Raw genomic sequence first — 72,089 nt, 5'->3', positions numbered from 1 at the left:
GCTCCTTAGGGAATCACCTCAGGCCTCTGTTGCTGCCTGCCAACTTTTCCCCTTCTAATACTGCTTCCCTCACTCCCTCACAGGTATTGTTCCCATAGCATTCCCTGATAAACGTCTTGCACAGAAATATCTAATCCATGTGAAAGCAGCTTGTGCCAGGAGTGGTCCTAGGAACCATAGAGTAAATGGGATTTTGGAACTGGATCACTCTCTATTGATATGGCAATGAATCCTATGTCATTAATATAGTGAACCAATGTTATCCTCTTCAAATGTCCTGACAGTCTAAATATCCATGGACCATGTATGGCTCAGGATGTAATACTTCTCCTTCAATGCTTTCATAGAGGTACTCTGCCTTTATATTTTGCCCTAAATTGGAAATCAATCAACTTTAGTCTTTCACGGAGCACAAATAAGAAGCATCTCCCCAGGACTTAGAAATACACAGGGCAGATCCACCAGAGATCCTCCTTCCCATCTGGGGAGGAATCCTCATGCCCTGATCAACCTGATGCTGTCCCAGGTTTCAGAATCCTTCTCAAAGTCTCCTTGGGGTAGGCAGGATGAAGGAGCACTCTCTAGTGAGTTTTTCTCTCGGGATAAAATAGATAAGTTCTAGAACATCTTATTTTGCAATGGAGGAGTGAAGTTCATTTGTACTGGAGGTAGTTTCTTTTTCTTTTTGTGGGAATGCAAAAAGAGGAATTAGAAAACAAAGAGAGAAGCTTGAAGAAAATAGTGTCATTTGCTCATAGTTAAGATTAGGTTAATGACAGTCTCCTTCAAATGAGTGAAGAGGGAGATAACAAACATAGTTCCTGGCACAGACTTCTTGGTGGTATGAGGATCCCATGTCTCTCTGTTCCCTTCTCTCTTTTATATCTCAAAAGAGTTTGGCTTAAGGCACTAACTAATCTTGAGGACCTCATCGATATAACCGCTGCTAATCCATCTTATTACTTCACAGAGATAGGAGTTACAACGTATAGGGAAATCACATCAGAAGATAAAATGGTAGACAATCATACAATCATACCAGGGAATCATAACCTAGCTAAGTTGGCAGATATTTTGGAGGCATACAATTCAATCCATGACAGATTTAAAAAAAAAACAAAACTTTGCTGCACTCACTTCACACCCAGATGCACTTTGAAAATACATACTCTGATATAAAATCTAGATCAAATGTCAGCTTTATGTCTTTAATCCTCGGTAGTGACACCTACCCAATTACTCCCCCTCAAAAGTGAGTGTGGTGAAGAGAAGAAACAGTTTTTGGAACAAGTGACATAACAGCTTAAGGTAGAAATTTTAGTTATAAAAGGAGGTTAGTAGTGGGGATGTCATTGGAGATGGGATGGGTGTATGCTCATTCTACTCGTCCTTTCTTCAGGGTCCAAAGTACTGTGTTCCCAGGTCACTGTCAAGTATTTTCTCTACCTGACTGTCTCCTCATCCTTTGGAAGGCCTTTTCCTACCGCTGAAATAGGTACTTCTAGTTTTATAATAATCCCAGTGAAACACAATGCATATTTTCCTTCTTTCTTTCTTTTAAGCTATCATTTGGCTTCCAATATAATCTCTGTCCACGAAGACAGATTTTCTTTTTTCCTTTTCTGGATCTGCAGAACCTAGAACAATGCCAAAGTCAGAGTGAATGTGTGAAACTTCTTAATTTTCTCCTGACTTTCTTTTTTATCGTGCCACTCCCACGATCGTTCAAAAACGCCATTTGTCTCTTATCTTAAAAATGCTTCTCTTGACCCAACATTTCCCTCTAGGTAGTGCCCTATTTCTCGGAGAACTTTATAAAACAAGCTCCTCTAAAGAGTTGTCCAGATTTGCTATCTCCAGATTCCTGTCTGCTGTTTTGAAATCCACTACATTCTGGCTTTTCGACACCCCCAGTTCATGGAACCTTCCTGTCAAGATTACCAATGACTCTTCTCACTTTTTCAAGACCTTCTCTTCCTTGACCTCTCTTATGGATTCAGTTGTGTCCCCTCAATACATGTTGGAATGAAAACCCCTGTAATGGGGATTTAACCTCATTTGGGAATTGGGAATTGGGTTTTCTTTGTTTTGTTAATGAGGCCATATCAGTGTAGAGTATGTCTTAGATGTAACCACTTATGAGATACATAATGTACAGATTAGGCACTGAGACAAGGGAGGACTAAGTGGGGAAGACAGAAGCACATGTGAGGATCATCCAGACCCAGGAACTCTGGGCTTATAGAAACTGAGACAAGGATTTTCCCCAGGGCTGACAGAGAAAGAGCACCTTCCTTTGAGCTATGCCCTGAAATTGGACTTCCAACCTTCATACTTGTGAGAAAATAGATTTCTGCTCTGTAAAGAAAACCACTTGTGCGATTTCTGTTACAAGAGCACTAAGAAACTAGGAAAACTTCTCAGTGTCAATAAACACACTTACTGTCTTAAAACTTTGTTTTTTCTTTCCAGGACACTGCTGTCCTGACAGCCTTTCGACCTACCTCTCTGGTGAACCCTATTCAATATTCTTTCAGTCTTTTGCCTCTCTTCTCCTGTTCTGTAGTAGAGTGTCTCACAGATTGGTCCTTGAACTTATTTTCTATATACACGCACTCCCTGGTAATTTCACCCATTCTCATGGTTTAACTCCTTTATATGCCTAAATCATCTCATAGTGACCCTATAGGACGGAGTAGAACTACCCCATTAGGTTTCCAAGGCTGTAAACTTTATGGAGCTTGGTTGCCCACCAGAAAGTCAGGGTTCGGAATCCACTAGCCTTGGCAACATGATGGGGCAGTTCTACCCTGTCCTATAGCTTAGTTTGAGTTAGGATTTACTCAACGGCAATGGGTTGGGTACAGTTTGAATCTTTATGGAAACCAAATGTCACATCTTTCTCCCATGGGATGGCCAGAGATTTCAAACTGGTGACTGTTTTATTAGCAGTTGAGCACTGAGCCACTTGACAGTAAAGGGTTTGATTTTTTTGGTTTATATGCCTACAAATCAGAAAGTTGTATCTATAATCTATACAGCTACATTAAACTCCATTCTTGTATATACAACTGATTCCTTTGCATTACCATTTGGATGTTTTCTAGTAGGCATATAAAAGTTAATATGTCTAAAACTGAACTCCCAATATTTCTTTAATAATCCTGCTATATCCATCTCCATCCGTGGCAACTCAGTTCTTTGATTTTTTCAGGCAAAAAACCTTCAAGCCATCATTGATTCCACACTTTCTCTCACATCTCACATTTATTTTGTCAGAAATTACTCTTGTCTCTATCTTTAAGATATATGCAGACTCTGACTACTTCTCACTACCTTGACTGTCACCATCTTCTACATGGTAGGAGAAGACTCCGGAAACAAATTTAATCAAAAGAGATTTTTATTAAGCAAAAACAAAGACAGTCGTTGCAATGAAGTATCTTCCAGTGTGCACTGGGCACAAGAGACTAGCAGAGTCCACAGAATAATAAACAGGGCATCTGAAATATACTCTACAGAAAATAGTAAATTAAGGAAAATTTCATCATTGTCAAAGGTGGGAAACAGAATATATGGGAAGACATGCTTGGTTTAAGGAATCTTTGTTGGCTAGGTTCCATTTAGTTACTCTCGGAAGGTTCCCTTGGGAACAACCTAGCAATACCTGCTCTTGGCTTAGCGACTTGCAATTGCTTCTCAGGTCAGTCAGGAGGAAATAGCAATACATTGCTTTGTGAGAGCTTAACTTCCCTGTATCATTGCAAAGAGTTAGGCATGTGTGAGGCAGAATATAAGGATGTTGGATGTCCCAGGGTTGGACTGTATAGAGTCCAGTCTTGCAAACCACTGCTACGCCATGTATCTGGCACGGAGGTAGGCATCAGGAGTCACCATCATTTTTTTTCTTCTTTCCAAATGCTTTGTCCATTTGGTCTAATTAACATGAGGTATTAATCCTCTACAGATGTCCTGACAGTCCAAATATCCGTGGACAATATGAGGCTCAGGAGATAAAAGTCTCTTTAGATGCTTTCACAGAGGTACTCTGTCTATTACATTTTGCTCTAAATTAGAAATTAATCAACTTTAGCTTTTCTTTTTTTTTTTTCTTAGTGGCTCAATGACATTCGAGGAGAGCCATCAATCCTACTTCCCCAGAACTCTTAAATGTCTACATTATTGTATGTACTGGATGCATTGACATCCTATCCCAGTTGGACACGGATAGATGTCTTAACAATTGCACTACTACAACATGCTGAGGACATCCATATTCCACCCAGTGCTAGGATTGGGGTCTTCATTGTCATATGAATGGAGAGTAAGCCAGCTACAAAATCCCACTTAGTGTGTGGCTCCTTGGACCACTCTTGGCACAATCTGTATTCACATGGATTAGATATTTGTGTGCAGGAAGTTTATTAGGGAATACTATGGGAATAGCACCTGTGAGGGTGTGAGGAAAGCAGGATTAGGAGGGGAAAAGTTGACAGGAAATGACAAGGCCTGAGCTGATCCCATGAGGAGCTCTGGAAATGGGATGGCCCATCAGAGTTGAGGCAAGAGACTTAGACCTTTATAGGCATGTCTAAAGCAGAATCTGTTTCCCGAGACTGTAGAACTCCTTTGTTCTTAGTGAGATATGTTACAAACATTATAAAGAATAAAACAAAGAGAAAAATATTAACAAAATCAACTGAATAGTATTTTTTACAACCAAAAATATTTATTTTAGAAAATTAAATTAATTTTTGTAAATGAAAAATACAAGTTGTTTTTTTTTTTCTGTAAGATTTTTAGGCAGTCAGAGTGAAACACAGAATCTTCTGATCAGAGGCAATTGAGTTTTTTTTTAAAAAACGATCCTCAGGCAATTCAACACAGAAAGGACTGTCTTTTCAACAAACAGTGCTGGGGTGATGGGATAACCACACCCAAAAAGCTGAATTTAGAGCCTCATCTCAAAGAATTCAAAACATTAACTCAATGGATCATAGACCTTATTGTAAGATGTTAAATTATAAAATGATAGAAAGTGCTTATAGAAATTGAGTAGTCCTAATACTGCCAAGAATTAATGAAGTGAATTTGTTCTGACAAAATGTTTCACATAATATGTAACATTTTCTTAATGTGTCAAATTCAAAGCAGTCTCCAACATGTCTTTAAGTAATTCAGACTAGATTAAACATATGGAATGTGTTTTCTTAAAGGAATTTGGATGGATATAGGTAGTTGTAGAAGATTTGAGGAAACTTGTAGAAAAATGAAAGGAGGTTAAACACCTGACAGTTTTGAAATCTCATAGAAACCACAAAAGATTTGTTTCTATTACATAAAGAGAAAAATACTACAAAAGGTTCTTTAGTATGTTATGAATTACATGAAACACATTGTCAAGTTGAGATTACCAACTTTTCTTTGAGTTAAAATTTGTATGTCAGGATTTTATTATTTCAGTTGCTAACTTAGATAGGTACTGCTTCCTTTCAATCTAGTATCATCAACATTGATAGTTTTGCCTTTCAAGACATGATTATTTTCTCCTTTGAAAAAAATTTTGATGCTATGTGTTTTCAGTCATGTTGAATCAAGGTCTTTCTGAATTTAAGTTTTGAGTCATGAATTTTGATACATACTTTGTGGGCAACACATGTTCCAGCACAAGCTGCAAAATCCATTTAGTTGCATTGATTTTTCAAATATCTCACACACACACAGAGGCACACACACCCACAACCCAAAGACACCAGGGCTCCCTGTCACACACAGGAATCCATAAATATGCTTATAAGACTTACCTTGCTGTACACAAGCCAAAAGAGACAAAGGTTTGACCCAACCAGACTTGCTGGATGCACTGCCTCATACCTAAACCTCCTACCTTAGTGAATATTCTCAAGAACTTTTCTACCATTTTTCAACCTCCACTGGAGGGCAGCCAATGCTTTCAGTGGGAAAGTCCCCTTCCAAGAATCCTAAAATCCCCATGTGTGAACTCTTTTATTCCAACGTGCCATGAAAGTGTTTTAACTGGGAAATCCTCATTGTTTACCCATGAAATTTTTTACTACTATTCAGAAGTTAAAAAACTTAATAATCTTGATATAATCTTGGTATTTGCTAACTATTTAATATTATGTTCCAAGAGTATTATCTGTTATATCTGAAGGTCTCTGAAATTAATGATAAGCATTCTGCTTTAAAAATATTTTTACCTAAAATTTTTAAAATTTACTTTATTTAACCTTAAAACAAAAAACCTAGCCTTACATTAATTGTATAAATAATTCCTCTAAAGTCTTTCACTTTTAAGAATTAACATATTAACGACATCATGTTAATTAAACCAGATGAACAAGACCTTTGGAAAGATGAAAATATTGACGGAGATTTCTGATGACACTTGACAACCGAGGCCCTAGCGCTCGATTTCAAAGAGGAGCCCTTTCCTTCTAGGCATTTGGAACCCTCCCTTGACAGAAAACCTGGACATCCCAGGCTCTGAATCTGAAGGGAGCCAGGTCCAGGGGCTTCACGCAGACTGGGAACTGTGGGGCGGGCACCTTCTTCTCCTGAGACCCGCCTCCACCCACTTGGAAACCAGGGAAACAGAGAGGAACCAGGCAGGGGAGGCGCTTGCAATCTCTGGGAGCTGGTGGAAGACCAGAGTTTCAGCCAGTCTACTGACTTGCAGTGGGTTTTTTTGAGGGACAAGATGTACTGCTTTCCAGTTCAGGACCACGCAGAGGGCAGGAGAGTTGGTGCGTTGGTCACAGTACATGGGATCTTATATGTTGGGTTAACAGGGAGACTCTCCCGTATAAACTTACTTTCTTTCCAAGCTCAAAACAGATGTTTTCCCACCCTGTTTCATAGCAAGGCCTTTCCTATATTCGGCACCCCGGTAACCGCAATTACGATGAAACTGGCCTTCCCTTTACAGAATAGAGTTTTTCTCGATGTCCCAGGCTGGATAATCTCAAAGCCCTCTTTTCCTCTAGGAAATTCTCACAGTGATGGTACACTTCTTTCACTCATACTTTTTTCGTATTAAAATAAACAACCAAACTGTACTATTCATAACAAAGTTTTCCCTCATAGACCCAATTCCTTTAAAAACACAGGCAGGCTGGCGAGAGGGAAGGGATCATTTGATTTCAAGAAACTCTTCAATATTGTCCCATGTGTATACCTCTCTAAAAAAATAAGAACCAGGGCCCCAGACCCTAAGGACTGAACTCTGGAAGTCCGTGGGTCCTCACTAGGGGCCGGGCACCTGCAGGGATGTGACCCTGTAATGTCAAGCTGCAGGCCAGATACATGAGGTGGGGGTGAATTTCAAGACTGGACTCTCCATTGTCCAGCCCTGGGACATCACACACCTTTATGTTCGGCTTCACAAGTGCCTAATGCTATGAAATGTGTGTGTAGTTTCTTCTTCCATTTATTTGATTTACTGGAGGAGAAGGAAAACTATGATATATTTTCCTTTTCTTTCGTCTTCCCGCAGTTTTCGCTATCTTCCCCTAACATTCCTTTTTTTTGCTTAGCTAGAAGGGAGCTTCCTTTTTCCAAGTTCTGCCTTAAGCATCGCTTAGTATAGCCTACCCACACACTCTGTACTTAGGTTAGAGATGGCACTTGTCCCCAGATCAGTAGGGAGAAGATGGTGGCGTCTGCGCTTCACAACTCCACAGTCCTTTTTTTCTGGGGGTGGCTGAGGCAGAGAGAGCAGCTTGAAACCTCCGAAAGAATCCGAACGTCGTGACCTCCACTGTTTGAATCCTGCAGGTAATGATTAAAAGAATATATTGGCCAGTTAGCAAAAGCTAGAGCCTTTGTTTATTTTTCCAAAACCTGATCCCCAACAAAGATGATATTCTTTAGGCTTTTTCCCATTCGTGAACTGAAATTATTGAGCAACCCACCTTGCTGTGTGGGCACCAGGGATGCCAGAGGAGTGCAGAACGAGACAACACAGTCGTCGGCCTCAGGGAAAGGAAACAGGGCCATGAACTGTTAATAACAATAAAATCCTAAAATGGACCAACAGAGATCCACGCGGCAGGGCGTTTTCACCGAACACAGAGAAGGGGCATCTGGCCAGGATTTAGGAACAGGCAGGGAAGATTCACCCAGGACTTCCTTTCCTTTCTGGAGGGAAATTCTCACAACTTGAGCGCGGACCAAATCGACCAGATCCTTCCCGGGGGCAGTCTGAATAGTTCTAAAAGGCTTCCTGGAGTAGGATGAAGGGGCGCTCTGTAGTGAATGTTTCTCTTGGGACGAAATCGAAGAGCTCTAGTAAGAGTTATTTTCCATGGGAGAAGCGATTTCATCTTTGCTGCAGGTAGAGATTTTGTTTCTTTTCCTTTTTCCGGGAGTGGGGAAAGGGGAAATAGAAAAAATAAAGAGAAGCTTCAAGAAATAGTGTCATTTAATCATAGCTAAGATTATTTTTTTATACTTAAGATTATTTATAAGCGAGTATATCCAGGGCACTGGCTGTGTTTGGTTATGTTTTGGACAAGTGAAGAGTGAACAATCTTGTACTTTTGAAAAATGAAGAGAGCTATCTCAGTAGTGGCCGATTAGCTCGGTTGGTTAGAGCGAGATGCTAATAACGCTAAGGTCGTGGGTTCGGGCCACTGAAGGGACGTGCTTTTTCATTAAAAAAAAAAACTTGGTGTCCTCGTTTTACACCCCTGATTCCACTTTGAAAATAGCCTCTGTGACATCAAATCTCTCTCAAACGTCGTCTTTATCTTCTTAATCCTCAGTAGTGACATTTAAACCTCTTTGTTCTCCTTCTTTAGGAGGCGGAAGGGAGGGCAGAAGAAGAAAAAAACGATTTTTTGGAACAACTGACTTAAAGCCTTAAGACAGAAATTTTAGTGACGAAAACTAGCCAGGAGTCTGGATGGTCTTGGAGATGGGGTGTGTTTCTGACGGCCACTGTCCATTTGAGCATCTCATTCTCTTTATCCCTTCCTCAGGGTCAGCTCACTGTGTCTCCGTGTGGTCACACAGCGCTTTCTCTACCTGATTATCTCCTCTACCTGAGTGTCTATTCATCCCTTACACTTCGCTTTCCTACTCTTGAACATGGTGCTGCTAGTTATTAAAATAAGGACAGTCAAATATAACGCATATTTTCATTTTTTTTTTAAACTACTGGCTGGCTTCCAGTATAATTTCTGTCTGTAAAGACAGATTTTTTTTTTTTTTTTTTCTGGCTCTCCAGGACCTAGAAAGGTACCAAAGTCAGAGTGAATGTGTGAAACCTCTGGATTTTCTCTTAACTATCCTGTTATTCCCATGAACATTCACACGTGTTCTTTGTCTCCTATCTTAAAAAGGTTTCACTTGACTCAACATATCCCTATAGCTTTATAACAAAATCTCCTCTAAAGGGTTATCCAGATTTCCTATCTCCAGTTTCTTTCCTGTTCTTTTGAAATCCAGTATATTCTGTTTTTTTGACACTACGTTTTCATGGAAACTTCTGGTCAAGGTCACCAATGACTTCTCACTTTTTCAAGACCTTCTCTTCTTTGACTTTTGTTATGGGTTCAATTGTGTCCCCCCCAAATTTGTGTTGATATCCAAACCCCTATACCTGGGATTTGATCCCCTTTGGAAATCAGTTTTCTTAGTTAAGTTACTGAAGCCATTATCAGTGTAGGGTATGTGTTAAATGTAATCACTTCTGAGATACAAAAAGAACAGAATAGACACTGAGACAAGGAAGTACAAATGGAGGAAGACAGAAGCACATTAAGGATCAACAAGGACCCCAGGAACTCAGAGACTATGGAAACTAAGGCAAGGATCTTGCCCCAGGGCCAACAGAGAGAGAGAGAATTCCCCTAGAGCTGTGGCCTGAATTTGGACTTCCACACTCCTTAACTGTGAGAATATCAACTTCTGTTCCTTAAAGAAAACAACTGTGGTATTTCTGTTACAGTATCATTAAGGAAGTAAGACAAGTTCTCAGTGTCAATGAACACACTTACTGTCTTAAAACTTCTTTTTTTTTAATTTCACTTCCAAGACACTGATGTCCTGACTCTCTTTCTACCTCACTGGCTCATCCTTCTCAATAGTTTTTGTTTGTTTCCCTTCTCCTCACCTATTCTATAGTAGATTATCTCACAGATTGGTCCTTGAACCTTTTCTCTATATGCACTCACTCCCTGGTAATCTCACCCATTCTCATGGTTTACATCATCTGTATGCCTACATCATCTCATAGAGATCCTATTGCACACAGTACAACTACCCCATAGGGTTTCCAAAGTTATAATCTTTATGGAAGCAGACTGCCACAAATTTCTCCCATGGAGTGGCTGGTGGCTTTGAACTGGTAACCCTGTGCCTAACAGACAAGCTCTTAACCACTTGACTAAAACTGGTTTTTGGTCTATGCCTACAACTCACAAATGTGTATCTGCAGACTAGACCACTCCATTAACCTCAGGTCTTGTATAAACAAATGATTCCTTGGCATTACCACTTGGACGTTTTATACTAGGCATCTAAAAGTTAGCATGTCTAAAACTGAACCCACATTTTTCTATAATAATCTTACTCTATCCAATCTTCCCCATTTCAGTTAATGGCAACTCAATTCTTTCTCTCTTTCAGGCAAACAACCCTGGAAATCATCATTTATTTCACTCTTTCTCTCATATCTCACATCCACTTTGTCAGGAATTTCTCTTCTTTCTGTCTTCAAAACATATCCAGTCTCTGACTACTTCCCATTAACTTGACAGCCACCATCTTGTCTGGCATAGGGATAAAAGACCCCAGAATCAAATTTATTCAAAAGAGATTTTTGTTGAGCAAAGACAAAGATGATCATTCCCACGAGAGATTTGCCTGTGTGCACAAGACACAAGAGACTAGCAGAATCCCTGGAATCACAATCAGAGACTCTCTAATATACTATTACAGAAGGAAGTAAATTAAGAAAAATTACACTATTTTCAAAGACAGGAGACATAACATATGGGGATACACGATTGGTTTAAGGATTCTATGTTGGTTATGTACCATTTAGTTACTATGGGGATGTTTCCTTCGGAACAACCCAACAACATCCACTCTTGGCTTAGTGACTTGGAACAGGTTGTCAGAAATTGCAATATGCTCCTTTGTGAGACCACAGTTTCCCTATAGCATGGCCTCTTTGTTGGCTAAGATAAAGTACCCTTCATGGACCATTCCTCCCCTAGGTATAAGAAACAATAAACCATAAGTTTCAGTGTGTAGTCTCATTTCTTTCTGGAACTTTTCATAATGATTTTAACAAATGTCCACGCCAAATGGATTCCCTCTTTAACTATTACCCCTTAACAAACTTTTGTATAAAACTGGATTCTAGCCCCTGGACCTTACTTCAGTCTCACTACTTCTGGTCAGGCACCTATAGAAATTTAAGGTCCTCTACATTTTTACATCACGTCAAGAACCCTGGTGGAGCTGTGGTTAATTGCTATGGCTGCTAAACAAAAGCTCAGCAGTTTGAACCCACCAGCACTCCTTGGAAACCTTATTGGGACAGTTAAACTCAATAACAAAAATAGCAAAAAGTTTGACTTTTGGGGGGGGTGTTATACTCAAGCCATTGGCATTTCTTACATGTAGCATGAGGAAAGGGACTTAACAGATCTTCTTGAATCTATTCTTTTCTCTGTAGAAAATATTCTCCACAGAACAGGCAAAGGGCTTTTCAAAAATATGTCACAAGGAGTTACTTCAGCTCTTAAATCCCATCATCTTATTTTATTAGAGTAAAGGTGGCCTTCAAAAATGGCCTGTGACAAGGTCATGGAAGCTCCACACACAACCAGACTCTATAAGGGACCAAATTTCTGGGCTGAAGGCTGTGGGAACCATGGTCTCGGGGAACATCTAGCTCAATTGCCATAACATAGTTTAGAAAGAAAATGTTCTACATTCTACTTTGGGGAGTAGTGGCTGGGGTCTTAAAAGCCTCTGAGCAGCCATCTAAGATACTCCACTGGTCACACCCCTTCAGGAGCAAGGAAGAATGAAGAATGAAGAAAACTAAGCGTACAAGGGACAGATTAGTCCAAAGGACCAATGGACCACATCTACCACCAGAATAAGTCCAGTACACCTAGATGATGCCCAGCTAGCACCACTGACTGCTCTGACAGGGATCACAATAGAGGGTCTGGGACAGAGATGGAGAAAAATGTAGAATAAAATTGAAACTCACAAAAAAGACCAGACTTACTGATCTGACAGAGCCAGAAGAAACCCTGAGAGTATGACGCCCAGGAACTCTTTCAGCTCAGTAATACAGTCACTCCTGAGGTTCATCCTTCAGCCAAAGATCAGACAGGCCCAGAAAAGAAAACAAGACTAAAGGGGCACAACAGCATAGGGGCAAGGACTAGAAGGCAGGATGGGACAGGAAAGCTAGCAATAGGGAACCCAAGGTGGAGAAGGCAGAGTGTTGACATGCCGTGCATTGTTAACCAATGTCATAGAACAATATGTGTATTAAGTGTTTAAAGAGAAACTAGTTTGTTCTGTAAACTTTCATCTCAAGTTCAATAAAAAAAAGAACATGCATGTTCCCAATTCACTGCATAAAAGAGAAGCCAAAACAGACTTTTCTCATTTCAATAAACGAATGAATGAATGAATAAAGGCCTGTGAAAGAACACATTAAAACTGAGATGCTTGACATGACTGACTGACTCAGGTTTGAATTGAAACATCCCTTTGTCTTATACCCCCTTTTCTTCTGCTTTCAGCATATGTGCATCCTCTACCTCTTGAGTGAACAACTACGTATTCGTTCTATGCTGAATATATTTTGTTCTAAGAAGGAACACTTTCAACTGATGTATGACAAAGTTGTAGTTCATGAATAAACAAGCAATAGAATGTTTCAGGAACTTAATGACCATAATGTTCCATAGAAAGTTGTTTATGTACACAGATTGCTTACAGAAAATCTGATGATTAACTGACCTTGTGAAAAGTTTACTTGTGACTCATATGTAGCACATGTGTAACACCCAGTCCTCATGCATAAAACTCTCCCTCCCCTTTCAGAGTTTGAAGCACCTCCCAGTGCTAAGGCAACACAGGAGTCATTCTCAGTGTTACCCCAAGCTGGGTTGTTGTTTTGGCTGTTTTCTATTCTACAATAAAATCTACCACTTCTCTCCTTACAGATTTCTTGTTAGTTTTACACTTTGATGTATTCAATGTCACAAGTGGGATTTGATGTTGCGTTATCTTTCCCACACCCAAGAATTTGAGGACCCAGACTCTGGTCTCCAATTCCATAATTTCTCAGAGTCTGGTTAACCTAAGTAACCTCATGAAAATGAACTCTGCTTGCTTGCATCAAAGTTTTTTGAGTTGTGACTTGTACTGTAGACTTGTTTGGGTTCTTGCAATTTTTATTGTTTCTTTGGTCCTTGGGTAAATTTCTTGGTTCTCGTTTTGATTCTTGCAGGCAAAAGTTTGTATTTGGATTTTTATTTGAGCTCCTTAAAGACAGGTTTTGTTCTTTTGGTTTTTCCTTTCTTGCAAGACATTGTCTCTAAATTACTAAACAGAATAATCAATTGCAGGGTTAAATTTCAATTCCTACCCCCTCTGTTTCATTGCCAAAGGCTCCTCCTTCTTTGCTTCTAATAACAAAGCTGACTCAAGTTCCCTTCTATTCCAAGTAACTAGGAAATAAATCTCTCTTTCAAGTGCCTTTTAAAATCTGTCCTAATACACTAATTTAGAAGTTCAGGAATCACTTTGGGAAAATGAGTTCCTATTGGTACCTGTGTTTTCTTTCCTCTGAGCAACTTTCTCTTTAATTTTCAGTGTTAGCCAAAAAATCTAAATAAAACCCATCCATCTAAACTTATCAAGCTGTACAAAACCCAAAAGAGACAAGAATTTGGCCCAGTCACACTTCCTGGTAACACTGCCTCCTACCTAAGCCTCCTAAAAAAAAAAAAAAAAAAATTTTTTTTTTTTTTATTTACCAAAGACCTTTTCTTTCATCTTTTGAACATTGATCAGGCCCCCACTGGAGGACAGCAAATACTTTCGGTGGGTAAATTACCCTTCCAAGAATCCTGAGATCTCAAAAATATTTGTGGGCAGGTTCTGGCCCACATGTCATGAAAGGGTTTCAATGAGAAATTCACATTATTTATCCGGAAAATTTTTTATTGCTATTCAGATGTTGTTAAAAAAAAAAAAAAAAAACCTTAGTAATCTTGGTATATTCTTGGTATATCCTAAGTATTTAATATTCTGCCCCAAGATGATTATATGTTATATCTAAAGCTCTTTGAAATTAACGTTAATCATTATGATTAACAGTATTTTCATCTAAAGAATTTTTAATTAAATTTGTTTAACCTTACATTAGTTATATAATACATTTCCATCAAGTCCATCACTTTTTAGAATTATTATAAATCATCTGTAGCCATTTTTAAGTTTGACATTTGCAAGTAAATTTTACTTTTCCCTGAAAATGTTTGACCATAATATTTCAATATATTTGACTATATTGTACTTATGAAAAGGACCATAATTAGCTCTCCTCATCATTCCATGTACAAGCAAGCTCCAAAACTTAAACCTTGGATCTTTTTATCTCAATTTAAGAAAGCCAAGAACATCCCTTTGGACCCACCATCCTGGGAAATTCAAGATTCTATCCAAAGACCCCAGTGGCCAGAAGCTGACTGTATCTGAAGTAGACAACTACACATCGAGGAATCAGACCTCATGCACATTGCTGAATTTTAAGGATTTTGTTTAGTATTTGTCTGTGCCATTGCTAATACTTCTTGTTATGACTAGGTAAACACTGCAGGGAGAAATGCAACAACATATCAGAAAAATTCACCAAAAAGCTACTTAACTTCATTCAGTGCCTCCTATGCCTGATACAGCTTTTCTTAATATGCCTACGAAAACCAAATTTGTAGGGAACCCTAGTTTCAAACCTTGAGTTAGTGTTTTGAAAATGCCAAGTTATTCCTTCAAATCTGGCCTTGCTTTATATGTGCCCCCAACCAGATGATCACAGAAGCAAAGAATATGAGTTATGGCATGGTAAAAGAGGGCGTCTGTATATGATCTTTTAAGTACAGAAGGAAAACATCCATAGAGTACATCCATGCAAAAGAAAAGAAAACAAAAAGCACTCAAACCCATGGCTGTTGAGTCGATTCAGACCTATAGCAACCCTATGAACACAGTCTAACTACCCGATGGGGTTTCCAAGGAGCAGCTGGTGGATTAAAACTGCTGATCATTTAATTAGCAGCTGAACTCTTAACCACTACACCACCAGGGGTCCATGGAAAAGAAAGCATTAATGTAATGGTATTAAGAATTCTCAGTGGAGATTCATGATCAGAGGAGTTATTTGTGAAAGAGCGCCTTAAAACTGGGTTAATGGCATGATCCACTGGCGCACGTATGAATTGAAACTTCGCTTTGTGCTTTATCTCTTTTTTTCTTCTGCTTTCAAAATAGGTGAACCCCACCTTAAGTGAACGACTATGTAGTCATATGATAAAAATATATTTGATCTCAGAAAAATCCCTTGTAACTGATGTACGACAAAATTGTGACTTTTGCACAAGCAAGTGATAAGAATGTTCCAGAAAGGGAAAGATGAGAATATTCCCTGAAATGATGTTTATGCACGCCATTTGTCTCCCAAAATCTGTGATCATTCACTGACATTATGGAAGGTTTATTTACACCTTATACGTATCTCAGGGAGCCTGGGTGGTGAAGTTTTTAAGAACTTGGCTGCTAAAGAACTTTCCTGAATAAACCGCGTGCTTCAAAGGCCAGCGTAGCAGGGGCGGGGGGTTTGGGGACAATGGTTTCAGGGGACATTTGGTCAATTGGCATAATAAAATCTATTAAGAAAACATCCTTCATCCCATTTTGGAGTGTGGCGTCTTGGGCCTCAAACCCTAGCAAGCAGCTATCTAAGAGGCAACAACTGGTCTGAACCACGTGGAGCAAAGGAGAATGAAGAACACCAGAGACCGGAGGTAAGTATGAGCCCAAGAGTCAGAATGGGCCACATACACCAGGGACTACATCAGCCTGAGACCAGAAGAACTAGATGATGCCTGGCTACAACCGATGACTGCCCAGAGAGGGAGCACAACAATGAATCCCTGAAGGAGCAGGACAACAGTGAGATGCAGACCTCAAATTCTTCTAAAAAGACCAGACTTAATGGTCTGACTGAGATCAAAGTGACCATGGAGATCATGGTCCCCAGGCCTTCTGTTAGCCCAAGGCAGGAACCATTCTTGAAGCCAATTCTTCACACAGGGATTGGACTGGACTATAATACAGAAAATGATACTGCTGCGGAGTGGGCTTCTTGGATCAAGTAGACACTGCGACTATGTGTGCAGCTCCTGTCTGGAGGGGAGATGTAAAGGCTGAGGGGGACAAAAGCTGGCTGAATGGACACGGAAATACACGATGGAGAGAAAGAGTGTGCTGTCTCATTACTGGGACAGTACGTAGGTATAGCAAGGTGTATATTAGGTTTTGTATGAGAGACTGACTTGATTTGTAAACTTTCACTTAAAGTACAATAAAAACATTAAAAAAGAAAAGAAAAGAACTTGGCTGCTAAGCAAAAGGTCAGCAGTTAGAATCCACCAGCTTCTCCTTGGATATCCTATGGGACAGTTCTACTCTGTCCTATAGGTCGCCATCCGTCTGAATCAACTTGACAACAACAGGTTTACCTATCTCATCTGTGGTCCCTAACCCTCATGCATAAAAATACTTCTCTTCTTTCAGAGTTCGAAGATGCTCTGACCTGGGTTGTTGTTGTTACCTATTCCGCAATAAAACACTATCATTTCTCTTCTTAGAAAATTCTCCTTACATTGACGCTTTGTCAGACCTAACAAGTGTCCACTGGATTTGTTTGCTCCTAGTACTCTCTCCACCTTGCTCACTCTGCAGCAGTTACAATTGGCTTCTTGATGCTTCTTGCATACAGCAGCCACACTGCAGTCTCAGGACCTTTCACTCTGAATCTTGTGCCCAGAACTGATGGGGACCTCGCCTCTTCCTATGCCTAGCTACTGCAGCGGCTGCACAATGTATTCTAACCGAGAAGAAAACCGAGGACCTGCCAAGGTGCTGTGGGCAGACAAGGAAGCAAGTGGGCTGTTATTCTGGTAATTTAAAGTCTGGGGTTGAAAAGGCAACGTGAAGCTTATGGCATTGGTTGAAACGTAAGCATATGCACATGAAGAGTTTCTGGGGCAAATTCATAATTCAAGAAAAGAACCACCAGTCTGTTTCCGCCCGGTTTCGAACCGGGGACCTTTCGCGTGTTAGGCGAATGTGATAACCACTACACTACAGAAACCTATTTCTGTTGATACCTTTTTGCTTGGAAGATGCTTAATCTGAAATTTGTGCCTTTGTATCACGATGTGTCTTCAGGATTGAACAGTATTTATCTCCCCTCACACTTTCCGATTCTTACAATCAACAATATCAAAACAAGAAAAATCATAGCCAAGCACACGCTACTCCCAATGACCCAATCCCTTTCCAGGCACGAGGTACAAAAATCTCGGGCGAGTTCCAATGACTTTCTTGATAAGTTCTAGGCTCATTTCTTTGGCGGTGCAAGGCGTAATTATCTTCATCTCCAGGTATCCCAACTGGAAACTTTAGGAACTAGTACGAACAATCTGAGCTCAGTAGGGCTTCTGCACTTTGTGCCCCGGTAGTAGGGCTTCTGCACTTTGTGCCCCGGTAGTAGGGCGAGTGATTGAGGTCCACAGTGCATGGTGTCAGGCTGCGCCCAGTTCTGTGTCGTGGCCGTGGTGTGGACTTTGTGGAAGTGAAATCTGTGGCGAGTGAGTCTATTAGACGTCATATGAACTTCTCTTCAGTTTTGTCTCACTCATACCCGATAAACTCAGTGTCCGATACCTTTTAATCCTTCCCCAAGATGTTGGAAACAATCGGCTTTCTACTAGGTTCTAAATTAAACTTTCCGAAGGCAGAATCTTGGTGAAAGTGCTCGCCAGCGAAAATGTGCTTGTCCCGGAAGTATTAGAAACTCTTGACAGGAGAGCTTTCTCAGCCTCTGAGAAAGGTCACATTATGTCTCCTTCTGTGGCAGCTAAAACACGAACTGATGAAAATATTGTGGGTAAGGAGGGGAAAAGCATGTTTCTTTCTTATTAGCACAATCTCAAGCCTGCCTATTTTTTTTGAGATCGAATCAGCAGGATAAACAGAGATTCCATTTGACACACATTTTAGTTTGTTAAATTCTCTCAAAAATTTGCCTTAATATTTATTTTAAAGTAACTATTAAGCAGCCCAATCCCATGGTGGTCACTGGAAGTACCTGATGTCCTTAGGGAAATGGCAAACTAGAAAAAGGGAAGGGACACCTCAATTGATCTTGAAGACAAATGTTCCCACAGTGATTTAGTAATAATAAACTTACTGAGTAGAATGATGGATACCAATCACAGAGTTTCCTCACCGAAGCACAAAAAAGAGGCATCATCCCTAGTCCTACTGATCACAACTTACTGAACTAATTGTTGGCTAATCTATACTTTATTGGATTTAAAAAATAAGTAAAGTTGTTGAAGAGTAGTTGAATGGAGGGGGAATTCAAGCCTTGGGTGAATATGGAATAGAGAGTAAGTGGAGTGTGGGTAGCTGCAGTTGTAGGTTTCAATCAGACTGTGCAGAAAAGAGAAACTAAGTTGAATAATAGGTGCAGAAACAGGGAGGTCACGGAGGGTCCTTCACAGTAGGGAGGTTAGATTTTAATCTGAATGTGGTGAGTAGGAAAGAAGTGACTGTTTTATGGAGGAACATGACATTGCCTGTTTTGATCCAAAGACCTCTTTGGCTTTTGAGTAAACACTGGAATGTCTCAGAGCTCAATCCTTAGGCCTCTTCTCTTCTCCATTTATTGTAAGCCCCTTGCTAAGCTCATTGTCTAATGACTTACATTTCCCATGGTCTTCATCTGAGTGCCATTGTGTACCTCTAGCCTAATGGATATCTCCTCTTTGAAGTCTTACAATAAGCATTTTATAGTTAACATATCCCAAACCGAGTTTCATATCTATCCTCTGAAACTGTTCCAACCATACTGATCCCTATCTCACTTAACTGCAACTCTATTCCTCCAGCTGGTTAGGACTAAGAATTTGGCATCTTCACTGTCTCCATTTTTGCTCTATTCTCAAGATCCAGTCACTCAGAAAACTTTCTTTGCTTTATCTTTAAAATGTATCTGGAATTTGGCCACTTCTTCACACTTTAATACTTACTAGCATTCCCCAAGCTGTAATATTCTCGGATTTGGAGTATTATTAGCATTTCTTAATATGTCTTGAGTTTTCCTCCATTTACTTTAAAAAGATGCTTTCTACAGAATGCTTAAGGGGGTCCTTTTTAAAACCCCAAAAGGACTCCTTATTATATTCAATGCTTAAAATCCAGCACTGGCTCCTTACTGCACTCAAAAAAATAAAATAAAAAAAGAAAGAAAAAGTCAAAATTCTTATACTGACCTGCAAGGCGCTGCGTAATCTCCCTGCTCCCCACTCAGTTTCCTCTCTGGCCTTTTCTGCTACTACTCTCCTCATGGCACTGTGCTGCCGTTACTATTGATTTTCTTACTCTACTTTAAATACACCAGACATCATTCTGGTATATAATGCACCAGACATCCTTCTCACAATATTAATCACATCATGTTAATTAGACCAAATGAGCAAGATATTTGACAAAAAGAAAAAAATCAATGGAGACTCCTAATGACATTTGTCTTGACTCTGAAGGCCCTAGTGTCTCACTTCAGAGGAGCTCTTTCCTTCTAGAATTTGAAATCTTCACTTGGCATGAAGCAGTAAATCCCTCTCTCTGGATTCTGAAGGGAGCCTGATCCACTGCCCCTGCAGCCTGGGATTTCTGGGGGAGGCACCTCATTCAGTTGACACCCACCTCCACCCACTTGGAGTCCAGGGAATCAAAGACAATTGGGGAGATGAGAGCAGCTGGCAAGCCCTGTGGGTCGAGCAATCACCTGGGTGTCAATGTCTCTAGGGACACACTGTCTTGCTTTCAAGCCCAGGACTTCAGAGAGGGTGTGAGGTTTTTTGTAGGTTGATCAAAATACATACACTCAGATGCTGGGTGGAAACCCTGGTGGCAAAGTGGCTAAATGCTAAGGCTGCTAACCAAATCCCCCAGGCTCCACTTAGAAACTCTCTGGAGCAGTTCTACTCCACCCTATAGAGTCACTATGAGTCAGAATTGCCTCAACCACAACGGATTTGGTTTGGTTTTTATTGGTGGGATTAGAAGGGAGGATCTCTGATACAAAATGAGTTCAGTTCTAACTTTCAAAAAACAGACATTTCCCACCCGGTTGCAAAGCAACGCCTTTCCTGCATTGGGCAAATGCGATAACCGCATTTACAAGGAAACTTCCTTTCAGTCGTAACTTCTCTGCACAGGATATACTAGAGTTTTTCTAGATAATCTCAAAGCGTGGATAATCTCAAAGCCTTTTCCTTCAGGAAATTGTCACAGTGACGGTGTGATTTGTTCACTCATACTATTTGTGTATTAAAATTACCCACATTCCTTTACTCATAATAGTCAAAGTCTTCCCTCAAGTACCCAGTTCCTTTGTAAAGACAAGCAGGCTGGCATGGGAGAAGGGAGGATTTGATTTCAAGAAACTCCTCAATACTGTCCCATGGCAATTTCTCCTGTGTATGCTCTCTAGTGAAAGAAAATGATCCTTTAGGAACCAGTGTTCAAGGTTCTTAAGAGTGAACTCTGGAGGCCCGTAGGTCAGTACTTGGGGCTCGGCAGCTGCAGGGTTATGACCCCGAAATGACAAGCAACAGGGCCAGATACATAGGGATTTAGGTGGTTTGCAAGACTGGGCTCTATACTGTCCAGCCATGGGCCATCAAACATCCTTATATTTTGCCTGACACACGCCTAGTTCTTTGAAATATGCCTGCAGTTTGCTTGATCCATTTATTTGATTTACTGGAGGAGAATGTAAACACTGATATACTTTTCTTTTCTTTCTTCTACCCTTCCTTTTTAATATGTGTTGGAATCCAAACCCCTATACCTGGAGATTTAATCCCATTTTGGAATCAGTTTTCCCCTAACAGACCTTTTGTTTTCTGCTTAGCTAGGAGTGAGCTGCCTTTTTCCAGGCTCTGCCTTAAGCATCACTTGGCATGGCTGACCCACACACTTTGTGCTGAGTTTAGAGATGGCATTTCCCCCAGATCAGTCCACAGAATATGGTGGTGTCTGTGCTTCTCCATCCCAGAGTCCCTTTTTTTTCCGGGGGTGCCTGGGGAAGAGAGAGCAGCTTGACACGTCCGAAATAATCTGAGCGTTGTGAACTCCACTGTTAGAAAATTGCAGTTAAGGATTAAAGGAACATATTTTCTTTTTAGCAAAATCTAGGGCCTTCTTCTGTTTTTCTAGGACCTGATCATTGGAAACATGACTTACTGTACGCCTTTTCCCAATTGTGAACTTAGTTTATTGAGCCAACCACCCTGCTGTGCGGGCACCGGGGATGCCAGAAGGGTGAAGAACCGGATAGTACAGTCCTGGTAAGCAGCTAATGACAATAAAATCGCAAAATACACCAACAGCGATTCTCACCGCAGGACTTTTTCACGAAGCACAGAGAAGTGGCATCACCCCGGGATACAGGAGCCAGCAGGGCAGATCCGCCTAGGAGGTTCCTTCCCATCTGGAAAGAAATCCTCACGCCCTGAGCTGGGAACAAATCAACCAACTCCTTCGGTGGCGATGGGGGTGTGGGGGGGGGGGTGTATCTCTAGTGAATGTTTCTGTCCGGACGAAATCCACGAGCTCCAGAACGTCTAATGTTCCACAGAAGGAGCGAATTCATTCCTGCTGGAGGTAGAGTTTTTGTGTTTCTTTTTCTCCTTGCGGAAGTGCGGAAAGGGGAAATAGAAAACATAAAGAGAAGCTTGAAAACATAGTGTCATTTAGTCATAGTTAAGATTATGTAAAAGAGAGTATCCTTTGGATGAGTGAAGAGGGAAGGAGCAATCTTTGTGCATTCTGAATGTGGAGGAAACATTGCACAGGTGGCTGCTTAGCTCAGCTACCTAAATGTTGGTGGTAAGGCTGAGTTTGTGGGTTCGATCCCCGTAGGGGCCAAGGAAGAAGTTGCTTTTCCATTAAAAAGATTTTGCTGTCCTTCCTTTGCACTCAGCTGAGCTTTGAAAATAGCCTCTGTGACATTAAATCTGGATCAAATGATGACTTAAATTTCTTAATCCTCAGTAGTCACACTTACACCCGATTTGCTCCCCCTCTAGCGGGAGTGGGAGAAAAAAAGGCAAAACAGTTTTTTTGGAAGAAGTGACATAAACCCTTAAGATAGAAATTTTAGTGAAGAAAACCAAACTGGGAGTGGGGATGGACTTGAGGATGGGGCGTGCCTCTGATGGTGGCTGTCCATTTGAGCATCTCTTTCTCCTTCTCCCTTTTTCAGGGTCCAGTACACTGTGTCTCCGTGTGGCCCTCAAGCACTTTATCTGATTATGTCCTCTACCTGACTGTCTGCTTACCTCTTGCACTGCCCTTAACAGCTGTGGAAATTGGTGTTTAGTTGCTGAAATAATCACAGTTAAACATAATACATATTGTCCTTTTTTTTTTTTTTTTAATTTTAACTACCAGTTGGCTTTCAGTATAATATTTGTCCATGAAGGGAGACTCCCCCTGCCCCCCTTACCATTATCTAGATCTGTGCTAAAGTCAGAGTGAATGTGTGAAATTTCTCAGTTTGCTCTTATCGTGTTTTTCTCATGAACATTCAAATATGCTATTCATCTCCTATCTTAAAACGGTTTCTCTTGACCCAACATATCCCTCTAGCTACTATCCTATTTCTCAGGTGGTCTTATAAAAAATCCCCTCTAAAGAGTTATGCAGATTTACTGTCTCCAGTTTCTCTCCTGCTGTTTCTCAATCCCCTACCTTCCGCTTTTTTGACACAACCAGTTCCTGGAAAGTTCTTGTCAGGATTACCAGTGACTTCTCACTGTTTCAAGACCTTATCCTTCTTAACTTTTCTTATGGATTCAATTAGGTCCTGCCAAAATATGTGTTGGAATCCAAACCCCTACACCTGGAGATTTAATCCCATTTTGGAAGCAGTTTTCTTTGTTATAACAGTGTAGGATATTTCTTTAGTTACTTTTGAGACACAAAAACAAAAGATTGGCACTGAGATAAGGGAGAACAAACAGGGAGGAAGACTGAAGTCCATGTGAGGATTACCAAGGAACCCAGGAACCCTGGGGCTATAGAAACTGAGACAAAGATTTTCCCCCAGGGCCAACAGAGAAAGAGCATTCCCTTAGAGCTGGCCCTGAATCTGGACTCCTAAACTGAGAAAATAAATTTCTTTTCCTTAAAGAAAACCATTTATGGTATTTCTGTTACAGCAGCATTGAGAAACTAAGACAACTTCTCAGTGTCAATAAACACACTTACTGTCTTAAAACTCTTTTTTCTTTTTTACTTCGGAGACACTGCTATCCTGCCTATCTTTCTACCTCCCTGGCTTATCCTTCTCAATATCCTGTGTTTGTTTTGCCTCTCCTCACCCATTCTATAGTAGAATCTCCCAAAGATTGGTCCTTGAATCTCTTCTCTATATACACTCACTCCCTGGTAATTTCACCCATTCTCATGATTTAAATCACTTGCATGCCTACATCATCTCATAGCAACCTTATAGGACACAGAGTAGAGTTCCCCACAGGGTTTCGAAGGCTATGATCTTTAGGGAAGCATACTGCCACATCTTTCTCCTGTGGAGTGGCTGGTGGGTTTGAACTGGTGACTTTTTGACTAGTAGCCAAGCCCTTAACTACTTGATGAAAATGGGTTTGGTTTATATGTCTACAACTCACACATTTGTATCTGCAGTCTAGACCACTCCATTAACCTCATGTCTTCTATACACAACTGATTCCTTGGCATTACCACTTGAATGATTTATACTAGGCATCTTAAAAGCTAGCATGTCTAAAACCGAACTCCCATTTTTCTCTAAGAACCCTGCTACATCCAATTTTCACCATTTCAGTTAATGGCAACTCAATTCTTTCACTCTTTGAGGCTAAGAAACCTTGAAGTCATCATTTATTTCATTCTTTCTCTCATACCTCACATCCAGTTGGTCCAAAATTTCTCTTTTCTCTTTCTTGAAAATATTTCCAGACTCTGACTACTTCTTCCTACACTGACAACCACCATTTTGTCTGTCATGAGGAAAATGACCCCAGAATCAAATTTAATCAAATGAGATTTTTATTCAGCACAGACAAAGATGATTATTGCAATGAGGTATTAGCCAGTGTGCGCTGAGCACAAGAGACTAGCTGAATCCACTGAATCACCATCAGGGAGTCTCCAATATACTATTACGGAAGGAAGTGAATTAAGAAAAATGACATTATTGTCAAAGGTGAGAAAGATAACATGGGAAAACATGATTGATTTAAGGAGTCTTTTTTGGCTAGATTCCATTAAGTTACTAAGCCAAGCTTTCCTTGGGAACAAACTGGCAACATGTGTTCTTGGCTTGGTGACTTACAATGGGTTCTCAGTTGAATCAAAAAGAAATTGCAACATGCTCCATTGTGACAGCATAGCTTCTCAGTGGCATAGTTCTTTGTTGGTTAAGGTAGAGTACCCTTCATGGAACGTTCCAGGTCTAGGTAGGGAAAACAAAGAAACAGTGAGTTTCCGCTTGTACTCTTATTCCTTTCTGGACCTTTTCATAACGATTTTAACAAACCGTCACACATAATGGTTTCCACCATTAACTGTAACCCCTTATCAAACTTGTATATAAAAACAGATTCTAGTAACCCTGCTTTAGCCTCACTACTCCTGGCCCTGCACCTGTACATCTTCTAAGATCAGCTGTTCCATTTTCGGAAACCCTGGGAGTGTAGTTAAATACTATGGCTGCTAACCAAAAGGTCACCATTTGGAATCCACCAGGCGCTCCTTGGAAACGCTATGGGGCAGTTCTACTCTCTGCTGTGGGGTTGCTATGAGTTAGAATTGACTCTAGAGTAATAGGTTTTTGTTTTGTTTTGTTTTTTGGTAGTGTAGTTAAGAGGTATGGCTGCTAGCCACAAGGTCAGCAGTTCAAATCCACCAGTAGCTCCTTGGAAGCCTATGGGACACTTTTCCGTGTACTCTTGGCTCGCTATGGCTTGGAATCCACTCGACCTGCAACAAGTTTGTTTTTGGGTATCTTCCGTATCCCAAGCCTTGGTGGAGATTTGGTTAACAGCTGGGGTGTTATGCAGAAGGTCAGCAGTTCCAGTGCAGGAGCCACTGTGGGAAAATCAATGGGGCCATTATGCTCTGTCCTATAGCTTCAATTTGAGTCGCAATGGACTCGATGGCATGGGTTTTTTTTTTTTTTTTTTTTTTTGCATACATCAGCCGCACTATTGTCTCAGGACTCTTCACTTTGAATCCTGTGCCTGAAGACGATGGAGACCTCGCCTTTCTCTCAGCTGCAGAAATTTTCCAACACAATGGAAAATGGAGTGCCTGTCAAGCATCTGGGGGCGGGCTAGAAGGCGAGTCAACTACATTATACTTTTAATTTAAAGTCTGGTGCTACAAAAGGAAAGCGAAGGTTAGGGGCTTGGTTGAAGCATGTTCAGATGAAGAGTTTCTGGAGGTAAAGTCAGAATTCACAAAAAGAATGAGAAATCTGTTTCCGCTCGGTTTCGAACCGGGTACCTTTCGCGTGTGAGGCGAATGTGATAACCACTACACCACGGAAACTTGCTTGTCAGAGCAATATGCGGTTGCAAAATTGATTCATCTGAAATTTCTGCTTTTCTTCAGGACATTTTCATGGTCGAGGAGCAGTTCCTCCCCCCGCGCTTACACTTTCCGATTCTTAAAATTAACAGTATCATAAAATAAATCATAGCCAAGAAATGCTACTCACAGGCTCCCAATTCCTTCACAAACACCGGGCAGGGAAATCTCGGTCAGGTTCCAAAAAATGTTTTGAAAAACGCTAGGCTTGTTTCTCTGCCGGTGTAAGTCGCTATGATCTTCAATTCCCCATGACTGGACTTGATCCTTTAGGGACCGGAACAAAAGGACCGGGCTCAGCATGCCTTCTGCAGTTTGTGCCCTGGCACTAGCGGCAGACACCGAGGGGCAGAGAGTGTGGGTGTAGGTCTGTGCTTAGTTTTCTGCCAAGACAAGGTCGTGGGCGTGGTGGGGACTTCATGGAAGTGGAATGTGTGGCGAATGAATGTATTAGACGTCAAATGAACTCCTCTGTTCTATAAGAGGAAACCCTGGTGGCATAGTGGATAAGTGCTATGGCAGCTAACCAAGAGATCAGCAGTTCGATTCAGCCAGGTGCTCCTTGGAAACTCTAGGGGGCAGTTCTACTCTGTTCTATGGCGTCGCTATGAGTCGGATTCGACCGACGGCAGTGGGTTTGGGGTTTTTTTTTTTTTTTTTTTGGTTCTATCAGAGTCATATTTTCTGCTCTGGAATGTGTAAACTCGAGCAGCTACATGGGCTGCTTGGCCGCAGCAGGTGGCACCCCCACAGTGGCCTTCACCGCAACTTCCGAGCTCGTGCCCTTCCGCCGCCTCCACCGGGCGCGCTGGGGCTTCTGACGCGCCTGACAGGGTCCAAAGACCAGCCGCAGATGGTGCCGGTGGTACCGAGCTTCGGCGAGAGTCGGCAGTAGTCGCCCATTGACAAGGGCACCCAAGTGCACATCAAGGCAGAGCGCAAACGGTGCGCTATCCCTTCGCCGCCTCCGAGTACCGCAAGGGCAAGCTGGAGCTCATCTCGCTCCTGGAGAAGAAAGTGAAGACGCTAAATAGCCAGAACACTGAGCCTAGTCCAGGGCCAGCCTTGCTGAGCGAGCAGGTGGCTGGGCTCAAGCAGAAGGCCCTCAGTCAAGTCAGAGCTGCTGCAAGCTGCTTTCTCAGCACCAGGTGCCTTCGTACTGAGCCCACCTGAGGGGCTCATGAGTGTCCCACACCCTAAGAGGCAAGCTCCGGAATGCGGGCGTGGGCGCCCTGAACCCGGAAAGGGCGCGGACCTTAGGAACGCCCGAGGGTAGAAGGAACTTGGAGGGGGGCCCAGGACTTGCAGAGGGCGCGCGGTCCCGGAGATCTCCCCAGGGTGCCCAGGATTGGAGAGTGCGCCTAGGACTCGACAGGCTGGATCCCCCCATTTCGGGGGGTGGGGTGAACACTTGACCCCTAACCCTCGAGATGCCTCTGTAACCCTCGAGCGGCCACCTTGTGTTGCAGAAACCGGTGGGCCCCAGCAGCCTCTTTGTACACCGCTGCGAACCGGGATTCAGCAGGCGCGCAGCTGCAACCCTGCGTACCCTTTTCCTTTAGTTGTTTGTTTTTGTCTTTGGAAGAGAGAAAAACCGTGCTTAATTCTTCCCTATTTATGTTTCTACTCCGGAACAAATGTTGATTGTGTGCGTGTGTGTTTTCTTGTGTTGGTTTTTTAAAGAAATGGGGGGGGGGCGACCTCCGCACCCCCTCTCTTCGCTCTTGCTCTCTTCCTCCCTCCTGGAGACACCCTCCCTCGTTTTGTGTCTTGCTACGAGTCCACAGACCTATACATAATCCTTGATTTAGCCTGGTTTTCCTTTTTCAGTAAAGCCTGGTTAAGCTCTCCCCCCCCCCACACACACACCCAAAGGCTCTTCTTTGTTATTCATTCCATCTCAACTGTCTTAAGTCACTGTCCTTACCCTCGGTATTGGGAACAATCTGCTGTCTACTACTTTCTAAAATTAAATTTTGATAAGGCTGAGTCCAACTAAAGATGCTCAGCAGCCAAAATGTGTTCTTTCCGAAGTACAAGAAACACGTGACAAAAGAGAGCCTTCTAAGACTCTGAGAAAGGTCGCATACCTGATGACAATATTGTGGGTAAACATGGGAAAAGGACGTTTCTCACTAGCAGAATCTCCAGCCTCATCCTCTTTGTTTTGAAATCGGATCAGCAGGATAAACAGTGATTCCATGTAGCACATATGTTTGGTAATCTTTGTCAAACTTTGGTTGAATATTTATTTTAAATAAATTTTTGAGCAGCCTAGTCTCATGGTGATTATTGGAAGTAACTGACGTCCTTAGGGAAATGGCAAACTAGAAAGAGGGAAGGGGCACCTAAACTAATCATTATGACAAATTTTCCAAAAGTAATTTAGTTACAATAAAATTGCTGAGTAGAATTATAGATAAATATCACACAATTTTCTCATAGGAGAACAGAAGAGGGGCAACACACCCAGTCCTAATGATCAGGACTTGCTGGGGAATTGGTGGCTAACTTATAGTTTAGGTGATTAAAAAAAAAGTGAGGTGGTTGAAGAGGACTTGAATGGAGGGGGGATTCTGGCCTAGGTGAATATGGAATTGAGAGCAAGTGGAGCGTGGGGAGCTTCGGTTGTAGGTGTGAACCAGAGTGGGCAGAGAAGAGAAAGTAAGCAGAATAACAGGTGCAGGATCAGGGAGGTCAGGGAGGGTCCTCCACACTATGGAGGTTAGATTTTAATCTGAATGTGATGAGTAGGAAAGAAGTGGCTGTTTTAAAGAGGAACATGACGATACCCATTTTGATCCAAAGACCTCTTTGGCTTTTGGGTAAACATTGGAGAGTCTCCGAGCTCAATTCTTAGGCCTCTTCTCTTCTATATTTATTCTATTTACCTGCCTAAGCTCATCATCTCATGGTTTATATTTTACATGGTCTTTTTTTTTTTTTGAGTACCATAGTGTATCTCTTGGCCTACTGGATATCTCCTTTTAGAAGTGTTACAATAAACATCTTAAACTTAACATACCCCAAGGTGGAATTCCAAAAATGTTCTAACCATAGTGATTCCTATCTCATTTAACTGCATCTTTTTCCTTCTAGGTGTTTATGATAAAGAATTTGGGGCTTTTTTTTGACTCCGCTTTTGCTCTATTCCCCATATCCAATCACTCAGAACATCTTTTTCGCATTATCTTCAAAATATATCTGGAATATGGCCACTTCTCAGCACTTTCAGTACTATTAGCCTGGCCCATGGCATGATATTCTCTGATGTGGAATATAATTATGTGTTGTGGAGTCGATTCTGACCATAAGGACCCCATAGGGTCTCCAAGGAGCACCTGGTGGATTCGAATTGCTGGTCTTTTGGTTAGCACTGAGCTGTTAACCACTGTGCCACCAGGGCTCCAGAATATTATTAACTTCTTAATATGTCTTGAGTTTGCCTCCATCTCCTTAAATAGGGTACTTTCTACAGAATATTTAAAAGCCAACAATTAATCCTTCTTTTAGTCTCAGCTTGGCTTCTTACTGTACTCAAGAAAAAACAAAAGTCAAAATCCTTGTAATGACCCACAAGGCTCTGCATAAGCTCCCTGCTCCCCACTCAATTTGCTCTTCCCCTTGCTCATGCTGCTACAGTTACAATGACTTTTTGCTCCACTTTAAATACATCAGACCTCCTTCTGCTTCAGGGCCCTTGCACTGATTATTCCCTTAGGTTGCAATGCTCTTTTCCGTATATGTATACAACTAACTCTACTTCTTCAAATATCACATTATTAGTGAAGACACCCTGAACTTCCAGGCTTCCCCTACTCCTGAACTCCTTATTCTCATCTGTGATTTTGTTCTCCAAAGCACTTAACTACTTTTTTCAAAATTGTGCTTTAAATGAAACTTTACAGTTCATGTTAGTTTCTCATACAAAATCTTATACACACGTTGTTATGTGACCATATTTGCTCTCCCTGAAATGTGACAGCACACTTCTCTTTTGCACCCCAGATTTCCTGTGTCCATTTAACCAGCTCCTATCAGTTTCCGCCTTCTCATCTTACCTCCAGACAGGAGATGCCCATTTAGTCTCATGTATCTGCTTGAACTAAGAAGCACACTCCTCATGAGTGTCATTTTATGTCTTATAGTCCAGTCTAATCTTTGAAGAGTTTGCTATTGGAATGGTTTTAGTTTTGGGCTAACAGAGAGTCCAGGGGCCATGTCTTCCAAGATCCCTCCAGTCTCAGCCAGACTATTAAGTCTGATCCATTTACTAGAATTTGAGTTCTGCACCCCACTTTTGTCCTGCTCTGTCAGGGACTCTCTGTTGTGTTCCCTGTCAGGGTGGTCCTTGGTAGCCAGGCACCATCTAGTTCTTCTGGTCTCAGGCTGATGGAGTCTCTAGTTTATGTGGCCCTTTCTGTCTCTTGAGCTCATATTTTCCTTGTGTCTTTGGTGTTCTTCATTCCCCTTTGTTCAAGGCAGGTTGGGACCAATTAACGCATAAAAAAAAAAAAAAAAATTTTTTTTTTTTTTTTAGATGGCCAATAGCTAGCTTTGAAGACACCAGAGGTCGCTCGCCAATATGGGATGCAGAACGTTTTCTTGATAAACTTTGCTATGCCAGTTGACCTAGATGTCCCCTGAAAACATGGTCCCCAGACCCCTGCCCCTGCTACTCGGTCCCTTGAAGTATTTGGTTGTATTCAGGCAGTTTCTTAGCTTTTGGTTTGGTTCAGTTGTGCTGACTTCCCCTGTATTGTGTGTTGTCTTTCTCACCAACTAAGATAATTCTTTTCTACCATCTAGTTAGTGAATACCCCTCTTCCTCCCTCCCCACCCTCATAACCATTAAAAACTGTTTTCTTCTGCAAAAGCCTTATCTGCTTTTAATGAACTATGTAATTTACTTCAAATTCTGACAATTCCTGGAACCTTGTTTTTCGTCAATGCCTTCAGTGCCATTGGTTCCTGATAATATGCCACCTCCTCAAGTGGATGAATGTCGGTTACTTCTTTTTGGTATAGTGACTCTGTGTATTCCTTCCATATTCTTCTGATGCTTCCTGCATCGTTTGCTATTTTCCCCATGGAATCCTTCACTCTTGCAACTTAAAGTTTGAGTTTTTTCTTCAGTTTTTTCAGTTTGAGAAATAATGAGCTTGTTCTTTCCTTTTGGTCTTCTATCTCTAGGCTTTTGCACCTATCATTATAATATTTATTTTGTCTTCTCGAACTGCTCTTTGAAATATTCTGTTTGCTCCTTTTACTTCATCATTTTTCTGCCTTTTGCTTTAGCTACTTGATATTCAAGAGCAAGTTTGTAAGTGTCTTCTGACATCCATTTTGGTCTTTCCTTTCTTTGTAAAGACCTCTTGCTTTCTTCATGTATGGCGTCCTGTTAGCATTCCACAACTTCTCTGGTCTTCACTCATTAGTTTTTAATGCATCAAATCTATTCTTGAGATGGTCTCCAAGTTCAGTAGGATATACTCAAGGTCGTACTTTGGCTTTTGAGGATTTGTTCTAATTTTCTCCAGTGTCTTCAGTGTGGGTATTCTCACCAACAAAATTGTACTTCAGGGTAGATCTTGTAATCTTCTTTTTGACAATGAATGCAACAGCATTTCTCTTCAATTTGTCATTCCTGGCATAGTGTACCATAAAAAAAAAAATGATTGTTCAATTCAAAATGGCCAATACCAGTCCATTGCCACTCACTAATGCCTAGGATATCAATGTTTGTGTGTTACATTTCATTTTTGACGATTTCTAATTTTCCTAGAGACATACTTCTTCCATTCCAAGTTCCTAGTATTAATGGATGTTTGCAGCTGTTTCTTCTTATTCTGAGTCATTTCACATCAGCAAATGAAGGTCCCGAAACGTCGACTCTATCCATGTCATTAAGGTCGACTCTACTACCAATTGAAATATTTCGACAAATGAATATAGCACTGGAAGTGCTCACTCATCTATGCCAAGAAATTTAAAAGACAGCTACCTGGGCCACCAATTGGAAGAGATCTATATTTGTGCCTATTCCCAAGAAAGGTGATCCAACCAAATATGTAAATTGTTGAACAATATCATTAATGTCATACACGAGAAAAATTTTGCTGAAGATCATTGAAAAGTGGCTACAGCAGTAAATCAGCAGTGAACTACCAGAAATTCAAGCCAGATTCAGAAGAGGACACAGAACCAAGGGTATCATTGCTGATGTCAGATGGATCCTAGCTGAAAGCAGAGAATACTAGAAAGATATTTACCTCTGTTTTATTGATTATGCATAGGCCTTTCATTGAATGGATCATAAAAAATTATGGATAACATTGTGAAGAATGGGAATTCCAGAAAACTTAATTGTGCCCCTGAGAACCTGTACATAAATCAAGGGGCGGTGGTTTAAACAGATCAAGGGGATAATGAGTGGTTTAGAGTCAGGAAAAGTGTGTGTCAGGGTTGTATCTTTTCACCATACATATTTAATCTTTATGCCGACAAAATAGTCTGAGATGCTGGATTATATGAAGAAGAACAGGGCATCAAGATTGGAGGATGACTATTAACAACCTGCATTATAAAGATGACATAACCTTGCTTGCTGAAAGTAAAGAGGATTTGAAGCACTTACTGATGAAGATCAAACACTGCAGCCTTCAATAACAATTACACCTCAACATAAAGAAAACAAAAATCCTCACAATTAGACCAATAAACAAAATAATGAGAAACAGAGAAAAGTTTGAAGTTGTCAAGGGTTTTTCATTTTGCTCGTGTTCACAATCAACACCCATGGAAGCAGCAGTCAAGGAATCAAAAGACACAATGCATTGAGCAAATCTGCTGCAAAAAACCTCTTTAAAGTATTGAAAAGTAAAGCAGTCACCTTGAAGACTAAACTTCACCTGACCCAAGTCATGGTGTTTTCAATTGCTTCATATGTATTTGAAAGCTGGACAACGAATAAGAGAGACCAAAGAAGAATTGTTGCCTTTAAATCGTGGTGTTGGCGTAGATTATCGGATAAGCCGTGAAATTCCAAAAGAATGAACAAATCTGTCTTGGAAGAAGCACAACAAGAATGCTCCTTAGGAACAAGGATGGTGAGACTACGTCTCACATACTTTGGACATATTTTCAGGAGGGATCAATCAGTCCCTGAGGAAGTATGTCATGCTTGGTAAATTAGAGGGTCAGTGAAAAAGAGGAAGACCCTCAATAAGATGGATTGACATAGTGGCTGCAACAAGGGGCTCAAGCATAACAAAGATTGTGAGGATGGCTCAGGACCAAGCAGTGTTTCGTTTTGTTGTATATAGGGCCCATATGTGTCAGAACTGACTTGATGGCACCTAACAACAACAACAATGTAATTTACTAAATCATTTTTTGTACTGTGTTTGTTTACCACTGGAATGTAAGGTCTATGAGGGGAAAGACTTCTGTTTGTGTGTGTTTACTACTGTAGCCTTTGTAAATAAAACAACCCCTGGCACAGAGTGTTGTTGTTTTAAGGTGCTGTTCAAATAACACCTTCACTACAACAGAAGGAAACACTGCCTGGTCCTGCACCACCTTCACAATCCTTACTGTGTTTGTGCCCTGTGTTGCATCCGCTTTGTCAATCCATCTTGTTCAGGGTCTCTCCCGGTAACGTGCTCAAAACATGTAAGACAAAGTCTTACCATCCTCCATTCTAAGGAGCATTCTGGCTTTAATTTCTCATCTAGGAGACGATGAAAATGAGATCTAGATGATTATTGATTTTCTGTTTCCTGTGACAATATATTATATCTTATACTGAAACAGATGTAACTGGATTTCATGCCTCGGGTTCCCTTTACTGAGCCATGGTTATCATAGTCGAATGTGTTGGCAGAAAAGGTGAAGGGCATGGAGTCCTCTTGACCTAGAAGTTCAAATTGGAGCCATTATTCCCTGTCCTTGAGTATGAAGAATGTGACCTAGCTGGAGCTGGACTCACAAGGATGCATCAACTGGGCCCTGAGATTTAAAAACAATAGTTAGCAAAACCTAGAAATCATCTTTGAGGGAAACTTTTACATAAACAATTCTTAAACAGAGCACAAAAGACCCACATATTTTCCACTGTTATCTTTGTCCATTTAAAAACCCACTGCCGTCAAGTAGATTCCAGCTCATAGTGACCCTATAAAACAGGGTAAAACTGTCCCCATAGAGTTTCCAAGGAGCATCTGGCAGATTTTAACTAAGGACCTCCTGGTTAGCAGCTGTACCACTTAACCACTATGGCACCAGGGTTTCCCTTTGTCTATTAGCATTTAGCAACTAGCAAGGTTTGTTGGACCAGCTAAGACCTTCCTGACTGTCATTACTCAAACCAGAACCAAGGATTACTAAGGAAGACAATTTGAAATGTAGAATCACGTGTATTCAGCAGTTTTCAGCCAATCTGAAAAGGTGAAACCTTTTATGATTTTGCTCATTTGTAATGTTATTATATACCGACGATTCTGTAACATTCCTTGTACTCAGGCAGACATGGCTCTGGCAGTATGCTCTTCTGTTTCCCATTTTTGCCTCGCTGAATGTTTACGGACCAGACACTTTCTTCTTGCTTCATTACACCGCTGTGGCGATTTTTACCCCAGGACAGCCCTCAGTTCCAGGTTCGATTCTATTATCAGAAAGATAGGTTTTTAACTTTTTTTTCCTTCACACGGTTTGGAATCAGCTTTCCCATCAGTAGCTATCAATTAACAACTTCCTCACATCACAGCCAGCATTTCTGAACATGCAGACTGGACCATGTGGGGAGGCTAGGCTGAATCAGCATCCTGTGCATAAGAAACTCACAGATTCTTTGACTTAAAAGTGCACAACATAAGCACCAAAATTTTAAGGGTGTTGGAAATACAACATAAACAGATTGAGCTCAGTTCTGGGGTAAATGAGGACAAGAAGGCCTGATTAGCACAGGAGCGCAATACAAAACTTGGGATGGCCCACCAGCCTTCTGAAAGATTTGGATTTCACAATTATCCCATATGAAGGATTTATTTCTGCATTTCCCAACAAGATAAATATAAAAACATAATTCCATCCAGATATTGCTGGTTTTTAAATCCAACACCTTACATACTTGTCCTTCATACTTTTGGGGTAAGGACACTATCCCAGACCAAAGACAAGATTAGTTAAATGGGTTTTCAAATCAATGAAGAACTGATTCTGAGAGAAGATTGGACCATGGTTGGCCCAACAGGGAATCGCTTCTGAGGGAAAGATTTAGTCTTTAGACTAGCCACATCTCCATAGGCTTCACACCACCCTAAAATTTTGTGTCTACCTCACCTCCCCAAGAGAGCTGAAGGATTTCCTCCAATGTTTAGCCGAGATATTGATGTAATAGGAACACTGGTGGTGTAGTGGTTAAGAACTCTGCTGCAAAACTAAACTATCAGCTGCTCCATAGAAACCCTGTGGAGCAGTGACTGGGCTTAATGGGTATTGATTATTATTGTGTGCCAGTCACTGCCAATACAAAGGTAGCAAAACAGAAGTTGTTCCTGACATAATGACATAATGATGTCTTAGTTTCCTGTTACTGCTGTGACTGAAATATCACAAGTGTGTGGCTTAAAGAAGAGAATTTTTTTTTTCTTTCTCACATTTCAGGGGTCTAGAAGGCCAAATTCTATGTGTGTCTCCAGGGGGAAGTCCTTCCTCTTCTAGTTCAGCTTTCTGTTATTTTTTTCAGGTGCCGTGGAGTTGGTTCTGGCTCATGGCACACCTTACATCAGAACGAAATGCTGCCCAGTCCTGCGCCATCCTCACAATTGTTGTTATGCTTCAGGTCATTGTAGCAGTCACTGCGTCAGTCCATCTCGTCGAAGGTCTTTCTGTTTTTCGCTGACCCTCTAATTTACCAGGCATAATGTCCTTCTCCAAGGACTGGTCCCTCCTGATGACACGTCCAAAGTATGTAAGATGAGGTCTTGCCACATGTGGTTCTAATGAGCATTCTGGCTGTACTTCTTCCAAGACGAATTTGTTAGTTCTTCTGGCAGACCGTGGCATTATACTTCTGTGGTTCCATGTTGTAGTGGTTAGCACATCTGCTTTACGCACAGAAGATCCTGGGTTGAACCCCCAGTGGAGCCAACCTAAGCTTTAAAAAAAAAAAAAAAAAAAAATTTTAGCAGCCTTCAATCCTTCTACTTCCTGTGCTTGTTTACAGATTCACCTCCTTCTTTTCCTTTCTGGTAGCATCTGTCTTCTCCCAGAGTGTGCTCCCTTCTCTCTGTGTCTAATATGCTGTTTCTATCTCAAATGTTAGTAGGTTTAGGACACACGCTTCACTCATCTGGCCTCCCCGACCTAAGAAACAAACGCTATTCTCAAATGGGATTTCATCCACAGGTATGTTGTTGTTGTTGTTAGGTGCCGTCGAGTCGGTTCTGACTCATAGCGACCCTATGCACCACAGAACGAAACACTGCCTGGTCCTGAGCCATCCTTACAATCGTTGTTATGCTTGAGCTCATTGTTGCAGCCACCGTGCCAGTCCACCTTGTTGAGGGTCTTCCTCTTTTCCACTGACCCTGTACTCTGCCAAGCATGATGTCCTTCTCCAGGGACTGATCCCTCCTGACAACATATCCAAAGTGTGTAAGACACAGTCTTGCCATCCTTGCCTCTAAGGAGCATTCTGGCCGCACTTCTTCCAAGACAGATTTGTTCCTCTTTTGGCGATCCATGGTATATTCAATATTCTTCGCCAACACCACAATTCAAAGGCGTCAACTCTTCTTTGGTCTTCCTTATTCATTGTCCAGCTTTCACATACATACGATGTGATCAAAAATACCATGTCTTGGGTCAGGTGCACCTTAGTCGTCAGGGTGACATCTTTGTTCTTCAACACTTTGAAGAGGACTGTTACAGCAGATTTACCCAATGCAATGCGTCTTTGGATTTCTTGACTGCTGTTTCCATGGCTGTTGATTGTAGATACAAGTAAAATGAAATCCTTGACAACTTCAATATTTTCTCCGTTTATCATGGTGTTGCTCATTGGTCCAGTTGTGAGGATTTTTGTTTTCTTTATGTTGAGGTGTAATCCATACTGAAGGCTGTGGTCTTTGATCTTCATTAGTAAGTGCTTCAATTCCTCTTCAGTTTCAGCAAGCAAGGTTGTGTCATCTGCATAATGCAGGTCGTTAATGAGTCTTCCTTCAATCCTGATGCCCCATTCTTTTTCATATAGTCCAGCTTCTCATATTATCTGTTCAGCATACAGATTAAATAGGTATGATGAAAGAATACAACCCTGACGCACACCTTTCTTGACTTTAAACCAATCAGTATCCCCATGTTCTGTCCGAACAACTGCCTCTTGATCTATGTAAAGGTTCCTCATGAGAACAATTAAGCGTTCAGGAATTCCCATTCTTTGCCCTGTTATGCAGTCCAATGCCTTTGCATAGTCAGTAAAACACACGTAAACATCCTTCTGGCATTCTCTGCTTTCACTCAGGATCCATCTGACATCAGCAATGGTATCCCTGGTTCCGCGTTCTCTCCTGAATCCAGCCTGAATTTCTGGCAGTTCCCTGTCGATATACTGATGCAGCCGTTTTTGAATGATCTTCAGCAAAATCTTGCTTGCGTGTGATATTAATGATATAGTTCTATAATTTTTCACATTCAGTTGGATCACCTTTCTTGGAAATAGGCATAAATGTGGATCCCTTCCAGTCAGTTGGCCAGGAAGCTGTCTTCCATATTTCTTGGCATAGAGGAGTGAGCACCTCCAGTGCTGTATCTGTTTGTTGAAACATCTCAATTGATATTCCATCAATTCCTGGAGCCTTGTTTTTCGCCAGTGCTTTCAGTGCAGCTTGGAATTCTTCCTTCAGTACCATCAGTTCCTGATCATATGCCACCTCTTGAAATGGTTGAATATCGAATAATTCTTTTGGTATAATGGCTCTGTGTATTCCTTCCATCTTCTTTTGATGATTCTTGCATCATTTAATATTTTCGCCATGGAATCCTTCACTATTGCAACTCAAGGCTTGAATTTTTTCTTCAGTTCTTCCAGCTTCAGAAATGCCGAGCGTGTTCTTACCTTTTGGTTTTCCATCTCCATCTCTTTGCACATGTCATTATGATACTTTACTTTGTCTTCTTAAGAAGCCCTTTGGAATCTTCTGTTCAGTTCTTTTACTTCATCAATTCTTCCTTTTGGTTTAGCTGCTCGACGCTCAAGAGCAAGTTTCAGAGTCTCTTCTGACATCCATCTTGGTCTTTTCTTTCTTTCCTGTCTTTTCAGTGACCTCCTGCTTTCTTCATGGGTGATGTCCTTGATGTCATTTCACAACTCGTCTGGTCTCCGGTCGCTAGTTCAATGCATCAAATGTATTCTTGAGATGGTCTCTAAATTCAGGTGGGATATACTCAAGCTCATATTTTGGCTCTCGCGGAGTTGCTCTGATTTCCTTCAGTTTCAGCTTGAACTTGCATATGAGCAATTGCTCGTCTGTTCCACAGTCGGCTCCTGGCCTTGTTCTGAATGATGAGATTGAGCTTTTCCATCGTCCCTTTCCACAGATGTAGTCAATTTGATTTCTGTCTGTTCCATCTGGCGAGGTCCGTGTGTGTAGCCGCCGTTTATGTTGGTGAAAGAATGTATTTGCGATGAAGAAGTCATTGGTCTTGCAAAATTCTATCATTCGATTTCCGGTATTGTTTCTATCACCAAGGCCATATTTTCCAACTACTGATCCTTCTTGTTTGTTTCCGACTTTTGTATTCCAATCGCCAGTAATTATCAATGCATCTTGATTGTATGTTCGATCAATTTCAGATTGCAGCAGCTGATAAAAATCTTCTGTTTCTTCATCTTTGGCCCTAGTGGTTGGTGCGTAAATTTGAATAATAGTTTTATTAACTGGTCTGCCTTGTAGGCGTATGCATATTATCCTATCACTGACAGCATTGTTCTTCAGGATAGATCTTGAAATGTTCTTTTTGACGATGAATTCAACACCACTCCTCTTCGACTTGTCATTCCCAGCATAGCAGACTGTTTGATTGTCCTATTCAAAATGGCCAATACCAGTCCATTTCAGCTCAGTAATGCCTAGGATATCGATGTTTATGCATTCCTTTTCCACAGGTATAGGGTTTAAAATTTACAACCCATATTTTTGGAGGCTACAATTCAATCTGTAACAATACATTGAAATTATAATTAACCTTTTAAATAGCTGTCAAACTGTGTTCTAAAGTGGCTGTGTCATTTTGCATTCCCACCAGCACTGTATGAGAGTGCCAGTTTCTCCACGTCCTTGGCAATACAGGTTATCGTCTATGTTTTCTGGTAACAAAATATAAGTAGGTGTGTAATGGTATCTCGTTGTGGTTTCATTTGTGCGTACATATTGACTATGAGGAGCACTGGTGGCATAGTGGTTAAGAGCTACAGCTGCTAACCAAAAGGTCAGCAGTTTGAATCCACCAGCCACTCTTTGGAAACCCTATAAAAATAGGGAAGTTCAACTCTTTCCTATGGTTCCTATGAGTTGGAATTGACTAGACAGCAATAGATTTGGATTTTTTTTGTTCGTTTGTTTAATGACTGTGATGTTGAACATCTTTTCTAGTCCTCATTAAGCATTTGTATGTCTTCTTTGGAGAAAAGTCCATTCAAATACTTTGTGAGTTTTAGATTTGGTAATTTATCTTATTATTATTGATTTGTAAAAGTTCTTTACATATTCTGGATACAACTCCTTCATGAGTTACATAATTTATTTTCTCCCTGCCTATGTTTTGTCTTTTCATTTTCCTAAAGGTGTCTTCTGAAGGGCAAAATATTTTGATTTTTATTTAGTCCAGTTTGTCAATTTTTTTTCTTTATGGATAGTGCTTTTGGTGTTGTATTTAAGAACTCTGCCTAACCCAAGTTCACAAAGATTTTTTCCAATGTTTTCACCTAAAACTTTTATAATTTAAGCTCTTATATTTTGATCTATGATCCATTCTGCGTTAATGTTTGTGTACCATTGGAGGTAAGGCTCTAAATTCATCTTTTTGTTTGAGGATATCCAATTGTCCCAGCAATATTTGTTGAAAAAGCTATATTTTCTGCATTGAATTACCAGGATATTTTTGTGAAATGGGTTGTGATGAGTCAGAAACAATTACTTGGCTATGAATCAGAAGATTCTATGTTTCACTCTGACTGGCTAAATATCTTACAGAAAAAAAAATTAGTTGCTACTTTTCATTTATAAAAATTGATCTAATTTTCTGAAATGAATATTTTGGGTCATAACAAATAGCACTACTTTAATTTTCTCAATATTTTTCTTTTTCTCTTAGTCTTTAAAATATTTTTAAAATAGCTCATTAAGGACAACACAGTTCTACAGCCATTGGGACAGATGGTCCTTTAGACAATGTCTTCAAAATTGATTTCATGCACAGTCACATGGATTTCCTTCACACCACTGGCCCCGACTAAGGATTACTTATTCTCCTTTGTGGGAAAAGAAGACATTTCCAATAATATAGGGGAATATTAATCTCTACCATTTTAAATGAAAGCAAGCCGTTGGCACAGTAATCAATTCATCTAATACCACATTCATTTAAAATATTATTTTAATATAGTAAATAACTTCCATATTTCCAAATTCTGTATAAAAGAAATAGTTATAGGATGATTATAATTTTAGGGATTATATTTTTCTAGTTTCATTACTGAAGAGCATTTCAAGAATTGGATCAATGGTAGAATTTCTCAATTCATTGCCATTATTTTTGAGTATGAAGATTATGGGCATATCAATTATAAATTGGGTTCAATATTGTTTTATGACTCACCTATGCTCTAAAATCAGAACAGGACAGCGAAATACACTTCTCAAGTAGCCATCAAAACATTTCTCTGTCAGGATGTCCTGTTGGTGATATTTCAAAATGATACAAAATTCTTAACTCCTGAACTGCTACCAATCTGGCCCAAACTACCTGTATCTCTTGCCTGAATTACTGTAGTAACCTAACAACCATCCTACTACTGGTTAGCAGCTGCCTGCTAAGCCCGTCTCCACCCTTGATCTCTGTTTTGGGTGCTGAGTTGTGCCACCCAGATTTCTTCCTTTTCAGGACCAAGACATTCATTTCCTCAGCTGCCAGGAGTGATGCTCCATCATGGCACAAAGCTGAGGCTCTCTCGAGGAATTGCCCTCAGCTGAAAGGAACTGTCTCATTCAAAGTCATGTTCCCTCTCTGAAAGCAACCTACAGTAATGACTGCTCAATAAAATACATACCTATAAATGTCTGTCTCTCTTGCCTCAACTCTGAAGGGCCATCCTATTTTCAGAGCTCCTTATGGAATCACCACAGGCCTCTGTTGCTGCCTGTCAACTTTTCCCCTTCTAATACTGGTTCCCTCACTCCCTCACAGGTATTGTTCCCATAGCATTCCCTACTAAGCTTCCTGCACACAAATATCTAATCCATGTGAATACAGCTTGTGCCAGGAGTGTCCAAGAAACCATACAGTAAATGGGATTTTGGAGCTGCATCACTATAGATTCGACTATGAATCCTATGTCATTAATATAGTGAACCAATGTTATCCTCTCCAAATGTCCTGACACCCTAAATATCCATGGACCATGTATGGCTCAGGAGGAAAAAATCTCTTTAGATGCTTTCACAGAGATATTCTGCCTCTATATTTTGCCCTAAGTTGGAAATTAATCAACTTTAACCTTTCATGAAGCACAGACAAGAGGCATATCCTCAGGACTTAGGAATACACAGGGCAGATCCACCAGAGATCCTCCTTCCCATCTGGGGAGGAATCCTCATGCCCTGACCTACCTGATGCTTTCCCAGGTCTCAGGATCCTTCTCAAAGTCTTCTTGGGGTAGGCAGGACCAAGGGGTACTCTCTAGTGAGTTTTTCTCTCTGGATGAAATAGATAAGCTCCAGAACGTCTTATTTTGCAATGGAGGAGCGAAGTTCATATGTGCTGGGGGTATTTTCTTTTTCTTTTCATGGGAGTGCAAAAAGAGGAATTAGAAAACATAGAGAGAAGCTTGAAAAAATAGTGTCGTTTGGTCATAGTTAAGATTAGGTTAATGACAGTCTCCTTCGGATGAGTGAAGAGGGAGACAACAAACATAGCTCCTGGCACAGACTTCTTGGTGGTATGAGGATCCCATGTCTCTCTGTTCCCTTCTCTCTTTTATATCTCAAAAGAGTTTGGGTTAGGGCACTAACTAATCTTGAAGACCTCATCAATATAACTGCCGCTAATCCATCTTATTACATCAGAGTGATAGGAATTACAATGTATAGGGAAATCACATCAGAAGATAAAATGGTAGACAATCATACCAGGGAATCATGACCTAGCTAAGTTGGCAGATATGTTGGGGGGATACAATTCAATCTGTGACAGATTTAAAAAAAAAAAAAAGAAAAGAAAACTTTGCTGCACTCACTTCACACCCAGCTGCACTTTGAAAATAGATATTCTGATATAAAATCTAGATCAAATGTCAGCTTTATGTCTTTAATCCTCCATAGTGACACCTACCTGATTTGCTCCCCCTCAAAAGAGAGCATGGTGAAGAGAAGAAACAAACAGTTTCTGGAACAAGTGACATAATGCCTTAAGACAGAAATTTCAGTGAAGAAAAGAAAGCTAGAAGCGGGGATGTCATTGGGGATGGGATGGGTGTATGATCCTTCTACTTGTCCTTTCTTCAGGGTCCAATGTACTGTGTCCCCACGTGACTGTCAAGTATTTTCTCTACCTGATTATCTCCTCTACCTGAATGTCTCCTCATCGTTTGCAAGGCTTTTTCTTACCGCTGAAATACATACTTCTAGTTTTATAGTAATCCCAGTCAAATACAATACATATTTTCCTTCCTTCTTTCTTTCTTTTTCTAAGCTATCATTTGGCTTCCAATATAATCTCTGTTCATGAAGACAGATTTTCTTTTTTCCTTTTCTGGATCTGCAGATCCTAGAACAGTGCCAAACTCAGAGTGAATGTGTGAAACGTCTTGACTTTCTCCTGGCTATCGTGCTACTCCCACGATCGATCGTTCAAATACGCCATTTGTCTCCTATCTTAAAAATGCTTCTCTTGACTCAGCATTTCCCTCTAGGTATTGCCCTATTTCTCAGATAACTTTATACAACAATCTCCTCTAAAGAGTTGTCCAGATTTGCTCTCTCCAGTTTCCCATCTGCTGTTTTGAAATCCACTACATTCTGCCTTTTTGACACCTCCAGTTCATGGAAACTTCCTGTCAAGATTACCAATGACTCTTCTCACTTTTCCAAGACCTTCTCTTCCATGACTTCTGTTAAGGATTCAGTTGTGTCCCCTCAATACTTGTTGGAATGAAAACCCCTGTAATGTGGAATTAATCTCCTTTGGGAATTGGGTTTTCTTTGTTATGCTAATGAGGCCATATCAGTGTAGGGTGTGTCTTAGTTGTAACCGCTTATGAGATACACAAAGAACACATTAGGCACTGAGAGGACAGAAGCACTTGTGAGGATCATCCAGGAACCCAGGAACTCTGGGATTATAGAAAGGATTTTCCCCAGGGCTGACAGAGAAACAGCACCTTCCTTTAAGCTATGCCCTGAAATTGGACTTCCAACCTTCAAACTTGTGAGAAAATAGATTTCTCCTCTGTAAACAAAACCACTTGTGGGATTTCTGTTACAGCAGCTCTAAGAAACTAAGACAATTTCTCAGTGCCAATAAACATACTTACTGTCTTAAAACTTCTTTTTTTCTTTCCAGGACACTGTTGTCCTGACAGTCTTTCGACCTACCTCTCTGGCAAACTCTAAACAACATTCGTTGAGTTTTTTGCCTCTCTCCACCTGTTCTAAAGTTGAGTGTTTCACAGATTGGTCCTTGAATTTCTTTTCTATATACACTTACTCCCTGGTAATTTCACCCATTCTCATGATTTAACTCATTTATATGCCTAAATCATCTCATAGTGACCCTATAGGACAGAGTAGAACCACCCCATGAGGTTTCCAAGGCTGTAAACTTTATGGAGCTTGGTTGCTAACCAGAAAGTTGGGGTTCGGAATCCACCAACCTTGGCAACACAATGGGGCAGTTCTACACTGTCGTATAGCTTAGTTTGAGTCAGGGTTGACTCATCGGCAATGGGTTTGGTACGGTTTGAATCTTTATGGAAGTCAAATGCCACATCTTTCTCCCATGGGATGGCCACAAAGTTCAAACTGGTGACTGTTTCATTTGCAGCCGAGTACTTAGGCACTTGACAGTAACGGTTTTTTTTTTTTTTTGGTTTATATGCCTACAAATCACAAAGTTGTATCTACAGTCTATACCACTACATTAAGCTCCATTCTTGTATATACAACTGATTCCTTTGAATTACCATTTGGATGTTTTATACGAGGCATATAAAAGTGAATATGTCTAAAACTAAACTCCCAATATTTCTTTAATAATCCTGCTATATCCATCTCCATTAATGGCAACTCAGTTCTTTGATTTTTTCACGCAAAAAAAACATTCAAGCCATCGTTGATTCCACTCTTTCTTTCACAGCTCACATCTACTTTGTCAGAAATTTCTCTTGTCTCTATCTATAAAATATATGCAGTCTCTGACTACTTCTCACTACCTTGACTGTCACCTTCTTCTACATTGTAGGAGAAGACCCCAGAAACAAATTTAATCAAAAGAGATTTTTATTAAGCAAAACCAAAAACAAAGACAGCCATTGCAATAAAGTATCTTCCAGTGTGCACCGGGCACAAGAGACTAGCAGAATCCACAGAATAATAATCAGGGAGTCTCTAATATACTCTTACAGAAAATAGTAAATTAAGGAAAATTGCATCATTGCCAAGGGTGGGAATACATGATTGGTTTAAAGAGTCTCTGTTGGCTAGATTCCATTTAGTTACTCTGGGAAGGTTTCCTTGGGAACAACCTGGCAATACCTGCTCTTGGCTTAGCGATTTGGAATTGCTTCTCAGTTCAGTCACGAGGAAACAGCAATACGTTCCTTTGTGAGAGCTTAACTTCCCTGAATCATTGCAAAGAGTTAGGCATGTGTGAGGCAGAATATAAGGATGTTGGATATCCCAGGGATGGACTGTATAGAGCCCAGTCTTGCAATCCACTCCCACCCCATATATCTGGCCCTGCAGGTAGGCATCAGGAGCCACCATCATTTTTTTTTCTTTCCAAATATTTTGTCCATTTTTTTTTTTTTTATTGATATAGTGTTATCCTCTACAGATGTCCTGACAGTCCAAACATCCATGGACAGTATAAGGCTCAGGAGATAAAAGTCTCTTTAGATGCTTTCACAGAGGTACTCTATTTCATTTTGCTCTAAATTAGAAATTAATCAACTTTAGCTTTTCTTACTTTTTTTTCTTAGTGGTTCAATGACATTCGAGGAGAGCCATCAGCCCTACTTCCCCAGAGCTCTTAAATGTCTGCATTATTGCATCCACTGGATCCACTGGCATCCTATCCCAGTTTGACACTGATGGATGTCTCAACAATTGCACTACTACAACATACTGAGGACACCCATATTCTACCTAGCACTAGGAATGGGATCTTCATTGTCATATGAATGACAATGAAGCTAGCTACAAAATCCCACTTAGTGTGTGGCTCCTTGGACCACTCCTGGCACAATCTGTATTCACATGTATTAGATATTTGTGTGCAGGAAGTTTATTAGGGAATACTATGGGAATAGCACCTGTGAGGGTGTGAGGGAAGCAGGATTAGAAGGGGAAAAGTTGACAGGAAATGACACAGGCCTGAGCTGATTCCATGAGGAGGTCTGGAAACAGGATGGTCCATCAGAGTTTAGGCAAGAGAGTCAGACCTTTACAGGCATGTATTGAGCAGTCACTAGGGTGGGCTGCTTTTGGAGGGGGGGATGACTTTGATTGGGGCAGTTCCTTTCAGCTGAAAGCTATTCCTCGAGAGGGCCTCAAGTTTGTGCCATAAGGAAGCAACACTTCTAGCAGCTGGGGAAATGAATGCCTTGGTCCTGAAAGGAGGGGACCTAGTAGCACAACTCAGCATACAACACAGAGAACAAGGTTGGAGGCATGCTTAGCAGACAGCTGCTAACCAGCAGTAGGAAGGTTGTTAGGCTACTGCAGTAATTCAGGGAAGAGATGCAAGTAGTTTGGACCAGATTGGTAGCAGCTCAAGGGTCGAGAATGTTGCATCATTTTGAAGTGGCACCGACAGGACATCCTAACAGGAAGAAATATTGTGATGCCTACGTGAGAAGTGTAGTTCGTTGTACTGCTTTTGATTTTAGAGGATAGAACAATATTATATCTAATTTATAATTAATATGCACATGAATCTTCATACTCAAAAATCATGGGAATGAAATTAGAAATTCTACCACTGATCCAATTCTTGAAATGCTCATAGGTAATTAAAATAGAAAAGTATAATCCCTAAAATTATAATCTTGCTATGACTTTCTTTATGACTTTGAAACATAGAAGTTATTGTGTTAAGATAACAGGTTTAGATGAATGTGGTACTAGATGAATTGATTACTGTGCCACTGGCTTGCTTACATATAAATTGTTAGAGATTAATATTCCTCAATATGTTTTTAAATAGCTTCTTTTCCCACAAAGAAGAATAAGTAGCCCTTAGTCAGGGCCAGTTGTGCAAAGGAGATCTATCTGACTATGAATGAAACCAGTTTTGAGGACAAAGTCTAAAGCAGAATTTGTTTCACCAGACTGTAGAATGCCATTGTTCTGAGTGAGATATTTTAAAAACATTTTAAAGATTAAAACAAAGAGAAAAATATTAACAAAATCAAGTTAATACTATTTTTACAACCAAAAATATTTATTATAGAAAATTAAATTAATTTCTGTAAATGAAAAATACAAGTTTTTTTTTCTTTAAGGTATTTAGACAGTCAGAGTCTAACAGAATCTTCTGATCAGAGGGAATTGAGTTTTTTTTTTTTTTTAAACAACGATGTCCAAGCAATTCAACACAGAAAGGACTGTTTTTTCAACAAACAGTGCTGGGGCAATTGGATAACCACACCCAAAAAGCTGAATTTAGAGCCTTATCTCAAACCATTCACAAACATTAACTCAATGGATCATAGGCCTTATTGTAAGATGTTAAATTATAAAATGATAAAAAGTGCTTATAGAAATTGAGTAGTCCTAATATTGCCAAGAATTAATGAAAGTGAATTTGTTCTGACAAAATCTTTCAAATAATATGTAACATTTTCTTAATATGTCAAATTAAAAGCAGTCTCCAACATGTCTTGAAGTAATTCAGACTAGATTAGACATATGGCATGTGTTTTCTTGAAAGAATTTGGATGGATATAGATAGTTGTAGAAGGTTGGAGGAAACTTGTAGAAAATCAAAAGAAGGTTAAGTAGCTGAGATGAGAAAAAGAAAAGCATGGGAAAAGAATTTAGATGGGTACTCAAAGTTATAGAAAGTTAAAAGAAGGTCAAATAGAAAGTTAGAATGCCACATAAAAAGGGTATATTTATGTGTATCGGGGGTTTGTGTATGTGTATTGAAGGATTATGAAATGAGAAATACGAAAAAAGACAAGAAATTTTAAAGGCTTGTTAAAAGAATGAATTTGATATAGTCAAAGTTCTTATATTGCTACAGCTGATGGTTTGATGAGTTAATTCATGAGAAATTTTAAAACCTTTAATATCAAAAAACAAAAGAGAGAATTGAGTTTCTTCTGTTAAAATAACAAACTTTTCCTTTTTCACTGGGTTAAAGAGTTGGTTTTATTCTTGTGCAATCTGCCTTCAAAGTAAGAGTTCTAACACAATAATTTCCCAAACATGATAAACACCTGACAATTTTGAAATGTCATAGAAAGCCACAAAAGATTTGTTTCTACTTCATAAAGAGAAAAATACTACAAATTTTCTTTAGTATGTTATGAATTACATGAAACACATTGTCAAATTGAGATTACCAAATTTTCTTTGAGTTAAAATTTGTATGTCAGGATTTTATTATTTCAGTTTCTGACTTCGATAGTTACTGCTTCCTTTCAATCTAGTATCATGAACACTGATAGTTTTGCCTTTCAAGACATGATTATTTTCTCCTTTGAAAAAAATTTTGATGCTACATGTTTTCAGTCGTGTTGAATCAAGAAGTCTTTCTGAATTTATGTTTTGAGTCATGAATTTTGATACATAATTTGTGGGCAATACAAGTTCCAGCACAAGCTGCAAAATCCATTTAGTTGCATTTATTTTTCAAATATCACACACACACACACACACACACACACACACACAGAACTCAAAGACGCCAGGGCTCCCTATCACCCACAGGAATCCATAAATATGCTTATAAGTCTTCTTGCTGTACACAAGCCAAAAGAGACAAAAGTTTGACCCAACCAGACTTCCTGGATGCACTGCCTCATACCTCAGCCTTCCACTGCTGGGAGCCAGGCTGCAAGGGCGGCCCCTCTGCACCTACTGCCCCCAGCATAAACATTGAAGAATTCCTGAAAAGTCAGGAAGAGCCAGGCTGCAAGGGCGGCCCCTCTGCACCCACTGCCCCTAGCATAAACATCGAAGAATTCCTGAAAAGTCAGGAATATCTCTGTCATCTGTGTTATGTTTCTGTTTCATTTTCAGCCTGTGTATAGCAGAATGTATAAGCATAAAATTCCATTATAGATTTAGGGACCTTTGGACGGGGGGCGTCCTACTCATAATCCCCTGGTGAAATCTCGGGTAGGGACAGCCCGTGTGTTACTTGGGGATCAACATGAAGTTGTCTTAGGGGAAAAACAAATAGCTCGACTATGGAAAACAAGAATAGGATGGTGAAATCCTGGTATTTACCAAGGCCCTTTTTGTGATTAAACCACCACCCACACATGACCCCATAAAAGTGGAAAAACAAAAGGCAGTGAGTTCTCTCAGCCAATCTCTCAGCCAATTACAGGTCAACTTTCTCGTCCACCCCGCTCACTGCTGCGCTTGACTGGTCTTTGGGTATAGAGATTGGGCTAATTGTCCTTGGCATAATCGTGGACAATATGACGTAACCCAAAGTGGCTGGGCTTCAAGAACTTGACCACCCTGGACAAGATGGACAAAGCCTATGTAACAATGATTTTGCAAAAAGATTAATTGTTATAAAAACTGTGGAAGGTATTGCAAGATTAAGCATAAGTGTAAAGCAATATGAAGTCAATTATTATTTTGTGTAAAAATATATCAACAAAATATTCTCTTCAATTAAACAAAAAACTCATTGTACTTGTGTATGTATGCGGAACTGTACTATGTGTCACTTGGAAAATTATGTCTCTGGGAAATGATGTTTATGATTATATCTTGTACTGCCCCTTTATTGATCATGCGATGTTATGCTTTTGTAAGCTTATGATATAAAAGACCATGTAAAAAATAAAGAGCAGAGGCTTCTTTTTCTGCAGAATGAAAATATAAGACACTCTACCTCTCATTCTTTTTTCGCCGAACTCTACCCCTCCTCTGGTAACCCTGTTCATTGCCGAGGCTGGCCCCCGGCATTCCACTTTAGTGAATATTCCGAAGAACTTTTCTTTTATTTTTCAACATTACGCCAACCAACACTGGAGGGCAACCAATGCTTTCAGTGAGAAAGTCCCCTTCCAAGAATCCTAAAATTCGCAAAATGTGGACAGTTTCTTTCCAAAGAGTCATGAATATATTTTAACCGGGAAATCCATGAAATTTTTTACTACTTTTTTTTTTTTTTATTCAGAAGCTAAAGAACTTAATAATCTTGATATAATCTTGGTATGGCCTAACTATTTAATATTATGTTCCAAGATTATTATCTGTTATATCTGAAGGTCTCTGAAATTATTGTTAACCATTACGTTTTAAAAATATTTTCACCTAAAATTTTAAAAATTTACTTTATTTAACCTTAAAACAAACAAATAAAACCTAGCCTTACATTAGTTAAATAAATAATTCCTCTAAAGTCTTTCACTTTTAAGAATTAACATATTAACGATATCATCTTATTTAAACCAGATGAACAAGACCTTTGGAAAGATGAAAAAAATTGATGGAGATTTCTCGTGACACTTGACAACCGAGGCCCTAGCGCTCGATTTCAAAGCGGAATCCTTTCCTTCTAAGCCTTTGAAACCCTCCCTTGACAGAAAACCTGGACATCCCAGGCTCTGAATCTGAAGGGAGCCAGGTCCAGCGGCTTCACGCAGACCGGGATCTGTGGGGCGGGCACCTTATTCTCCTGAGACCCACCTCCACCCTCTTGGAAACCAGGGAAACAGAGAGGAACCAGGCAAGGGAGGCCCTTGGAATCCCCGGGGGCTGGTGGAAGACCAGAGTTTCAGCCAGTCTGATTTTTGAGGGACAAGATATACTGCTTTCCAGCTCAAGACCACACAGAGGGCAGGGGAGTTCGTGCGTTGGTCACAATATATACGATCTTACATGTTGGGTTAGCAGGGAGACTCTCCCGTATAAGCTTAGTTCCTCTCTAAGTTCAAAAACACATGTTTTCCCACCCTGTTTCATAGCAAGGCCTTTCTTATATTCAGCAAATCCGATAACCGCCATTACGATGAAACTGGCCTTCCCTTTACAAAATAGAGCTTTTCTAGATGCCCCAGGCTGGATAATTTCAAAGCAGTCTTTTCCTCTAGGAAATTCTCACAGTGATGGTACACTTCCTTCACTCATACTTTTTTCGTATTAAAATAAACAACCAAACTGTACTATTCATAACAAAGTTTTCCCTCATGGACCCGATTCCTTTATAAACACAGGCAGGCTGGCGAGAGGGAAGGGATCATTTGATTTCAAGAAACTCTGCAATATTGTCCCATGTGTATACCTTTCTAGTGAAAGAAAATTACCTTTAAGAACCAGGGCCCCAGACCCTCAGGACTGAACTCTGGAAGTTCGTGGGTCCTCACTAGGGGCCGGGCAGCTGCAGGGATGTGACCCTGTAATGCCAAGCTGCGGCCCAGATACTTGAGGTGGGGTGTGAATTTCAAAAGTGGACTCTCCATTGTCCAGCCCTGGGACATCACACACCTTTATGATCGGCTTCACAAGTGCCTAATGCTATGAAATTTTTCTGTAGTTTCTTCTTCCATTTATTTGATTTACTGGAGGAGAAGGAAAACTATGATATACTTTTCTTTTCTTTCGTCTTCCTGCAGTTTTCACTATCTTCCCCTAACATTCCTTTTTGTTTTTTTTTTTCTTTTTGCTTAGCTAGAAGGGAGCTTCCTTTTTCCAGCTTCTGCCTTAAGCATCGCTTAGTATAGCTGACCCACACACTCTGTACTTAGTTTAGAGATGGCAGTTGCCCCCAGATCAGTAGGGAGAAGATGGTGGCATCTGCGCTTCTCCACTCCACAGTCCATTTTTTCTGGGGGTGGCTGGGACAGAGAGAGCAACTTGAAACCTCCGAAAGAATCAGAACATCGTGGCCTCCACTGTTTGAATACTGCAGGTAATGATTAAAAGAATATATTGGCCAGTTAGCAAAAGCTAGAGCCTTTGTTTATTTTTCCAAAACCTGATCCCCAGCAAAGATGATATTCTGTACGCTTTTTCCCATTGGTGAACTGAAATTATTGAGCAATCCACTATCGTGTGTGGGCACCAGGGATACCAGAGGAGTAAAGAACGAGACAACACAGTCCTCGGCCTCAGGGAAAGGAAAGAGGGACATGAGCCGTTAATAACAATAAAATGCTAAAATGGACCAACAGAGATCCACGCGGCAGGGCGTTTTCACCGAACACAGGGAAGGGGCATCTGCCCAGGATTTAGGAACAGGCAGGGAAGATTCACCCGGGACTTTCCTTTCCTTTCTGGAGGGAAATTCTCATGACTTGAGCGGGGACCAAATCGACCAGATCCTTCCCGGAGGCAGGCTGAATAGTTTTCAAAGGCTTCCTGGAGTAGAATGAAGGAGCCCTCTGTAGTGAATGTTTCTCTTGGGACGAAATCGAAGAGCTCTAGTAAACGTTATTTTCCATGGGAGAAGCGAATTCATCTCTGCTGCAGATAGAGATTTTGTTTCCTTTTCTTTTTCCGGGAGTGAGGAAAGGGGAAATAGAAAAAATAAAGAGAAGCTTCAAGAAATAGTCTTTTTTTTTTTTTTTTTTTTTAAGATTATTTAAAAGCGAGTATATCCAGGGCACTGGCTGTTTTTGGTTATCTTTTGGACCAGTGAAGAGTGAACAATTCTTGTACTTTTGAAAAATGAAGACAAGTGTTACGCAGGTGGCCGGCTAGCTCGGTTGGTTAGAGCATGGTGCTAATAACGCCAAGGTCGCGGGTTCGTTCGATTCCCGTACCGGCTACTGAAAGAAAGTGCTTTTTCATTCAGAAAAAAAAAATCTTGGTGTCCTCGTTGTACACCCCTGATGCACTTTGAAAATAGCCTCTGTGACATCAAATGTGTATCAAACGTCGTCTTTATCTCCTTAATCCTCAGTAGTGACACTTAAAACCTCTTTGTTCTCCTTTGGGAGGCGGAGGGGAGGGCAGTGGAAGATAAAACTTTTTTTGGAACACCTGACTTAAAGTCTTAAGATAGAAATTTTAGTGAAGAAAACTAGCTAGGAGTCGGGATGGTCTTGGAGATGGGGTGTGCGTCTAATGGCCGCTGTCCATTTGAGCATCTCATTCTCCTTATCCCTACCTCAAGGTCCAGCTCACTGTGTCTCCGTGTGGCCCTCAAACGCTTTCTCTACCTGATTATCTCCTCTACCTGAGTGTCTATTCATCCCTTACACTTCGCTTTCCTACTCTTGAATATGGTATTGCTAGTTATTAAAATAAGGGCAGTCAAATATAACGCATATTTTCTTTTTTTTTTTTTTAAACTACTGGCTGGCTTCCAGTATAATTTCTGTCTGTGAAGACAGTTTTTTTTGTGTGTGTGTGTGGCTCTCCAGGACCTAGAAAGGTGCCAAAGTGAGAGCGAATGTCTGAAACTTCTGGATTTTCTCCTAACTATCCTGTTATTCCCATGAACATTCACATATGATCTTTGTCTCCTATCTTAAAAAGGTTTCACTTGACTCAACATATCCCTATGGCTTTATAACAAAATCTCCTCTAAAGAGTTATCCAGATTTCCTATCTCCAGTTTCTTTCCTGTTGTTTTGAAATCCACTATATTCTTTTTTTTTTTTTCTTTTGACACTACCATTTCATGGAAACGTCTCCTCAAGGTCACCAATGACTTCTCACTTTTTCAAGATCTTCTCTTCCTTGACTTTTGTTATGGGTTCAATTGTGTCCCCACAAAATTTGTGCTGATATCCAAGCCCCTATACCTGGGATTTGATCCCCTTTGGAAATCAGTTTTCTTTGTTATGGTAGTGAAGCCATTATCAGTGTAAGGTATGTCTTAAATGTAACCAGTTCTGAGATACAAAAAGAACAGATTAGGCACTGAGACAAGGGAGGACAAACTGAGGAAGACAGAAGCACATTAAGGATCAACAAGGACCCCAGGAACTCTGAGGCTATGGAAACTAAGGCAAGGATCTTGCCCCAGGGCCAACAGAGAGAGAGAGAATTCCCCTAGAGCTGTGGCCTGAATTTGGACTTCCATACTCCCTAACTCTGAGAAAATCAACTTCTGTTCCTTAAAGAAAACAACTGTAGTATTTCTGTTACAGTAGCACTAAGGAAGTAAGACAACTTCTCAGTGTCAATGAACACACTTGCTGTCTTAAAACTTTTTTTTTTTTAATTTCACTTCCAAGACACTGAAGTCCTGACTCTTTTTCTACCTCACTGGCTCATCCTTCTCAATAGTTTTTGTTTGTTTCCCCTTTCCTCACCTATTTTATAGTAGATTATTTCACAGATTGGTCCTTGAAATTTTCTCTATATGCACTCACTCCCTGGTAATCTCACCCATTCTCATGGTTTACATTATCTGTATGCTTACATTATGTCACAGCAACCCTATTGGACAGAGTAGAACTGCCCCATAGGGTTTCCAAAGTTACAATCTTTATGGAAGCAGACTGCCACAAGTTTCTCCCATGGCTGGTGGCTTTGACCTGGTGACCCTGTGGCTAGCAGACAAGCCCTTAACCACTTGACTAAAACTGGTTTTTGGTTTCTATGCCTACAACTCACAAATGTGTATCTGCAGACTGGACCACTCCATTAACCTCAGGTCCTGTATATACAACTGATTCCTTGGCATTACCAATTGGATGTTTTATACTAGGCATCTAAAAGTTAGCATGTCTAAAACTGAACTCCCATTTTTCTATAATAATCTTACTATATCCAATTTTCCCCATTTTAGTTAATGGCAGCTCAATTCTTCCTCTCTTTCAGGCAAACAACCCTTGACATCATCGTTTTTTGGACTCTATCTCTCATATCTCACATCCACTTTGTCAGGAATTTCTCTTCTTTCTGTCTTCAAAATATATCCAGTCTCTGACTACTTCTCACTACTTTGACAGCCACCACCATCCTGTATGGCATAGGGGTAAAAGACCCCAGAATCAAATTAAATCAAAAGAGATTTTTGTTGAGCAAAGACAAAGATGATCATTCCCACGAGAGATTTGCCTGTGTGCACAAGACACAAGAGACTAGCAGAATCCCTGGAATCACAATCAGAGACTCTCTAATATACTATTACAGCAGAAAGTAAATTAAGAAAAATTTCACTATTGTCAAAGGCAGGGGACATAACATATGGGGATACATGATTGGTTTAAGGATTCTATGTTGGTTCGGTACCATTTAGTTATTACACGGATGTTTCCTTGGGAACAACCCGGCAACATCTACTCTTGGCTTAGTGAATTGGAACGGGTTGTCAGAAATTGCAATATGCTCCTTTGTGAGACCACAATTTCCCTATAGCATGGCCTCTTTGTTGGCTAAAATAAAGTGCCCTTCATGGACCATTCCTCCCCTAGGTATAAGAAACAATGAAATCATGAGTTTCAGTGTGTACTCTCATTTCTTTCTGGAACTATTCATAATGATTTTAACAAAAGTTCACACCAAATGGATTCCAGCTTTAACTATTACCCCTTAACAAACTTTTGTATAAAACTGGATTCTAGCCCCTGGACTTCAGTCTCACTACTTCTGGCCAGGCACCTATATAAATTTAAGGTCCTCTACATCAGGTCAAGAACCCTGGTGGAGCTGTGGTTAATTGCTATGGCTGCTAAACAAAAGCTCAGCAGTTTGAACCCACCAGCACTCCTTGGAAACCTTACTGGGACAGTTAAACTCAATAACAAAAACAGCAAAAAGTTTGACTTTTTTGGGGGGAGTGTCATATTCAAGCCATTGGCATTTCTTACATGTAGCGTGAGGAAAGGGACTAAAGAGATTTCCTTGAATCTATTCTTTTCTCTGTAAAAAATATTCTCCACAGAACAGGCAAAGGGACTTATAAAAAATATGTCACAAGGTGTTACTTCAGCTCTTAAATCCCATCATCTCCTCATTTTATTAGAGTAACGGTGGCCTTCAAAAATGGCCTTTGACAAGGTCATGGAAGCTCCATACACATCGAGACTCTCTGAGGGACCGAATTGCTGGGCTGAAGGCTGTGGGAACCATGGTCTCGGGGAACATCTAGCTCAATTGCCATAACATAGTTTAGAAAGAAAATGTTCTACATTCTACTTTGGGGAGTAGAGGCTGGAGTCTTAAAAGCCTGTAAGGGGCCATCTAAGATTCTCCACTGGTCTCACCCCTTCAGGAGCAAGGAAAAATGAAAAATGAAGAAAACTAAACATACAAGGGACAGATTAGTCCAAAGGACCAATGGACCACATCTACCACCAGACTGAGTCTAATACAGCTAGATGATGCCCAGCTATCACCACTGACTACTCTGACAGGGATCACAATAGAGGGTCTGGGACAGAGCTGGAGAAAAATGTAGAATAAAATTGAAACTCACAAAAAAGACCAGACTGACTGCTCTGACAGAGACAGGAGAAACTCTGAAAGTTTGACCCCCAGGAACTCTTTCAGCTCAGTAATACAGTCATTCCTGAGGTTCATCCTTCAGCCAAAGATCAGACAGGCCCAGAAAAGAAAACAAGACTAAAGGGGCACAACAGCACAGGGGCAAGGACTAGAAGGCAGGATGGGACAGGAAAGCTGGCAATAGGGAACCCAAGGTGGAGAAGGCAGAGTGTTGACATGCCGTGCATTGTTAACCAATGCCATAGAACAATAAATGTACTAAGTGTTTAAAGAGAAACTGGTTTGTTCTGTAAACTTTCATCTAAAGTTCAATAAAAAAAGAACATGCATGTTCCCAATTCACTGCACGAAAGAGAAGCCAAAACAGACTTTTTTCATTTCAATAAATGAATAATGAATGAATAAATAAATAAAGGCCTGTGAAAGAACACATTAAAACTGAGATGCTTGACATGACTGACTGACTCAGGTTTGAATCGAAACTTCCCTTTGTCTTATACCCCCTTTTCTTCTGCTTTCAGCATATGTGCATCCTCTACCTCTTGAGTGAACAACTACGTATTCGTTCTATGCTGAATATATTTTGTTCTAAGAAAGAACACTTTCAACTGATGTATGACAAAATTGTAGTTCATGAATAAACAAGCAATAGAATGTTTCAGGAAGTTAATGACCATAATGTTCCATAGAAAGTTTTTTATGTACACACTTTGCTCACAGGAAATCTGATGATTAACTGACCTTGTGAAAAGTTTACTTGTGACTCATATGTAGCACATGGGTAACACCCAGTCCTCATGCATAAAACTCTGCCTCCCCTTTCAGAGATTGAAGCACCTCCCAGTGCTAATGCAACACAGGAGTCCTTCTCAGTGTTATCCGAAGCTGGGTTGTTGTTTTGGTTGTTTTCTATTCTACAATAAAATCTACCATTTCTCTCCTTACAGATTTCTTGTTAGTTTTACACTTTGATGTATTCAATGTCACAAGTGGGATTTGATGTTACATTATCTTTCACACACCCGCGAATTTGAGGACCCAGACTCTGGTCTCCAATTCCATAATTTCTCAGGGTCTGCTTAACCTAAATAACCTCATGAAAATGAACTCTGCTTGCTTGCATCAAAGTTTTTTGAGTTGTACTGTAGACTTGTTTGGGTTCTTGCAATTTTTATTCTTTGTTTGGTCCTTGGGTAGGTTTTTTGGTTCTTGTTTTGATTCTTGTAGGCAAAAGTTTGTATTTGGATTTTTATTTGAGCTCCTTAAAGACAGGTTTTGTTCTTTTGGTTTTTCCTTTCTTGCAAGACTCTGTCTCTAAATTACTAAACAGAAGAAAAAATTGCAGGGTTAAATTTCAATTCCTACCCTCTCTGTTTCATTGCCAAAGGCTCCTCCTTCTTTGCTTCTGATAACAAAGCTGACTCAAGTTCCTTTCTATTCAAAGAAACTAGGAAATAAATCTCTCTTTCATGTGCCTTTTAAAATCTGTCCTAATACACTAATTTAGAATTTCAGGAATCACTAGGGAAAATGATTATTTGTACCTGTGTTTTCTTTCCTCTGAGCAACTTTTTCTTTAATTTTCAGCTTTAGTCAAAAAATCTAAATAAAATCCATCCATCTAGACTTATTAAGCCATACAAAACCCAAAAGAGACAAGGATTTGACCCAGTCACACTTCCTGGTAACACTGCCTCCTACCTAAGCCTCCTACCTTAGTGAATATTCACCAAAGACCTTTTCTTTCATATTTTCAACATTGATCAGGCCCCCACTGCAGGACAGCAAATACTTTCAGTGGGAAAATTACCCTTCCAAGAAACCTGAGATCCTGAAAATATTTGTGGGCAGGTTCTGGCCCACATGTCATGAAAGGGTTTTAAATGGGAAATTCGCATTATTTATCTGGAAAATTTCTTATTACTATTGAGATGTTGTTAAAAAAAAAAAGTCTCAGTAATCTTGGCATATTCTTGGTATATCCTAAGTATTTAATATTCTGCCCCAAGATGATTATATGTTATATCTAAAGCTCTTTGAAATTAACATTAATCATTATGATTAACAGTATTTTCATCTAAAGAATTTTTTAATGGAATTCACTTAACCTTACATTAGTTATATAATACATTTCCATCAAGTCCATCACTTTTTAGAATTATTATAATAAGTCATCCGTAAGCAAAAAGTAAAAGTAGATTTTACTTTTCCCTGAAAATATTTGACCATAATATTTCAATACATTTGACTATATTGTACTTATGAAAAGGACCATAATTAGCTCTCCTCACCATTCCATGTACAAGCAAACTCCAAAAATTAAACCTTGGATCTTTTTATCTCAATGTAAGAAAGCCAAAAACATCTCTTTGGACACACTATCCTTCTGGGGACTTCAAGATTCTATCCAAAGGCCCCAGTGGCCAGAAGCTGACTATACCTGAAGTAGACAACTTCACATCGAGGAATGAGACCTCATGCACATTGCTGAATTTTAAGGATTTTGTTTAGTATTTGTCTGTGCCATTGCTAATACTTCTTATTATGACTAGGTAAACACTGCAGGGAGAAATGCAACAACATATCAGAAAAATTCACCAAAAAGCTACTTAACTTCATTCAGTGCCTCCTATGCTTGATATGCCTTTTCTTAATATCCCTACAAAAACCAAATTTGTAGAGAACTCTAGTTTCAAACTTTGAGTTAGTGTTTTGAAAATGCCAAGTTATTCCTTCAAATCTGGCCTTGCTCTATATGTGACCCCAACCAGACAATCACAGAAGCAGAGAATATGAGTTATGGCATGGTAACAGAGGGTGTCTGTATATGATCTTTTAAGTACAGAAGGAAAACATCCATAGAGTACATCCATGCAAAAGAAAAGAAAACAAAAAGCACTCAAACCCATGGCTGTTGAGTCGATTCCGACCTATAGCAACTCTATGAACACAGTCTAACTACCTGATGGGGTTTCCAAGGAGCAGCTGGTGGATTAAACCTGCTGATCATTTAATTAGCAGCCAAACTCTTAACCACTACACCACCAGAGCTCCATGGAAAAGAAAGCATGAATGTAATGGTATTAAGAATTCTCAGGGGAGATTCATCACCAGAGGAGTTATTTGTGAAAGAGTGCCTTAAAACTGGGTTAATGGCATGACCGAGTGGTGCAGGTTTGAATTGAAACTTCCCTTTGTCCTTTATCCCTTTTTTTCTTCTGCTTTCCAAATACGTGAACCTCACCTTAAGTGAACAACTATGTAGTCATATGATAAAAATATTTTTGATCTGAGAAAGATCCCTTGTAACTGGTGTATGACAAAATTGTGGTTTATGCATAGGCAAGTGTTAAGAATGTTCCAGAAAGGGAAAGATGAGACTATTCCCTGAAATGATGTTTATGCATGCCATTTGTCTCCCCAAATCTGTGATCATTCACTGACATAACAGAAGGTTTATTTACATCTTATATGTATCTCAGGGAGCCTGGGTGGTGAACTGGTTAAGAACTTGGCTGCTAAAGAACTTTCCTGAATAAAGCGTATGCTTCAAAGGCCAGCGTAGCAGGGGCGGGGGTTTGGGGACAATGGTTTCAGGGGACATTTGGTCAATAGGCATAATAAAATCTATTAAGAAAACATTCTTCATCCAATTTTGGAGTGTGGCGTCTTGGGCCTCAAATGCTAGCAAGCAGCTATCTAAGAGGCAACAACTGGTCTGAACTACGTGGAGCAAAGGAGAATGAAGAACACTAGAGACAGGAGGTAAGTATGAGCCCAAGAGTCAGAATGGGCCACATAAATCACAGACTACATCAGCCTGAGACGAGAAGAACTAGATTGTGCTGGCTACAGCTGATGACTGCCCAGAGAGGGAGCACAACAATGAATCCCTGAAGGAGCAGGACAACAGTGAGATGCAGACTTCAAATTCTTCTAAAAAGACCAGACTTAATGGTCTGACTGACACCAGAGGGAACATGGAGATCTTGGTCCCCAGACCTTCTGTTAGCCCAAGGCAGGAACCATTCCTGAAGCCAATTCTTCACACAGGGATTGGACTGGACTATAATACAGAAAATGATACTGCTGAGGAGTGGGCTTCTTGGATCAAGTAGACACATGAGACTATGTGTGCAGCTCCTGTCTGGAGGGGAGATGTAAAGGCTGAGGGGGACAGAAGCTAGCTGAATGGACACGGAAATACACGATGAAGAGAAAGAGTGTGCTGTCTCATTACTGGGACAGTACCTAGGAGTATATAGCAAGGTGTATAATAGGTTTTGTATGAGAGACTGACTTGATTTGTAAACTTTCACTTAAAGCACAATAAAAATATTCAAAAAAGAAAAGAAAAGAACTTGGCTGCTAACCAAAAGGTCAGCAGTTAGAATCCACCAGCCTCTCCTTGGAAATCCTATGGGACAGTTCTACTCTGTCCTATAGGTCGCCATCCGTCTGAATCAACTTGACAACAACAGGTTTACCTATCTCATCTGTGGTCCCTAACCCTCATGCATAAAAATACTTCTCTTCTTTCAGAATTTGAAGACCTCCCAGTGATACCCTGACCTGGGTTGTTGTTGTTGTTACCTATTCCGCAATAAAACACTATCATTTCTCTTCTTAGAAAATTCTCCTTACATTGACGCTTTGACAGACCTAACCAGTGTCCGCTGGATTTGTTTGCTCCTACTACTCTCTCCACCTTGCTCACTCTGCTGCAGTTACAATTGGCTTCTTGATCCTTCTTGCATACAGCAGCCACACTGCAGTCTCAGGACCCTTCACTCTGAATCTTGTGCCCAGAACTGATGGGGACCTCGCCTCCTCCTATGGCTAGATACTGCAGCGGGTGCACAATACATTCTAACCGAATGGAAAACCGAGGACCTGCCAAGGTGCTGTGGGCAGACAAGGAAGCAAGTGGGCTATGTTATTCTGGTGATTTAAAGTCTGGGGTTGAAAAGGCAACGTGAAGCTTATGGCATTGGTTGAAACGTAAGCATATGCAGATGAAGAGTTTCTGGAGCAAATTCAGAATTCACAAAAAGAATGACCAGTCTGTTTCCGCCCGGTTTCGAACTGGGGACCTTTCGCGTGTTAGGCAAATGTGATAACCACTACACTACGGAAACCTATTTGTGTTGATACCTTTTTGCTTGAAAGATGCTTAATCTGAAATTTGTGCCTTTGTATTAGGATGCGTCTTCAGGATTGAACAGTATTTTTCTCCCCTCACACTTTCCGATTCTTACAATCAACAATATCAGAACAAGATAAATCATAGCCAAGCACACGCTACTCCCAATGACCCTATCCCTTTCCAAGCATGAGGTAGAAAAATCTCGGGCGAGTTCCAATGACTTTCTTGATAAGTTCTAGGCTCACTTCTTTGGCGGTGCAAGGCGTAATTATCTTCATCTCCAGGTGTCCCAACTGGAACCTTTAGGAACTAGTACGAACCATCTGAGCTCAGTAGGGCTTCTGCACTTTGTGCCCCGGTAGTAGGGCGAGTGATTGAGGTCCACAGTGCCCAGTTCTGTGTCGTGGCCGTGGTGTGGACGTTGTGGAAGTGAAATCTGTGGCCAGTGAGTCTATTAGACATCAAATGAACTTCTCTTCAGTTTTGTCTCACTCATACCCGATAAACTCGGTATCCGATACCTTTTAATCTGTTTTATAGCAGGTAAATGACCTTCATGATGTACCTGACTCTTCTTTCTTCTTCACTCCATTTCAACTGTCTTAAATCACTGTCCTTCCCCAAGATGTTGGAAACAATTAGCTTTCTACTAGGTTCTAAATTAAACTTTCCGAAGGCAGAATCTGGGTGAAAGTGCTCACCAGCGAAAATGTGCTTGTCCCGGAAGTATTAGAAACTCTTGACAGGAGAGCTTTCTCAGCCTCTGAGAAAGGTCACATTATGTCTCCTTCTGTGGCAGCTAAAACACGAACTGATGAAAATATTGTGGGTAAGGAGGGGAAAAGCATGTTTCTTTCTTATTAGCACAATCTCAAGCCTGCCTATTTTTTTTGAGATCTGATCAGCAGGATAAACAGAGATTCCATTTGACACACATGTTAGTTTGTTAACTTCTCTCAAAAATTGCTTTAGTGTTTATTTTAAAGAAAGTATTGAGCAGCCCAATCCCATTGAGGTCACTGGAAGTACCTGATGTCCTTAGGGAAATGGCAAACTAGAAAAAGGGAAGGGACACCTCAACTGATCTTGAAGACAAATGTTCCCACAGTGATTTAGTAATAATAAACTTATTGAGTAGAATGACGGATACGAATCACAGTGTTTCCTCACAGAAGCACAGAAAAGAGGCATCATCCCGAGTCCTACTGATCACAACTTGCTGGACTAATTGTTGGCTAATCTATACTTTATTGGATTTAAAAAATAAGTAAAGTTGTTGAAGAGCAGTTGAATGGAGGGGGAATTCAAGCCTTGGGTGAATATGGAATAGAGAGTAAGTGGGATGTGGGAAGCTGCAGTTGTAGGTTTCAATCAGACTGTGCAGAAAAGAGAAACTAAGTTGAATAATAGGTGCAGAAACAGGGAGGTCAGGGAGGGTCCTTCACAGTAGGGAAGTTAGATTTTAATCTGAATGTGGTGAGTAGGAAAGAAGTGACTGTTTTATGGAGGAACATGACATTGCCTGTTTTGATCCAAAGACCTCTTTGGCTTTTGAGTAAACACTGGAATGTCTCAGAGCTCAATCCTTAGGCCTCTTCTCTTCTCCATTTATTGTAAGCCCCTTGCTAAGCTCATTGTCTAATGACTTACATTTCCCATGGTCTTCATCTGAGTGCCATTGTGTACCTCTAGCCTAATGGATATCTCCTCTTTGAAGTCTTACAATAAGCATTTTATAGTTAACATATCCCAAACCGAGTTTCATATCTATCCTCTGAAACTGTTCCAACCATACTGATCCCTGTCTCACTTAACTGCAACTCTATTCCTCCAGCTGGTTAGGAGTAAGAATTTGGGATCTTCACTGCCTCCATTTTTGTTCTATTCCCCAGATCCAGTCACTCAGAAAACTTTCATTGCTTTATCTTTAAAATATATCTGGAATTTGGCCACTTCTCCACGCTTTAATTCTTACTAGCATTCCCCAAGCCGTAATATTCTCGGATGTGGAGTATTATTAATATTTCTCAATATGTCTTGAGTTTTCCTCTATTTACTTTAAAAAGATGCTTTCTACAGAAGGCTTAGGGGGGTCCTCTTTAATACCCCAAAAGGACTCCTTACTGTATTCAATGCTTAAAATCCAGCACTGGCTCCTTACTGCACTCAAAAAAATAAAAAAATAAAAAAAAAAAGAAAAAGTCAAAATTCTTATACTGACCTGCAAGGCGCTGCGTAATCTCCCTGCTCCCCACTCAATTTCCTCTCTGGCCCTTCTCCTACTACTCTCCCCATTGCACTGTGCTGCAGTTACTATTGACTTTCTTACTCTACTTTAAATACACCAGACATCATTCTGGTATATAATGCACCAGACATCCTTCTCACAATATTAATCACATCATGTTAATTAGACCCAATGAACAAGACATTTGACAAGAAGAAAAAAATCAATGGAGACTCCTAATGACATTGGTCTTGACTCTGAAGGCCCTAGTGTCTCACTTCAGAGGAGCTCTTTCCTTCTAGAATTTGAAACCTTCACTTGGCATGAAGCAGTAAATCCCTCTCTCTGGATTCTGAAGGGAGCCTGATCCACTGCCCCTGCAGCCTGGGATTTCTGGGGGAGGCACCTCATTCAGTTGACACCCACCTCCACCCACTTGGAGTCCAGGGAATCAAAGACAATTGGGAGGATGGGAGGGGCTGGCAAGCCCTGGGGGTGGAGCAATCACCTGGGTGTCAATGTCTCTAGGGACACACTGTCTTGCTTTCAAGCCCAGAACTTCAAAGAGGACATGAGGTTTTTTGTAGGTTGATCAAAATGCATACACTCAGATGCTGGGTGGAAACCCTGGTGGCAAAGTGGCTAAATGCTAAGGCTGCTAACCAAATCCCCCAGGCTCCACTTAGAAACTCTCTGGAGCCGTTCTACTCTGCCCCATAGAGCCACTAGGAGTCAGAATCGACTGGACCACAACGGATTTGGTTTGGTTTTTATTGGTGGGATTAGAAGTGAGGATCTCTGATACAAAACGAGTTCAGTTCTAACTTTCGAAAAATAGACATTTCCCACCCGGTTGCAAAGCAAGGCCTTTCCTGCATTGGGCAAACACAATCACCGCATTTACAAGGAAACTTGCTTTCAGTCGCAACTTCTCTGCACAGGATAAACTAGAGTTTTTCTAGATGTCCCAGGCTGGATAATCTCAAAGCCTTTTCCTTCAGGAAATTGTCACAGTGACGGTGTGATTTGTTCACTCATACTATTTGTGTATTAAAATTAACCACACTCCCAAGTACCCAATTCCTTTGTAAAGACAAGCAGGCTGGCATGGGGGAAGGGAGGATTTGATTTCAAGAAACTCCTCAATACTGTCCCATGGCAATTTCTCCTTTTGTATTTTTACCCTCTCTAGTGAAAGAAAATGATCCTTTAGAAGCCAGTGTTCAAGGTTCTTAGGACTGAACCCTGGAGGCCCGTAGGTCAGTACTTGGGGCTCGGCAGCTGCAGGGTTATGACTCCGGAATGAAAAGCAACAGGGCCAGATATATAGGGATTTAGGTGGTTTGCAAGACTGGGCTCTATACTGTCCAGCCATGGGGCATCAAACATCCTTATATTTTGCCTGACACACGCCTAGTTCTTTGAAATATGTCTGCAGTTTCCTTGTTCCATTTATTTGATTTACTGGAGGAAAATGTAAACACTGACATACTTTTCTTTCTTCTACCCTTCCTTTTCAATATGTGTTGGAATCCAAACCCCTATACCTGGAGATTTAATCCCATTTTGGAATCAGTTTTCCCCTAACAGACCTTTTGTTTTCTTCTTAGCTAGGAGTGTGCTGCCTTTTTCCAGGCTTTGCCTTAAGCATCACCTGGCATGGCTGACCCACACACTTTGTGCTGAGTTTAGAGATGGCATTTGCCCCCAGATCAGCCCACAGAATATGGTGGTGTCTGTCCTTCTTCTCTACCCCAGAGTCCCTTTTTGTTCTGGGGGTGCCTGGGAAAGAGAGAGCAGCTTGACACGTCCGAAATAATCTGAGCGTTTTGAACTCCACTGTTAGAAAATTGCAGTTAAGGATTAAAGGAACATATTTTCTTTTTAGCAAAATCTAGAGCCTTCGTCTGGTTTTCTAGGACCCGATCATTGCAAACATGCTTTACTGTACGCCTTTTCCCAATTGTGAACTTAGTTTATTGAGCCAACCACCCTGTTGTGCGGGCACCGGGGATGCCAGAAGGGTGAAGAACCAGATAATACAGTCCTCGTAAGCAGCTAATGACAATAAAATCGCAAAATGGACCAACAGAGATTCACACCGCAGGACGGTTTCACGCAGCAAACAGAAGTGGCATCACCCCGGGATACAGGAGCCAGCAGGGCAGATCCGCCTAGGAGGTTCCTTCCCATCTGGAAAGAAATTCTCACGCCCTGAGCTGGGAACAAATCAACTAAATCCTTCGGTGGCGATGGGGGTGTGGAGGAGTGTCTCCAGTGAATGTTTCTGTCCGGACGAAATCCACGAGCTCCAGAACGTCTAATGTTCTATAAAAAAAAAAAAAAAAAAAAATTTTTTTTTTTTTTTAATGTTCTATAGAAGGAGTGAATTCATTCCTGCTGGAGGTAGAGTTTTTGTGTTTCTTTTTCTCCTTGCGGAAGTGCGGAAAGGGGAAATAGAAAACATAAAGAGAAGCTTGAAAACATAGTGTCATTTAGTCATAGTTAAGATTATGTAAAAGAGAGTATCCTTTGGATGAGTGAAGAGGGAAGGAGGAATCTTTGTGCATTCTGAATGTGGAGGAAACATTGCACAGGTGGCTGCTTAGCTCAGCCAGCTAAAGTGTTGGTGGTAAGGCTGAGTTTGTGGGTTCGATCCCCGTAGGGGCCAAGGAAGAAGTTGCTTTTCCATTAAAAAGATTTTACTGTCCTTCCTTTGCCCTCAGCTGAGCTTTGAAAATAGCCTCTGTGACATTAAATCTGGATCAAGTGTTGACTTAATTTCCTTAATCCTCAGTAGTCACACTTATACCCGCTTTGCTCCCCTTTTAGCAGGGGTGGGAGAAAAAAAGGCAAAACAGTTTTTTGGAACAAGTGACATAAACCCTTAAGACAGAGATTTTAGTGAAGAAAAGCAAACTGGGAGTGGGGATGGTCTTGGGGATGGGGCGTGCCTCTGATGGTGGCTGTCCATTTGAGCATCTCTTTCTCCTTCTACCTTTTTCAGGGTCCAGTACACTGTGTCTCCGTGTGGCCGTCAAGCACCTTATCTGATGATGTCCTCTACCTGACTGTCTGCTTACCTCTTGCACTACCCTTAACAGCTGTGGAAATTGATGTTTAGTTGCTAAAGTATTCACAGTTAAACATAATACATATTTTCCTTTTTTTTTAATTTTAACTACCAGTTGGCTTTCAGTGTAATATTTGCCCATGAAGGGAGATTCCCCCTTCCCCCCCTTACCATTATCTAGATCCGTGCCAAAGTTAGAGTGAATGTGTGAAACTTCTCAATTTGCTCCTATCGTGTTATTCTCATGAACATTCAAATATGCTATTCATCTCCTATCTTAAAACGGTCTCTCTTGACCCAACATATCCCTCTAGCTACTATCCTATTTCTCAGATGGTCTTATAAAAAATCCCCTCTAAAGAGTTATGCAGATTTGCTGTCTCCAGTTTCCCTCCTGCTGTTTCTAAATCCCCTGCATTCTGCTTTTTTGACACAACCAGTTCTTGGAAAGTTCTTGTCAGGATTACCAATGACTTCTCACTCTTTCAAGACCTCATCTTTCCTAACTTTTGTTATGGATTCAATTAGGTCCTGCCAAAATACGTGTTGGAATCCAAACCCCTATACCTGGAGATTTAATCCCATTTTGGAAGCAGTTTTCTTTGTTACGTTAATGAGGCCATAACAGTGTAGGATATTTCTTTAGTTACTTTTGAGACACAAAAACAAAAGATTGGCACTGAGATAAGGGAGAACAAACAGGGAAGAAGACTGAAGTTCATGTGAGGATTACCAAGAAACCCAGGAACCCTGGGGCTATAGAAACTGAGACAAAGATTTTCCCCCAGGGCCAACAGAGAAAGAGCATTCCCTTTGAGCTGGCTCTGAATCTGGACTCCTAAACTGAGAAAATAAATTTCTGTTCCTTAAAGAAAACCACTTGCGGTATTTCTGTTACAGCAGCACTGAGAAACTAAGACAACTTCTCAGTGTCAATAAACACACTTACTGTCTCAAAACTTTTTTTTTCTTTTTTACTTCGGAGACACTGCTATCCTGAGTATCTTTCTACCTCCCTGGCTTATCCTTCTCAATATCCTGTGTTTGTTTTGCCTCTCCTCACCCATTCTATAGTAGAATCTCCCAAAGATTGGTCCTTGAATCTCTTCTCTATATACACTCACTACATACCCTCACTCCCTGGTAATCTCACCCATTCTCGTGATTTAAATAATTTGCATGCCTACATCATCTCATAGCAACCTTATAGGACACAGAGTAGAGTTCCCCACAGGGTTTCGAAGGCTATGATCTTTAGGGAAGCATACTGCCACATCTTTCTCCTGTGGAGTGGCTGGTGGGTTTGAACTGGTGACTTTTTGACTAGTAGCCAAGCCCTTAACTACTTGATGAAAATGGGTTTGGTTTATATGTCTACAACTCACACATTTGTATCTGCAGTCTAGACCACTCCATTAACCTCATGTCTTGTATACACAACTGATTCCTTGGCATTACCACTTGAATGATTCATACTAGGCATCTTAAAAGCTAGCATGTCTAAAACCGAACTCCCATTTTTCTCTAAGAACCCTGCTACATCCAATCTTCACCATTTCAGTTAATGGCAACTCAATTCTTTCAGTCTTTCAGGCTAAGAAACCTTGAAGTCATCATTTATTTCATTCTTTCTCTCATACCTCACATCCAGTTGGTCAGAAATTTCTCTTTTCTCTTTCTTGAAAATATTTCCAGACTCTGACTACTTCTTCCTACACTGACAGCCACCATCTTGTCTGTCATGGGGAAAATGAACCCAGAATCAAATTTAATCAAATGAGATTTTTATTCAGCACACACAAAGATGATTATTACAATGAGGTATTTGCCAGTGTGCGCTGGGCACAAGAGACTAGCTGAATCCACTGAATCACCATCAGGGAGTCTCCAATATACTATTACGGAAGGAAGTGAATTAAGAAAAATGACATTATTGCCAAAGGTGAGAAAGATAACATGGGAAAACATGATTGATTTAAGGAGTCTTTTTTGGCTAGATTCCATTAAGTTACTAAGCCGAGCTTTCCTTGGGAACAAACTGGCAAGATCTGTTCTTGGCTTCTTGACTTACAATGGGTTCTCAGTTCAGTCAAAAAGAAATCGCAATGTGCTCCATTGTGACACCAAAACTTCCCAGTGGCATAGTTCTTTGTTGGTTAAGGTAGAGAACCCTTCATGGAACGTTCCAGGTCTAGGTAGGGAAAACAAAGAAACAATGAGTTTCCGCTTGTACTCTTATTCCTTTCTGGAACTTTTCATAATGATTTTAACAAACCCTCACACATAATGGTTTCCACCATTAACTGTAACCCCTTACCAAACTTGTATATAAAAATAGATGCTAGTAACCCTGCTTTAGCCTCACTACTTCTGGCCCTGTACCTGTATATCTTCTAAGATCAGCTGTTTCATTTTCGGAAAACCTGGGAGTGTAGTTAAATGCTATGGCTGCTAACCAAAAGGTCACCAGTTGTAATCCACCAGGCGCTCCTTGGAAACGCTATGGGCCAGTTCTACTCTCTGCTGTAGGGTTGCTATGAGTTAGAATTGACTCTAGGAGAATAGGTTTTTTTTTTTTTTTTTTTTTTTTGGTAGTGTAGTTAAGAGGTATGGCTGGTAACCACAAGGTCAGCAGTTCAAATCCACCAGCAGCTCCTTGGAAGCCTATGGGACACTTTTCCGTGTACTCTTGGCTCGCTATGGCTTGGAATCCACTCGACCGGCAACAAGTTTGTTTTTGGGTATCTTCCATATCCCAAGCCTTGGTGGAGATTTGGTTAACAGCTGCGGTGTTATGCAGAAGGTCAGCAGTTCCAGTGCTGCGGTGTTATGCAGAAGGTCAGCAGTTCCAGTGCACGAGCCGCTGTGGGAAAATCAATGGGGCCATTATGCTCTGTCCTATAGCTTCAATTTGAGTCGCAATGGACTCGACGGCATTTTTTTTTTTTTTTTTTTGGCATACATCAGCCACACTATTGTCTCAGGACTCTTCACTTTGAATCCTGTGCCTGAAGACGATGGAGACCTCGCCTGTCTCTCAGCTGCAGAAATTTTCCAACCCAATGGAAAATGGAGTGCCTGTCAAGCATCTGGGGGCTGGCTAGGAGGCGAGTCAACTACATTATATTTTTAATTTAAAGTCTGGTGCTACAAAAGGAAAGCGAAGGTTAGGGGCTTGGTTGAAGCATGTTCAGATGAAGAGTTTCTGGGGGAAAAGTCAGAATTCACAAAAAGAATGAGAAATCTGTTTCCGCTCGGTTTCGAACCGGTGATCTTTCGCTTGTGAAGCGAATGTGATAACCACTACACCACGGAAACTTGCTTGTCAGAGCAATATGCGGTTCCAAAATGGATTCGTCTGAAATTTCTGCTTTTCTTCAGGACATTTTCATGTTCGAGGAGCGGTTCCCCCCGCCCCCCGCTTACACTTTCCGATTCTTAAAATTAACAGTATCATAAAATAAATCATAGCCAAGAAATGCTACTCACAGGGTCCCAATTCCGTCACAAACACCCGGTAGGGAAATCTCGGTCAAGTTCCAAAAAATGTTTTGAAAAACGCTAGCCTTGTTTCTCTGCCGGTGTAAGTCGCTATGATCTTCAATTCCCGATGACTGGACTTGATCCTTTAGGGACTGGGACAGAAGGACCGGGCTCAGCATGCCTTCTGCACTTTGTGCCCTGGCAATAGCAGGAGACACCGAGGGGCAGAGAGTGTGGGTGTAAGTCTGTGCCGAGTTTTCTGCCAAGACAAGGTCGTGGACGTGGTGGGGACTTTATGGAAGTGGAATGTGTGGCGAGTGAATGTATTAGACGTCAAATGAACTCCTCTGTTCTATAAGAGGAAATCCTGGTGGCATAGTGGATAAGTGCTACGGCTGCTAACCAAGAGATCAGCAGTTCGATTCAGCCAGGTGCTCCTTGGAAACTGTATGGGGCAGTTCTACTCTGTTCTATGGGGTTGCTATGAGTCGGAATCGACCGACGGCAGTGGGTTTGGGTTTTTTTTTTTTTCGGTTGTATAAGAGTCATAGTTTCTGCTCTGGAATGTGTAAACTGGAGCAGCTACATGGGCTGCTTGGCCGCAGCAGGTGGCACCCCCACAGTGGCCGAGCTCCTGCCCTTCCGCCGCCGCCACGGGGCGTGCTGGGGCTTCTGCTGCGCCTGACAGGGGCCAAAGACGAGCCGCAGACGGTGCCAGTGGTACCGAGCTTCGGCGAGAGTCGGCAGTAGTCGCCCATTGACAGGGACACCCAAGTGCACATGAAGGCACTTTTTGCTCCACTTTAAATACATCAGACATCCTTCTGCCTCAGGGCCCTTGCACTGATTATTCCCTTAGGTTGCAATGCTCTTTTCCGTATATGTATAGACCTAACTCTACTTCTTCAAATATCACATTATTAGTGAAGACACCCTGAGCTTCTAGGCTGCCCCTACTCCTGAACTCCTTATTCTCATCTGTGATTTTGTTCTCCAAAGCACTTACCTACTTTTTCAAAAATTGTGCTTTAAATGAAAGTTTACAGTTCAAGTTAGACTCTCATTCAAAAGTTTATACACACATTGTTATGTGACCGTACTTGCTCTCCCTGAAATGTGACAGCACACTTCCCTTTTGCACCCCGGATTTCCTGTGTCCATTTAACCAGCTCCTATCCGTTTCTGCCTTCTCATCTTACCTCCAGATAGCAGCTATCCATTTAGTCTCATGTATCTGCTTGAACTAAGAAGCACACTCTTCATGAGTATCATTTTATGTCTTATAGTCCAGTTTAATCTTTGTCTGAAGAGTTTGCTTCTTGAATGGTTTTAGTTTTGGGCTAACAGGGAGTCCAGGGGCCATGTCTTCCAAGATCCCTCCAGTCTCAGTCAGACTATTAAGTCTCATCTATTTACTAGCATTTGAGTTCTGCACCCCACTTTTGTCCTGCTCTGTCAGGGACTCTCTGTTGTGTTCCCTGTCAGGGTGGTCCTTGGTAGCCAGGCACCATCTAGTTCTTCTGGTCTCAGGCTGATGGAGTCTCTAGTTTATGTGGCCCTTTCTGTCTCTTGAGCTCATATTTTCCTTGTGTCTTTGGTGTTCTTCATTCCCCTTTGTTCAAGGGAGGTTGGGACCAATTGATGCATCTGAGATGGGCAACAGCTAGCTCTTAAGACACCAGACGACACTCACCAATGTGGGATGCAGAACGTTTTCTTGATAAACTTTGCTATGCCAGTTGACCTAGATGTCCCCTGAAAACATGGTCCCTAGACCCCTGCCACTGCTACTCGGTCCCTTGAAGTGTTTGGTTATATTCAGGCAGTTTGTTAGCTTTTGGTTTGGTTCAGTTGTGCTGACTTCCCCTGTATCATGTGTTGTCTTTCTCACCGCCTAAGATCATTCTTTTCTACTATCTAGTTAGTGAATACCCCTCTTCCTCCCTCCCCACCCTCATAACCATTAAAAACTGTTTTCTTCTGCAAAACCCTAGTCTGCTTTTCATGAACTATGTAATTTACTTCAAATTCTGTCAATTCCGGGAACCTTGTTTTTCATCTATGCCT

The 72,089-nt window shown here is 40.8% G+C and overlaps 5 non-coding genes across 5 annotated transcripts; 1 reads left to right on the top strand and 4 right to left on the bottom strand.

Annotated features, from left to right (window-relative positions):
- Positions 1–17,367: 17,367 nt before the first annotated feature.
- TRNAV-AAC (transfer RNA valine (anticodon AAC)) lies at positions 17,368–17,440 on the bottom strand. Its single transcript has one exon. It is a non-coding gene; the product is annotated as a tRNA-Val (tRNA).
- Positions 17,441–25,886: 8,446 nt separating this feature from the next.
- TRNAV-CAC (transfer RNA valine (anticodon CAC)) lies at positions 25,887–25,959 on the bottom strand. Its single transcript has one exon. It is a non-coding gene; the product is annotated as a tRNA-Val (tRNA).
- Positions 25,960–52,381: 26,422 nt separating this feature from the next.
- On the top strand, positions 52,382–52,459 carry TRNAI-AAU (transfer RNA isoleucine (anticodon AAU)). The gene has a single exon. It is a non-coding gene; the product is annotated as a tRNA-Ile (tRNA).
- Positions 52,460–61,158: 8,699 nt separating this feature from the next.
- TRNAV-AAC (transfer RNA valine (anticodon AAC)) lies at positions 61,159–61,231 on the bottom strand. The gene has a single exon. It is a non-coding gene; the product is annotated as a tRNA-Val (tRNA).
- Positions 61,232–69,784: 8,553 nt separating this feature from the next.
- TRNAV-CAC (transfer RNA valine (anticodon CAC)) lies at positions 69,785–69,857 on the bottom strand. Its single transcript has one exon. It is a non-coding gene; the product is annotated as a tRNA-Val (tRNA).
- Positions 69,858–72,089: the final 2,232 nt, after the last annotated feature.

The sequence above is a fragment of the Loxodonta africana genome, chromosome 1, assembly GCF_030014295.1.
Source record: "Loxodonta africana isolate mLoxAfr1 chromosome 1, mLoxAfr1.hap2, whole genome shotgun sequence".
Classification (NCBI taxonomy): Eukaryota; Metazoa; Chordata; class Mammalia; order Proboscidea; family Elephantidae; genus Loxodonta; species Loxodonta africana.
This window is presented reverse-complemented; position numbering and strand designations above follow the sequence as displayed.